This window comes from Gorilla gorilla, chromosome 7 (genome assembly GCF_029281585.2).
Source record: "Gorilla gorilla gorilla isolate KB3781 chromosome 7, NHGRI_mGorGor1-v2.1_pri, whole genome shotgun sequence".
Lineage (NCBI taxonomy): Eukaryota > Metazoa > Chordata > Mammalia > Primates > Hominidae > Gorilla > Gorilla gorilla.
In genome coordinates, this window is record NC_073231.2 from 127,524,736 (window position 1) to 127,596,824 (window position 72,089).

General features: G+C 38.1%; 1 long non-coding RNA gene across 2 annotated transcripts; it reads right to left on the reverse strand.

Annotated features, from left to right (window-relative positions):
* Positions 1 to 589: 589 nt before the first annotated feature.
* Positions 590 to 29,044, reverse strand: LOC129524068 (uncharacterized). 2 transcript variants are annotated; one of them, XR_008667726.2, is made up of 4 exons: positions 28,958 to 29,044; positions 15,967 to 16,066; positions 11,752 to 11,916; positions 590 to 697 (listed from the first exon to the last, which is right to left on the reverse strand). It is a non-coding gene; the product is annotated as an uncharacterized lncRNA (long non-coding RNA). The 2 variants fall into 2 exon arrangements; XR_010134892.1 differs by having other exon boundaries at positions 15,967 to 16,085; positions 28,958 to 29,007.
* Positions 29,045 to 72,089: the final 43,045 nt, after the last annotated feature.

Genomic DNA, 72,089 nt, shown 5'->3' on the forward strand with positions numbered 1-72,089 from the left:
ACCCAGCCCACATGGAGATATTTTAATTGTGCAAATATTTTTTAGAAATGTAATGGGAGGGCCGGGCGTGGTGGTTCACGCCTGTAATCCCAGCACTTTGGGGGCCCGAGGTGGGTGGATCACCAGGTCAGGAGTTTAAGACCACGAACCTAGCCAACATGGTGAAACCCCATCTCTACTACAAATACAAAAATTAGCTGGGCGTGGTGGTGGGTGCCTGTAATCCCAGCTACTCGGGAGGCTGAGGCAGGGGAGTCGCGTGAACCCAGGAGACGGAGGTTGCAGGGAGCCGAGATTGCGCCACTGCACTCCAGCCTGAGTGACAGAGTGAGACTCCGTCTCAGAAAAAAAAAAAAAAAAAGAAAGAAATGTAATGGGAGGCTCTTTTCTCTAAGATTTTTTTAAATCATTAAACATTTTCTGTTAAGTGTTACTTTTACAAAAGAGTTATATTAGAAGGTTTTTTTTAAAAAAAGTTCTTTAAAAACTTTTAAGTGCACAAAAACTAAAGCACATGTGAGCAACACAGACTTATTTCCATTTTGCTTGCTTTCAAATCCAAACTTACGGAAAAGGCTAAGCTCTCCCAGAAGATGCTTTCAGAAGTAAAGGCATCCATAAAATTAGGGCAGTTCATGCATATTCCAGGCAGCTTGTTGATTACACCAAAACTTGTGTTCAGTTCATCAGCTCACTCCTAAAAAAGAATAGAGACTTTACAAAACCGAGAATAAGGTGAGGTGGAGTCTTAGTACTGATTTGCCTGTCTCTACAATACTGCTTTTAAATCCGTTTATAATCACTCTTAAGTCAGCCCCACCCCATTCAATCCGATTTATTGTTTTAATTAAAAATTTCTAGAAACGAAACTGACAATACACTTCCAGTAAGATGTAATGAGACTAAATTGTCAAATTAACAAGGCAGTGAGACACAGCAAAGGCAAATGATTTCACAAGCTGCTGTCAATTCCAGCTAAATCAATCCAATGTATCCAATGGAATGGAACAGAGGCCTGCTGTGTTCTCTACTCTGGGAGATAAACAATGAAGATGACTTGGTTGACAGGAAGTCTCTATAATCTAATACAGATAAGCCATAGAAGCCAGCCAAGTAGTTATATTCAGTGCTGCCAGGGAGGTGTGAGCAGGTTGTCACGGAATAGTGGAAGTTGGGGAGACGTATTTTGAAGGGAGAGAAGGGGACTGTGGGAGGCAGGTGGCTGGAGAATCCAGAAGACATGATGACGATCTGTGTATTCAGTTTGAATCTTGAAAGGAGGATAGGATTTCTAAAAGTTGAAAAGGAAGTGGCATTCAAAATGAAATAAAGTGCCTGTACAAACGCATTGTTATCATAACAGGAAAGTGTGGTTTGGCTGGGGTGCCCTTTTGTGAAGGGTCAGAGGAGGGAGATGTCCATGTAAACCTCTTTGTAAAAGCCTTGAGCTAGCTCATCTAATCCTTGATCTAGAGGGTAAATAATATCAAATTACCTGTGCATTTTCTGCCAATTATATGTGATACTTTAAGAGTTATTTAGTTATAACGACTATAAATATGTAAAATTTTTACATATGCAACCTGCTAAGCATTTTACATTTTATCTTATTAAAAAACAAAATTTTGGCAGGGCATGGTGGCTCATGCCTTTAATCCCAGCACTTTGGGAGGCCAAAGTGGGAGGATCACTTGAGCCTAGGAGTTCGAGACCAGCCTGGGCAACACAACGAGACCTATCTCTTCAAAAAATTTAAGAATTAGCCAGGTATGGTGGCATGTGCCTGTAGCCCCAGGTGATTTTGAGGCTGAGGTTGGAGGATTAGTTGAGCCTGGGAGCTAGTGGCTGCAGTGAGCAGTGATCATGCCACTACACTTCAGCCTGGGTGACAGAGCAAGACCCCGTCTCAAAAAAAAAAAAAAAAGAGAGAGAGAAAGAAAGAAAGCAAAAACAAAAAACAAAAAAACAAAACTACACACACAAAATTTCAGCAAATTGAATTTAAAGATCTAATTGGCCTTTGTTAGCTATTTATGCACTGGGCAGCATTTCTTCTAAAGATTTAGATAAGGAACTCCTACGGACATGGCAGAATGGTTGGTTTTTATCAGATAGCTTGAGCAGGAATAAGGAAATGCATAATACAAAAAGCAGATTGGCTGACATCAGGTTATTTCTGGTTATTTTCCTTATTAGTGTTAAAGCAGAGGGGATTTCCTCATTCATGCTGGCTAAAACTGGCCTGTGTGGGAATTTGGCTATGATCTGTCTCCTGATTTTTCAGAAGATCAGATAAACAATGTGGTTTTGGTTTGATGATGTGGAATCTTAGCGTAAGTGGCTCCATTTTGATTTTGTCCGTTCTGTTGGGGCTCAGCCCAAAACAATGACCTCCCATAAATTTCAGTTCACAATCCTCAACACAACAGAGAGGAAAGTTCCACCGTTAACTCTATTTTCCAGATAAGGAAATCGAGATGAAAAAGGTTAAGTAACCTGTCTGAGGTCCAAAGGTAGCAAGAAGATTTCAGATTCTAAAGTCACATGCCTAACTCTTCATATGTACTGAATGTGTATTACATGTCTGGCTTTTTGCTCAACAGTGGAATTATGTAAATGACTAAGACTGACAGTCTGTCCTCTCTGGGACCTTTTCTTGTGTACCCAATGATTTAGCAGTTTAGTTCAGGTGGTGTAATAAAGAGAAATAAAGCCAGTAACAAAAAGCCAGTAATAAAAGGAATCTTAATGTTCGTTAATCGCAACTGATTAAGTAGTTAAAAAGGAGAGGGGGAGAAACCTGCCTGGAAAGAGAGCAGAGAAAAGAGAGGTAAAAATATCTGTGTGTCTATGATAGGATGAGCTAACCAGACTAATGGTAATGTAGTGTTTATGATAGGACATCCTGGAGAATAAAGAATTATTGTATGTATTAAATACCTGATACACTGAAAGCTACATGTTATAACATGTATTAGTTTTTATAATTCTCATGAGAAACTTATGAAGTGGGTATATAATGGTCCTATTTTATAAATATGAAGAACATGAGGTGGGTATATAATGATTCCATTTTATAAATAAGAAAAATATAAGGTTTGATTGGTAACTTGTGACCATATATAAAACAGTAAAATCTGTCATGATCATGTCTCTTCCCTCCCTTTAACTAGTAACCTTAGTTAAAACTTTCTGCTGCAGATTAGAAATAAGTATTTGAAACCATGGCAACCCCAGAAACATTTAGAACACAAATGTATGTGGGATACAAGTGTATCCAAGAACACAGTGTAATTTGGGACAAGAAGGTTTGAGCAGCACTTCGTTGGAGGATTCAAGAGCTTAAGTGAAGGCTTGAATAAGAGCTCCCAGGTAGACAAGCTAGGGTTTCTTCAAAAACGGAAAAAACAGTTTCTCTGTAAAGTTGGCAATCTGTAGAGAAAGGATTCAGCGAGTTACCCTGTCAACTTCAATTTTGCAATTTGTCTTTCTGGTACTTAACAACAACAATAATTACTATTTGTTGAGCACAAACAGGGCAAAACGCTGTGTTGACTTCTTTTCATACCTCACCTGGAATCCTTTCAATTCAGGTGAGAATCATCTTCTGTTTTGTAGATGAAAAAGCTGTGGCTCAGAGACTTTATGTGGCTTGCCCAATTTGCTAAGGGTTAATAGAGCCAAGATTAAACTCATATTTTTTTTTCCGTTAGACCATCTTATAGTCATCTGATTCTTATTTCATCTTACCATGAGAAACCAATGGACCACACTGAGCTGATGTGATTCCAGTCAAAAGCAGATAAATTGTGCGTCAGTTGATATGCAGCCTTGTTTATGCTAAAAGTGGCAAGAAATAGCTGGGTTTCCTGAGGTACTGAAATTGGTGTTGGATCTCTATCCTTCTCCATTAGTGATTTGTGTTGGGACTAGATTTTAAACATTTCTCTGTGTTTTGGTTTAATCATCTGTAACACAAGGATGTTGGATTAGAAATCTAAAATCCATCACAGCTCTGTGATGGTTTGACTCTTAGCTTCTATCTTCTGCTTCCTACAGGACTGAACACCTCAATAGCCTAGGTGTTATGGATTTTAGGTTCTGGGCTGGTGATTTTTGGAGACCTACCTAAAGAAAAGAGCATCTTCTGTTCTTAAGGGCAGCTTGTCTCTTTCCTCCCTCAAGATGTTGTGCTTAAAGTGTTTCTCATGCTGAAGAGATGAATGAGCAACTCCTAGTTATCTTTAGGTTACCTGACTTTGTGAGCTTATCAGTTTGTCCTGTTTGATAGTTCCACTGTCCTAAACAGTAAGTTGGACTTTATGGCTTTGTAGCTTCCTCACAAATCATCACATTTGAAGACCGGAAATATAATAGAAAAAATTATCTCTTATTCCCAAGAGATAAGAAAAAGCTCCAAGAAGCTCGTTTGTTGAAAAGCACTTAAGAACACGTTTTAGGGATCCTCAGAAATCCACATTCCAGCCTGACTCCACATCTACCAAGCAGAATCTGAAGGAGTTCAGTCTGCTTTCTCTCCTCCACACTCAACTGATAATGCAAAAATGTCGGAGTTGAAGCAGCTGTGGCATGCCTCTATCAAGCTGTCTCGGAATTGGAAAGTGGGAAGAGGCATTTCAGAGAGTCAAGATATAATCTAGGGTTCAAACTGAACCAGGTCTCTAGCCAGATCCAGGCTTGGTCAGTGTCTGAACATGGCAGCCAAGTTTCCATCAGCTTTGCTATAATTAACATCTGTATAGAGAATCATTTCTTAGTCATAGAAAATGAAACAAAATAGGAAGTTAACTAGCTGTTAGAGCTTGGATTTCATTTCTGGATAAATCAGTAGTCATCTCACAAAGATATTCTTTTTGTGCATAATCTGAAACCAGCTAAAAGAAATGGGATGAAATAAGAGAAGGTCTGTTAGCAGCTGCTCTTAAATTTCCCCCTGTTGTCAGGACTTGTCTTAGTTTGGGTTTTGAACTCTTTTAAGTAGTGGTTGCCATTTTCAACTTTAGATAACCCCATAAATCTGGAAATAGTCAATGTGATTCATCTGGGAATCAGTTATTGTAATGACCTGTGTCCAAATGTTGGTTTTATAGTCATACCTATTCCAAGAGCTGTGTTCTGTGAAAGGATGGCAAGTCATGGTTTCTGCAAACCTGAGTCACTATTTCTACCTACATAAAGCCTATGGTTTAACCTGAGTTTGAATTTGGCTTTTCTTTAAGGCTCCAGGCTAAGTTAGGACTGCTGGGGTGGAGATTAGGGTTACAGTGCGGGAGGAAGGACTTTTGCTCATTGAGATGAGTAAAAAGTGGATCAGCCATTAGTAAGAAGACATTTTAATTGTTACAAGGTTACAAATGTTTCAAAGAGTTATTTTTGTAAGCTCCCTTTGTGATATGAAACCTGAGGCATTTTTTTCCCTGAAGATAAAAGACAGTAAGAGTTTTAGCAATGCTGACACACCTTCTCCTCTTCCTCTTCAAAAACATCGCCTTCATCTCAGTTCATCAAAAATAAATTGAGGCTCTGTTTTGTAAAAAGCTCCCCTCTGAGAGGTTATAGATATGAAGAGCACAGAGTGTCTGCTCTCAGGGCTCATGGTCTTGTGGGGAAGACAGACATGTATACATGTAATTCTCAATCAGGGTGAACTAGGACGAGTGCAGAAGTCATTTCCTCTTGGAATCCTTCTCTGGCTTCCCAAATGTGAGTTTTTGACCCCATAATACTGTGCTTGTGGCCAAGAATGCCTGTTGCCAATGGGTATCCATTCTTCCCTTCTTTTTAGAACCAGAACTTCAATTTTATTTGGGGTATCTTTGTATATACTACAATAATATATTTCCCAGTATCCTTTGCAACTACATGTGGCCATGTGACTAATTTTTGGCCAATAAAATGTGAGTGTAAGTACTGTATGGGAGCCACCAAAGGGACCTGACTCATCGAGGAGGACTTCCCCTTTTGTGTTCCTCCTTGTGATGGCCTATCCTGTAAGATGTGTTGGCTAGGTATCCACGAGCTACTATAGCTTGGTCTATGAGATGACCTTAAGCATGGAAGCCACGTATTGAGGATATCAGAGCAGAAAAACAGGAATGTCATCATCTGTAACACTGAATGTTGGATTAGAAATCTGAAGTCCTTCATAGCTCTGTGATGCTTTGACTTTTAGCTTCTATCTTACATTTCCTATGGGACTAAACACCTCAACAGCCTGTGTTATAGATTCCTGAGAACTTAGTGGAGATGCCCTATCAGACCAGAACTATTCTACTGGCAATAATTTGTACATGAGAGAGAAATGTATTTATATATTTTATAAGTTATGTTGGGTTTTCTTTTAAGTGCAGCTGTGAACCCCAAATATCTGACAGGTCTCAATCAGTTTAGGAAGTTTATTTTGCCAGGGTTAAGGATGGGCCCGTGACAGAGCTTCAGGTGGTCCTGATGACATGTGCCCAACATGGTTGGGGCACAGCTTGGTTTTATACATTTTAGGGAGATATGAGACATCAGTCAGTATGGGTAAAATGTACATTGGTTCTGTCTGGAAAGGCAAGACAACTCGAAGCGGGGAGAGGGCTTCCAGGTCACAGGTAAATGAATGACAAATAGTTGCATTCTTTTGAGTTTCTGATTAGCTTTTCTAAAGGAAGCGATCAGATATGCATTTATCACAGTGAGCCTAGGGATGACTTTGAGTTCTGTCTGTCCTCTGTCTCCTTGTGAGCAAATTGTGAGACAGGTACGTGGCTGTCTTTTTTAGGCACAGAATGGGAGGCAGGTTTGCCTTAAGCAGGTCCCAGCTTGACTTTTCCCCTTCATTTAGTGATTTTGAGATCCTGAGATTTATTTTCCATTCACATGGCCAAACCTAACCATAACTCATACGTCTGACATAAAACTTAACACACTGTATTTGCTTATTTGGTTTTCTATAATTCTCCATATAGAGGGACTTTATTTTTACATTTATTTATTCATTTATTTATTTTCAGACAAACTCTCACTCTTTCGCCCAGGCTGCAGGGCAGTGGCATGATCTTGGCTCACTGCAACCTCCACCTCCTGGTTTCAAACAATTCTCATGCCTCAGTCTCCCCAGTAGCTGCACCACCATGCCCAGCTAATTTTTTGTATTTTTAGTAGAGGCGTGGTTTTACCATGTTGCCCAGGCTGGTCTCAAACCCCTGAGCTGAGGCAATTCACCTGCCTGGGCCTCCCAAAGTGCTAAGTTCACAGGTATGAACCACTACGCCCAGCTGGGACTTCAATCTCATTAAAAGAATAGGCCTTATTTTTTTAGTCCTCTTTGTGAAGATTTATGTATTAAATTAGCATGTACAGGAGTTCACTCTGAACGTGTAGTGGGTGAACAGGGCCAGGAAAGATAATCTTCAAAATTGGGAGGACCGTGTTATGTCCAAAACATTATCTGAACGGGGACTTGAAGGGTATGCTGGATCGTAGGAATTCACCAGCAGAAGGCTAAGGACTCCTAAAAGGAAGAAACTGCACCAACAGTGGCTCAGAGGCAGGGTCAAGGAATCAGTTGAAATTTGAGGAATAAAGAATGATAAGAACTTGCTTTAAGAGAGTATGCCAATTATTTATTAATTTGCTCTTAGCTTGATTCCCTTTATTCTGTACTCTGCTATGTATTTTAGGGAAGTTTGGATCCTATAAGCTGTATTTTCAAAGTGCTCTTTCTGGGAAGCACCGGAAAAAGATTGAAAGTCAGAAGGAGGAAATAAACTCTCTTCTTTATTCTGGTTTCTGGCTACAACTCTTAGAGTAGTGGCGGTGGCAAAGCAAACAGTGGTGAAAGAATAGGTGCAAGCAACAGAGGTGAAGGTGGCCTTGCAGAGGCAGTGCCACCATGGTGGTGACTCCAGGGGCAGCAGCAGCCAGGGAGAGAAAGATCCTGGGTCCCCACTCGGGAAGCTCAGAAAAAACAAGAGCAGGCTCAGCAGCGCAGAGCCCTTTGCCTCTGGGTTATGCACTTGTTCTGCAGCCAGGGTAGTAGCACTTTCACCAAAAGTCTTTAACTCATGAGTGCCCTAACCTTTTTTGCTTTTCTTTCTTTTTTTGAGACAGGGTCTTACTCTGTCACCCAGGCTGCAGTGCAATCGTGCAAACATGGCTCTCCGCAGCCTCCACCTCCTGGGCTCAAGCAAATCTCCCACCTCGGGCTCTGGAGTAGCTGGGACTACAAGTGTGTGCCACCATTCCCAGCTCATTTTTATTTCATTTCATTTTATTTATTTATTTATTTATTTTTAGTAGAACTAGAGTCTCCCTATGTTGCACAGTCTGGTCTCAAATTCCCAGGCTCAAGCCATCCTTCTGCCTTGGCCTCCCAGAGTGCTGGAATTACAGGAGTAAATGAGTAAATGAGTAAACCACTGTGCCTGACCATTTCTCCACTTTTAAAAATGGAGTTTATGATGATTGAGACCCTTAATTTTAACGTAATAAACTTTATCATTCTTTTATCCTTCAATAAAAGTCTTTTGATAATTTTTTGTGAAATAATTTTCTACACCAAGATGGTAAAGATAGTCTTCCATATTTCCTTCTAAAAGTTTTACAGGATTGCCTTTTATATTTGGCAATAAGTTATAAACATTGACTAAATTGATTTCAGTTAAATTGAAAATTGATTTTTTGATTGGATGAGATAGGGATTCAATGTCATTTTCAGTCATATGAGTTTAAACTTGCTCCAGCATACTTACTAAAAAGCCTTTTCTTTCCAGTGGTTCCATAATTTCATCTCTGTCATATATTTAGTATCCATACATGTATGAGTTTACTTTTGAACTATCTGTTCTACTTGATATTGTTTATTTACAGTTATCTGTGCTAATACCACACAATCTTAAATATCATAGTTTTATAATAAGTCTTGTGTATTAGTTAGAGTTTTCCAGAGAAATAGAAGCAACTGTGTGTGTGTGTGTGTGTGTGTGTGTGTGTGTGTGTCTGTAAATATCTATCTATCAAGAGATTTTAAGAAATTGTGAGGGCTGGCAAGTTTAAAATATGCAGGGCAGGCTGGAAGGCTAGAGATTCAAGATCCTGGGAAGAGCTGATGTGGCAGTCTCAAGTAGGAAGGCAGTCTGAAGGCAGAATTTCTTCTTCCTTAGGAGTCCTCAGTCCTTTTAACTTAAGGCCTTCAACTGATTAGATGAGGTTTACAAACATTATGGAGAATAATCTGCTTTATTGGAAGTCTACAAATGTAAATGTTAATAATATCTAAGAAAATACCTTCACAACAATATCGAGACTAGTGTTTCTTTGACCGATCATCTGGGCACCGTAGCCAAGCCAAGCTGATATAAAATAAACCATCACAATCAATATGTGGTAGAAAATTCTCCTCACATTTTTCTTCTTCTTTGAGAATCTTGGCTACCCTTAAACTTTTACGTTTTCATAAATAATTTGAAGTCAACTTGCCAATCCCGGAAAATACCTTAGAAATATTTTGAAAGAGATTGTCCTGAATCTGTAGTTCAATTCAGATTTATTGAAAAGCAGATGTGGGATACGAGAGGACAAGATGAGTCAAGTAGGACTTTAAGGTATTTATCCTGAGCAAGAGAAAGGATGGTTAGGACAGGTTTAGGAAAGAAGACCTAGAGTTTGCTTCTGAATATACTGAGTGGGACATATAAATTTGGAAGTTGTTAGCAAAAAATGGCAGTGAAAGTCATGAAATTGGATGGGATCCTCCAGAAATGGATGCAGAAAGAACAGAAGTAGTGATAGGATTAAGCCTTCAGCATTCAGTGTTTAGAGATCTGCAAGATAAGGAGGACCTAAAAAAAGAAAACCAAGTACAGTTACTGAGTTAGGAAAACCAAGAAAGTGTGGTTTCCTAAAAAGCTGTGCTAGAAAAATATTTCATAGAGGGGAGAGTGACCATTGATCCAAAGCCTACTGATAAATCAAATAGGCTAAATACATCATCATTGATTAGGTTTAAGGCAGTGCAGATCATTGGATATTTTGGTAACGTGGTGGGGGCTGTATCATCTGACTAGAGTGAATTTTAGAAAAAGTGGATTGAAGGGAATTATAGACTACATTTTCTATAAATTTTATACTATAAAATCACAACAAAGTGGTGCTTCAGGAGACTGCAGTATCCTGGAAGATGGTGGTTTTTGTTATTTGTTTAGATGAGAAAAATATTTCTAGACAGAAACAATAACTGATAATTCATGAGAGAGGGAAGAATTGATAAAGCATGTCTCTAGGTAGTCTAGCTTTTAATATTTGCCCTATGTATTTTACTCTCATAAAGGAATTTTTATAGCAACAGCTTTCTATGTAATTTATTCTCTGCAGTTACACTGTAAACTCTTTGTAGGCAGGAATGAGGATTGAACTTTATGCTTGGTGGTCAGTAATAGGAGTTTGTAGTTGATTGATTAATTGATTAGTATCATAGAGTGTTAACGATTATGGGATGCCTAATGAATTAATGGCTCCCAAGGGCTTTGTAAAGCTGAAGCTAGGAGCGGGGCTAATTATTCTTAAACACGAATGGATGGCGTTTTTTTTTTTTTTTTCGAGACAGTGTCTCATTCTGTCACCTAGACTGGAGTGCAGTGGCATGATCTCAGCTCACTGCAACCTCCACCTCCCAGGCTCAAGCAGTTCTCCTGCTTCAGCTTCCCAAATAGCTGGGACTACAGGTGAGCATCACTACCACCCGGCTAATCTTTGTATTTTTAATAGAGACGGGGTTTCACCATGTTGGCCAGGCTGGTCTTGAACTCCTGACCTGAAATGCTCCACTCACCTCAGCCTCTCAAAGTGCTTGGAGTACAGGCATGAGCCACGGAGGCTGGCCCAAAGGGATAGCTCTCTAATGATGGGATTTTAGAAACCTGTAGTAAGGGATTAGGAGAATGGGACAGGAATTCATCCTAGTCTTTACCACACGTTCTGACTAAAATAACATGTTTCCTGTCATTAATGCAAATAACTACTAAGCTCTCCTTGTGAATGATTGAATGATAAAACTTAGCATTGCTAGTCATAAGCATAAATAAGCAGACATGCAGTATACCAGAGCTTCAGTGACAGATTTGCCAAGCCTACTTGCACATTAAGAAAGAAATATCCACACCTCTATTCCCTGGGATGATTCACTTCCTAAACAAAGTCCCCCTGATATGGTTTCTTGAAGAACAGAGCTTTGTCACTGACTTACAATTGGAGAGGTAGGCCCTGGGTAGTCAGAAATTCCTTGAGTTTACCCATGACTAACGAGAGAGGTCATGATAATAGCAAGGCTCTCTTCCACTCCCTTCTAAAATAAATTTACTTCTTACAGGGTCTCCAATATTTGAGAACTGACACATTCAATCTAAAAATAATCTGAGTAAAACCATCATCTAGTCCCTTTCCTTTGAGACCCATTTTTTTTTCCTCATCCACATCCTACCTGTAAGGTAACAACCATCTTTAAACAGTCTGCTTTACAACTTGTTAGGGAACAAAGTGAAATATTGCTAAGGCAGGAGGGAAAGTTAAAAACTAAAAAGAAAATCTAGGATTTTGTGAAAATGTACACATTTCATTTCTGCTCTAAACATGAAATAACTTGTCCTATGGCAATATTCTGTGTAGGATAATGAGCCATATACTGTGGAGTGCTTCAGACATTGTTTCTTCCAAGGTTTCTTTAATAAGCATGTCTTGATTACCTACTTTTATGAGTTTATGGATGGGTGAATAAATATTTGCCTTCCTTTTCCCACTGCCGTTGCCTCAATGGAAGTGCTGATAACTGCTCCTGTGAATGAGGGTAGTAACCATTCAACTAAACTTCCTTCTTTTAATCCAGTGGCATTCACACGGATTTGCTGGCACGACCTACAAAAGAATTTTGGAAAAACTTTTTTATCCCTTCATAGATTTCTAAACTGACACCTAGACATTTTCATTTTAAGTTTGCATAATTACAAAACATGTAATATCTCACCTTATAAAATGGGCATTAAAGATTGTTGTATTGCTTTAAAGAATACCTTATGGAGGCCAGGCGCAGTTGCTCACACCTGTATTCCTAGCACTTTGGGAGGCTGAGGTGGGCGGATTGCCTGACCTCAGGAGTTCAAGACAAGCCTGGACAACATGGCAAAACCCCATCTCTACTACAAATACAAAGAATTAACCGGGCGTAGTGGTGCGTGCCTGTAATCCCAGCTACTTGGGAGGCTGAGGCATGAGAATCGTTTGTACCTGGGAGGCGGAGGTTGCAGTGAGCTGAGATCATGCCAGTGCACTCCAGCCTGGGCCACAGAGTGAGATTCTGTCTAAAAATAAAAATAAAAAAAGGAATACCTTATGGAATTTAAGTTCCAGAATGATTTGATATATTAAATTACAAAAATTACACCTTTCTTAATGTATAATTCACATACCATGTAAAGAACCCATTTAAAGTATCCAATTCCCTGGACACTTTCAATAGTCTTTAGTATATTCACAGGATTGTGCAGCATCTACCACAATCTAAATTTCAAATATTTTTGTCACCCCCTAAAAAAAGCTGTATACCCATTAGCAGTTTCCTGCTCCCTCCCTCCCTCCTTCATAATCTTCCCTCCCTTCAGCCCTAGGAAACTAATTTACTTCACTTTATGTAGATTTTCCCATTCTGGACATTTCATATAAATTGAATTATACCATTATGAGTCATTTGTGACTGATTTCTTTCACTTAGCATGTTTTCAGAATTCATCTATGTTATAACATGTATCAATTCTTTATTACTTTTTATTGCTAAGTATATTTCATTGTATGCATATGCCACCTTTTTTTTTTTTTTTTTTTTTTTTTGAGACAAGGTCTGGCTCTATTGCCCAGGCTGGAGTGCAGTGGCATGATATCAGCTCACTGCAACCTCTGCCTCCTGGGCTCAAGCCATCCCCGCAGCCTCCCAAGTAGCTGGGACTACAGGTATGCAACACCATGCCAGGCTAATTTTAGTATTTTTTTTAGGGACAGGGTTTCGCCATGTAACCCAGGATGGTCTCAAACTTAGGAGCTCAAGTGATCTGTCCGCCTTGGCCTCCCAAAGTGCTGGGGTTACAGGTGTAAGCCACCGTCCCCTGCCTTGCATATACCACCTTTTATTTATTCATTCATCAGTTGAACATTTGGGTTGTTTTCAGTTTTTGACTATTTGAATAATACTACTATGAACATTCATATACAGGTTTTTTGGGAAGCAGCTGTTCTTTTGGGTAAATACATAGCAATGAAATTGCAGGGCTATCTGGAAAGTTTATGTTCAATCTTTTGAGAAACCAAAAATAATGCTGTTTTTCAAAGCAGCTGCACCATTTTATATTTCCATCTGCAAAGTACAAGGGTTCTAATTTCTTCATATCTTTTTTTTGTTTGTTTTTGGTTTTTTGTTTTTTTTGAGACAGAGTCTCGCTCTATTGCCCAGGCTGGAGTGCAGTGGCCGCGATCTCGGCTCACTGCAAGCTCCGCCTCCCAGGTTCATGCCATTCTCCTGCCTCAGCCTCCTGAGTAGCTGGGACTACATGCGCCCGCCACCACGCCCGGCTAATTTTTTTCTATTATTAGTAGAGACGGGGTTTCACCGTGTTAGCCAGGATGGTCTCAATCTCCTGATCTCGTGATCCACCCACTTCGGCCTCCCAAAGTGCTGGGATTACAGGTGTGAGCCACCGCGCCTGGCCAATTTCTTCATATCTTTTCTAATATTAATCTGTCTTTTTGATTAGAGGCATCTCAACGAATGTGGAAAAGTAACTCAACTCATTGTGGTTTGGATTATGTAAAGATTAATGATGTTGAGCATTTTTTCATGCATGTGTTGCTTATTTGTATATCTTCTTTAGAGATATGTCTATTCAGATCCTTTGCCAACTTTTAAGAATTGGGCTACTTGTCATTTTATTACCGGGTTACAAGTCATTTATACATTCTGGATACAAGTTCCTCATCAAATATATGCTTTGCCAGTGTTTTCTCCCATTTCGTTTGTTGTCTTTTCACTATCATGATGTTTCAGTGTGCAACACAAAATTTTTGTTTTAACCAAATATATCTAATTTTTCTTTTGTTGCTAATGTTTTTGGTGTAGCATGCAAAAATATATTGCCAAATCCAAGGTCATAAAGATTTTACTCCTAAGGTGGCTTCTAAAGTTTAATAATTTTTGGCTTTAACATTAAATCCATGATCAACATTAATTCTTGTGTATGTGTGGCATAGAGGCTCTCCTCCATTCTTTTGCATGTGGATATACAGGCGTCCCACCACCATTTGTTGCAAAGGCTTTGTTTCCCATTGAATTATCTTATAACCCATTGTTAAAAGTCAACTAACAAAAATGTAACCAAATGTGAGGTGTTGTTGTTGTTTTTCTTTTTTTGTAGACTTTTAATTCATTCTATTTAAATAGCTATTCCTGTGCCATTACCACTATTCTTGATTAGTGTAGCTTTGTAGTAAATTTTGAAATTGGGAAGTGTGAGTCCTTCAATTTGACCTTCTTAGTAAGCATGGTTTTGGCTATTCTGGGTTCTTTGGATTTCCAGAAACATTTTAGGGTCAGTTTATCAATTTCTGAAAAAATCCAGCTGGGATTTTGATAGGGATTGTGTTAAATTTGTAAATAAACTTGTTGAGTATTTCTATATTTTCAATATTAAATGTTACAATACATAAACATAGGATGTCTTTCCATTTATTTAGAAGTTTCTTGCAACACAATGTTTTGTTGCTTTAAGTATACAAGTCTTACACTACTTTGTTAAGGTCTTTTCCTAATCATTTTTTATGCTATTATGAAAGAATTTTTTCTTTAATTTCATTTTGTATTGTTCATTGGTAGCACAAAGAAATACAGGTAATTATTGTATATTGATTTTATATACTACAACCTTTCTGATTATTAGTTCATGAGTTTGAGTAATTTTTTAGTGGATTCTTTAGAATATTCTATATACAAGATCAAGTCATATTCAAATAGAGATAGTTTTCTTTCTTTCTTTCATTTGGGATGCTGTGTATTGCTTTTACTTACCTAATTTCTACAGCTAGACCCACCACACAATGTTGAATAGAAGTAGCTAGGGCAGATTTCAATGTCTTGTTCCTGATTGTAGGGGAAAAGTTTCAACCTTTTCTCATTAAGTGTAATAGTAACCTACATGTCCTTCATGAGATTTAAAATTTTTTTCTTCTATTTCTAGTTTTCTGAATGTTTTTTAAAATCATAAAAGGATGTTAGATTCTGTTAAATGTCTTTTCTATGTCTATTGACATGATCACGTGGTTTTTGTTCTGTATTGTATAAATAAGGTTTTGCATTGGTTGTTTTTCAAATATTAAACAACCTTGAATTCCTGGGATCTGTCCATGGTTTTCAAAATGTCTATGGCTACTCATTGCCTAAACTTTAAATTAACATGACATTACAAGGCTTATCACAAATAGATTCTTGTCTAGCTAACAGTTAGGTTCTCCCTTTTGGTTCCTTAGAGCAGTCACAGGACTATTGATTGTTTTATACTATAAAGACAGTTTCAGTCTCCTTTTCTTTCTTTGTGCTACTCCTTCTGTCTATAAAGCCCTTCCCATACTCCACTCCAATTTTTTTCAGTATTATCTATAATTCCTTCATATTCTCCCTTCTCTGTAAAGAATCTCCCCACCACTTCTTAAATTTCTATGCTCTTACAGCGTGATGTATGCATCTCTAATTTAGTTCTTATTTTATGACCCATAGTGTGATTTGCTAATTGTGTAACTGTCTCCCCTTTCAAACTGTAAACTTGTGAGCTTGGATTATATCTTCTTTCCATTTCTAATATCAGCTAGAGAGATTCAAAAGCCATTACCAAGTTAATTTGCATATTTAGATTTCTCAAGAGTACTCACCATGATCTAGGTGGGTTCTACTATCTCCTAAACTCAGGTCACTCCTCTCAAGTCTTGGAGGGTCATCGATTATCTTCTCAGAAAGGGAAACAGTATCCCCCTTGAAGAAAAACTGGGAACTAATTTTTTATATGAAAATAATATCACAGAAGATCTGGACTATTAAAAAATATTTCTCATCATTCTAATAAAATTGAATAAACTCTATCATTCCTTCAAGCCATTTTCCACATGTATATACATTTTCACATCAATGAAACCATAGAATACACACAATATGGAAGTCTGCTTTTCTCAATTAATATAAGAAAATGTATGTTGTTTCTTAAATATCATTTACAGCTGTAAAATATTCTGTTGAGGATGCCACCTAATTCAATTAACCATTCTCCTGTCCTCAAATATTTACTTCCTCCTTCTTTTCGGGTTTTATAAAGAACAATATGGTAAACATCTGTGTGCATGTAAGTTCTTGCTTGCTTTTTTTTTTTTTTTTTTTTGAGATGGAGTCTTGCTCTGTTGCCCAGGCTGGAGTGCAGTGGCGCGATCTTGGCTCACTGCAAGCTCCGCCTCCCGGGTTCACGCCATTCTGCCTCAGCCTCCCGAGTAGCTGGTACTACAGGTATCCACCACCATGCCCAGCTAATTTTTTGTACTTTTAGTAGAGACGGGATTTCACCATGTTAGCCAGGATGGTCTCAATCTCCTGACCTCGTGATCCGCCTGCCTCGGCCTTCCAAAGTGCTGGGATTACAGGCGTGAGCCACGGTGCCCAGCCAAGTTCTTGCTTTCATTTGGATTATTACTTCAGGCTAGATTGATTTCTCAAATTAGTGGAATTAACTAGGGTCAAAGGATATAGTTAAATTACCATTTTTTAAAAAAAACAGTGTACTTTTTTTTTCTAAATTTCAGGGTCATAGAGAGATATAGCTAGTAGGACATTTTTAGAAATTCTTCATTTATTAGATGGGGAAATTGAGAATCTCAGAAACAAATTGATTTGCTCAGTGTTGTACATTTAATGATACAATAGATTAGGATCGAGATTATATTATACAGTAAAGTGGGACAAAAACCAATTTGAGCATATTAAACAACTTTGTTTTTTAAAAATCCATTCCAATCTCTTTAAAATATAGACACTGAATTAAATAGGCACTAAAAGCATCTTGACTCTTGGCTGTTATTTTTATAGTAAGCATATTTTGGACAAAGAGGTAAGTTATATTTTGTACACTTTAGCAAATTAGGGCTGGACGACGGAGGAGAAGGGCATACAAATATAAGAAAAGACAGAAATTATATTTCTTTAATTTTCTAAGTGAAAAAGGAAGTAGAATATTTGAGTAATGTAGAAAATGATAGATGATATCCTATTTTGTATTATGTCATATTCTGTTAAAGCTAATTTTGATCAAAATTTAGTAAATCACTTCTCATATACCTTTTATATGTCTAGTGGTAGAGGGGGCCAAGAATCGTTGTTGTTGTTGTTGCTGTTTGTATGTAATGTCAGAGTGTCATGTACTTCTTTTTATTTTATTTTTTATTTTTTATTTTTTTGAGGTGGAGTCTTGCACTGTTGCCCAGGCTGGAGTGCAGTGGCGCAATCTCGGCTCACTGCAAGCTCTGCCTCTCGGGTTCACGCCATTCTCCTGCCTCAGCCTCCCGAGTAGCTGGGACTAAAGGCACCCGCCACTATGCCCGGCTAATTTTTTGTGTTTTTAGTAAAGACGGGGTTTCACCATGTTAGCCAGGATGGTCTCGATCTCCTGACCTCGTGATCCACCCGCCTCGGCCTCCCAAAGTGCTGGGATTACAGGTGTGAGCCGCCGCGCCCAGCCCCAGAGTGCCATGTACTTCTTGATATGCAACAATGAAATCAGAACTATATGCCATGTTTTGTCACTTATATGTGTGCATAATCTTTGTAAAATGAACTACAGCTAGAGAATGGACAGATATACACATATCAGCTTTATGATAAAGTTGTGACTTTTGACCAGAAAATCTCTGGATAAATATCTGCATCATAAAAAGAAATTAAATCAGAATAGTGAGTCAGGTATTCTCTTGGCACGTTGGATAGTTGTGATTAGGAAAACTTGGTAGAAAAAAAAAAAGACCTTGTGAATCATTGAAAACAAAATGAGAGAGAGTATATAACTTTTCAGGAGACAATAAACATCATAAGCATCGATTCATATGTTCACTCATGAAAGTATATACTAATTAAACATATCGACTTATAGCCTTCTAAGTGCAGTGTTGTGTGCTAACTCTATAGAAGGATGTTAGAAGATATGTTGAATTGATGCTCAGAGACTTGTTCTAGATTACCTAGTTTAAAGTAAGAATTAAAGCAGCTACTGTGATGTAGAAAAAATGCAACAAAATCTATTTGGATATCCTTGTTCTGAAAGACCCTTCCTTACTCATTTTTCAAAACGTATCATTTCTTCAGAGCATTAAATTCTAATTCTTGTGATCGAGTTGCTACTTCTGTTTGTTTTGTTTTGTTTTCACTTCGTTTTAGGATTCGGAACATATTATGGCCACTTTGACGTATCTGTATACCAGGTGTCATTATAAAACATTCACATACTACAACTTAGGGTATTGGCCACTATAATCCTTATTGTCTGAATCTTACTACTTCACACACCCTACTCAAGCTTCTATGAATAGGCAGGTGATAGCATAGAGAAGAGAAACAAACTAGGTGATTATAATTGATAAGTGAGCAATAAGATGCTCAAAGTGATTAATGCACTAATAAGAAGTATGTATCTGATTTAGAGCAGAGACTGTCTGCCAAATCCTCACTTCCTGCATCATCCACCAATGCTTTCATACCCTAGACCTGCAGATAGGCAAGAGAAGATGGCATAGTTATGTATTAGCGATGGAAAGTAACTGAGAAAAAATCAGCAAAGTCACAGAACAGGAAAGGGGTTTTGCTACTACAGGAATCCTACAAACTTCAGGGAGAGAGAGAGACACACAGAGAGGAAAGAGAGAGAGAGAGAGAGAGAATAACTAAGCTTAGAGATCAAGCAAGGAAAGATTTTTGTTTTGTTTTGTTTTGTTTTTATCAGTAGGTCTCTGTATTAGGCAGCCCTCTTCGAGACAGAAAACCCAATTCAAAATTATTTAAGAAAAGAAAAATTTCTTGTTTATGTACTGGCAAATTTCACCTAGGGTTTTCTTCATGATGGCTAGATTGAGAGACTCGAGTGATGTTATTAGGATTCTGTTTCTCCCTTCCTATCTTGACTTGACTCAGTTGACTTCTTTTGAAGACAGTCTCTCCCTTGTCCTCAGATATGGAGCAAAATGGTGAGAGGCATTTCCCTATCACAATGGAAAACTGGCTGCCTCTATTCCAAAAATTATTTAGAAATTTCCAGAATTTAAACTCATTAGCATGGCTTGGAACTTTCTCATCCCTAACGCAATCCCTGTGACCAGAATAATGATGGTAATACTAAGAGTAAAGGGGAGAGACAGATCCTACTGATTATTAAAAAGTTATAGTCTGATGGTGAATGAGTGTTGTCAGGAATAGAGGTGAAGATGGCTGACGAGAGACATTTCAAGCACATCTCATCCACTTAGAACAACCAAAATAGTGTGTAGACAATCACACTTTGAATACATTATCCAAGAGGGACAAAGAAATGCAACAGAAAAGCAACAGGAAACACCAAAAATGAGGAAGGAGAAGGAAAACAGGCAGCCTACTTGGCCAAAAACAACTAGGAGTTGGGAGTGACTCTCTAATCTGGGGAGAGGGTGTGAGAGTCTTTCAGTGGTCCACATTCCCACTGGAGGATTGTGCAGTCCAGGCCGTGGGAGAGCATCTTGGCCCTTCCAAATCCTAAAACTAAATTAGGGAGCTGCTGGGAGACTATGAGAAGGAACCGCCCTAGGGAGGGAACATACCTTAGGTCCCACTCCCTTTATGAAACCTAAGCAGCTGTAGCAAGACACCATTTTCTATTGTAAATTTTTGACAGACTGTGCACTGTCCTGTGATCTAATAGTACTGGTCCTAGGCATTAGGGAAACTTGGACTACTGCTTACAGAACTGGGCACAAGGGCAGAGTGAACTTCTGCAGCCAGAACTGTGGTGTGGGCAGCAGCCACCAGATGCTGGGAAGTAGGTCCCACCCCTGAGACTTCAGCAGGATTCCAGATGCCATGGAAGCTTGATCTCTAGCTGGGCAGGGGCTCCTATGGCCAAGCGCTGAGTTGCGATCTAGTGATGGACTGTGGGGTCTGATGGTTAATCCAGGTCTGTTGCAACAGCCAGGACTGAGGAGCAAGCCCCATCAGGACCAGGACATGAGAGAGATTCACATATCCCACATACTGCTCTAGACTGTGGCCACTGGGGATGGCCCCACTTTCCCCTTGCTAGGACTTCAGTGTAGCAACTGTCACCCCTCACCTGAGCTTTCTGCCAAGTACCTGATGATCGTCCTTCCCTTGTCTGTTATCGCTGGTACAGGCAGTCACCATTGGGAGGTCTGAGCACAAGCCTACCCAGGCTGGCTCCATCTGGCTTTGCTCCCACTAGGAGACAAAGCACAAAATCCAGGGTCCTGAGCATTCCACAGCTGAAACAGAAACGCTGACACTAAATAATGCATTGACGGAAATACAAAATACATTAGAAAGCTTCCACAATAGACTAGATCAAGTGGAAGAAATAATTTTAGAAGTTGAAGACAGGTTTTTTGAAATAACCTAGTTACACAAAAATAAAGAAAAATGAATAAAAAGAATGAACAGAGACTTTGAGGCATCTGAAACAACATAGAATGACTGAATTTATGAAGTATCAGTATCCCAACCTGAAGAAAGATAAAAAATTTAGAAAAGCAATTTAATAAGTGATAGATAAAACCTTACCAAGTCTAGAAAGAGATTTAGATATCCAGGAACTGTGCAAAAAGGACTTTACCACAGCATTTTAAAATTAGACTGTCTAAAGTTAAAATGAAAGAGTTAACTCTAAAAACAGCAAAAGAAAAGCAGCTAGTATCTGCAAAGGAAACTCCATCATTCTCAGCAGAAACCCTATAGGCCAGAAGAGAATGGGATGATATATTAAACATACTGAAAGAAAATACTGGCAGTAAGGAATATGATATCCAGTGAGATTAACCTTCATAAGTGAAGGAGAAATAAAGTCCCAAATAAGCAAATGCTGAGGAAATTAGTCACCACTAGAGCATCTCTAAAGAAATACTCAAGGTAGTCCTAAGCTTGGAATCAAAAGGACATTTATCATCATGTAAACACTGGAAGTATAAAACTCACTGGTAAAACAATCACACAAAGAAGGAAAAGAAAGGCATCAAATGGCACCACTACAGAATTTGAAACCACAATTACAAACTGTAAGAGAAAAAGAAATAATTTATAAGACAAATAGAAAATGATTAACAATATGAAAGGAACAAAACCTCTCATAGTAATAATAGCCTTGCACATAAACGGATTAAGTGCTCCACTTAAAATATATAAATTGGCTGAACAAAATTTAAAAAAAAACATAATTCCACTCTATGCTGCTTACAAAACTCATCTTACCGGTAGGGACACTTTTAGACTGAAAGTAAAGGGGTGAAAAATATATTTCATGCAAATGGAGACCAAAAGTGAGCAGGACAAGCTTATATCAGATAAAACAGACTTTAAGTTAAAAAAAAAAAGACAAAGAAGGTCATTATATAATGATAACAATATCAATTCAGCTAAAGGCTATAACAATTCTAAATATATATGCATCCAACACTGAAGCACTCAGATTCATAAAACAAGTATTACTAGAACTGAAGAGAGAGAGAGACATCAATACAAAATAGTATTTCAACACCCCATTTACAGCATGAGACAGTTCATCTAGACAGAAAATTAGCAAAGAAACATTGGTTTTAAACTGGGCTTTAGACAAATGGATCTAACAAACATACACCATTCTACCCAAAAAGTGCATAATATACATTATTTTCATCAGCACATGGAACATTTTCTAAGACAGACCGTATCTTAAGCCACAAAATAAGTCTCAACAAATGTAAAAAACCAAAACCATATCAAGTATCTTCTCCGATCACAACATGAAAACACTAAGAATACCCAGAGGAACATTGGAAACTATAGAAATACCTGGAAAGTAAACAACATGCTCCTGAATGACTATTGGACCTACAAAGAGATTTAGGTGAATTTTTTTTTTAATTGGAAACAAACAGAAATGGAAACACAACAAACAAAACTTCTGGGATACAGCAAAAACAGTGCTAAGAAAGAAGTTTATAACATTAAATGCCTACATCAAAAATGTAGAAAGATTAAAAACTAACCATCTATATACCTACATAACAAACCAGCACATTTTGCACATGTATCCCAGAACTTAAAGTAAAATAAAAATAAAAAACTAACCATCTAATGATGCACTTCAAGGAACAAACCAAACCCAAAATTAGCAGAAGTGAAATAATGATCAGAACAGAACTAGATAGAGGCAACAACAACAAAAACAGTACAAGGGATCAACAAAAAGAAAAGTTGGTTCTTCAAAAAATAAACAAAATAAACTGCTAGCTAAACTAACCAAGTAAAGAAGTGAACAGATCAAAGTAAACAAAATCAGAAATGAAAAAGGAGATGTTACAACTCCTACCACAGAAACACAAAAGATCTTATGAACAACTCTATGCTCACAAACTAGAAAACCTAGAGGATAAACTCTTGGAAGCATACTACCTCCCAAGATTGAATCAGGAAGAAATAGAAAACCTGAACAGATCAATAATGAACAGAGAGATTTAATCAGTAATAAAAAATCTCTCAACATAGAAAATCTCAGGATCAGGTAGATTTACAGCCAAATTCTACCAAATGTACAAAGAAGAAGTAATACGAGTCCTCCTAAAACTTTTCCAGAATGTCCAGGAGGAGGAAACTTTTCCTAACTCGTGCTATGATGCCAGTATCACCCTGATACCTAAACCAGACAAGAACACAAGAAGAAAAGAAACTATTTTATCTCTGATGACCATAGATATAAAAATCCTCAACAAAATAGCAATCCTGTCAACAGCACATTAAAAAAAACATATATACTATGGTCAATGAGGTTTTATACCAGGGAAGTAAGGATGGTTTAACACACATAAGTCAATAAATGTGATACTTCACATAAACAGAATCAAGGACAATAACCATATGATCATGTCAGTAGATTCAGAAAAAGAATTTGATAAAATTCAACATCTCCTCGTGATAAAAACCCTTAGCAAACTAGGCATAGAAGAAACATATCTCAAAATAATACGGGTAATGTAAAACAACCCCACCACTAACATCATACTCATTGGGGAAAAGTTGAACGCATTTTCTCTATGGGCTGAAAAAAGACAAAGATGGTTGCTTTCACCACTCCTATTCAACATAGTGCTAAAAGTCCTAGCCAGAGCAATCACGTAAGAGAAAGAAATAAATGGCATCCAAATTGTAAAAGGGGAAGTCAAATTCTTCTTCTTTGTTGATGATATGATCTTATATCTAGAAAAACCTAAAGTCTTCACCAAATAACTCTTTGGTTTGCAAAATGAATTCAGTAAAGTTGCCGAATACAAAATCAATGTACAAAAATCAGTAGTGTGTATATATACCAGTAACAGCCTAGCTAGAAAGAAATCAATAAGGCAATCACGTTTATAATATCTACAAAAAATACCTAGGAGTAAACAACCATGAAAGATCTCTACAAAAAAAACCTATAAAAATGATTAAAGAGATTATATATGACACAAAAAAATGGAAAAACATCCTTTGCTCATGGATTGGAAATAACGTTAAAATGACCCTACTGGCCAGGCACGGTGGCTCATGCCTATAATCCCAGCACTTTGGAAGGCTGAGACAGGCAGATCATCTGAAGTCAGGAGTTTAAGACCAGCCTGGCCAACATGATGAAACCACGTCGCTACTAAAAATACAAAAATTAGCCGGGCCTGGTGGCATGTGCCTGTAATCCCAGCTACTCGGGAGGCTGAGGCAGTAGAATTGCTTGAACCTGGGAGGCAGAGGTTGCAGTGAGCCAAGATCGCATCACTGCACTCCAGCCTGGGTGACAGAGTGAGACTCGTTCTTCAAAAGTAAATAAATAACCATACTGCCCTACAGATTAAATGCAATCCCTATCAAAATACCAATGTCATTTTTCAAAGAATTAGAAAAAAATTCTGAAATTCATATGGAACCAAAAAAGAGCTTGATCAGCCAAAGCAATCCTGAACAAAAAGAACACAGCTGGAGGCCTCACATTACTTGACTTTAAATTATATTACAAGGCTAAAGTAACAAAAAAGCATGGTACTGTTATAAACATAGACATATAGATCAATGGAACACAATAGAAAACTCAGAAATCAAGCCACATATTTACAGCCAACTGATCTTCGACAAAGCTGATAATAACATATACTGGGGAAAGGAAATCTTCTTCAATAAATTATGCTGGGAAATTTGAATAGCTATATGCAGATGAATGAAACTAGACCCCTATCTCTCACCGTATGCAAAAATCAACCCAAGATGAATTAAAGACTTAAATGTAAAACCTGAAACTATATGTATGAGAAGAAAACCTAGGGAAAAGCCTTGTAGACTATGGGCTAGGCAAAGCATTTATGACTAAGACTTCAAAAGCATAGGCAACAGAAAAAAAAATAGTGAAATGGGGCTACATTAAACTAAAAGCTGCTGCACCACAAAAGAAATAATTAACAGAGTGAGGAGACAACTTGCTGAATAGGAGAAAGTATTTGCGAACTATTTGTGTAACAGGGAACTAATATCCAGAATATAAAAGAACTTAATTCAACAGCAGCAACAACAAATCATAATAATAATCCCACTAAAAATCGGGCAAAGGACACGAATAGACTCTTTCCAAAAGAAGACCTACAGATGGTCAACAGGCATATGAAATATGCTCAGCATCCCTAATCATCAGAGAAATGTAAGTGAAAACCACAATGGAATATCATCTTACCCCAGTCAAAATGTCTGTTATCAAAAGGACAAAAAATAACAGATGATGATGAAAATATAGAGAAAAGAAAACTCTAATACACTGTTGGTGGACATGTAAATTAGTACAGCTCCTTTGAACAACCATATAGAGATTTCTCAAAGAACTAAAAATAGAAGTACCATTCATTCTAGTAATCCCACTACTGGGTATCTACCCAAAGGAAAAGAAATCAATGCATCGAAATAATACCTACACTCATGTTTATCACAACACTCTTCACAATAGCAACGATATGGAATCAACCTAAATGTTCATCAACAGATGAATGGATATAGAAAATATGGCATATATATCCATGGAATATTATTCGGCCATAAGAAAGAACAAAATCATGTCTTTTTCAACAACATGGATGGAAATTGAGGTTATTAACTGAAATGAAACAAGCCAGACACAGAAAGACAAATATTGCATGTTCTCACCCATAAGTGGGTGCCATAAAATGTGTTCACATTTGTGCAGAGAGTTGAATGACAGATAATGGAGACTTTGAAGGGTGAGGGGGCGGAAGGAGGGAGGATGATGAGAAATTAGTTAGTACTATGTACATTACTTGGTGATGGATTCCCTAAAAGCCTTGACCGCCATGAAAATCTACACATGGCCAGGTGCCAGTGGCTCATGCCTGTAATCCCAGCATTTTGGGAGGCTAAGGCAGGTGATCACAAGGTCAAGAGATGGAGACCATCCTGGCCAACACGGTGAAACCCCGTCTCTACTAAAAATACAAAAATTAGCTGGGTGTGGTAGTACCTGCCTGTAATCTCAGCTACTCGGGAGGCTGAGGCAGGAGAATCACTTGAACCGGGAGGCGGAGGTTGCAGTGAGCCGAGATCGTGCCACTGCACTACAGCCTGGTGACAGAGCAAGACTCATCTCAAAAAAAAAAAAAAAAAAAAAAAAAGAAAAAAACCTACGCATTTAACAAAATTGCACATGTACGTCATAAATTTGTATGAATAAAAAATTCTTCCCTAACTCCCTATTGCTCCATACCTTTTTTTGTTTTGTTTTGAGATAGAGTTTCACTTTGTGGCCCAGGCTGGAATTCAGTGGTGTGATCTCAACTCATTACAACCTCCACCTCCCAGGTTCAAGCAATTCTCCTGCCTCAGCCTCCCAGATAGCTGGGACTACAGGCACCCACCACCATGCCCAGCTAATTTTTTGTATTTTTAGTAGAAACGGGGTTTCACCATGTTGGTCAGGTTGGTCTTGAACTCCTGATCTCAAGTGATCTGCCTGCCCCAGCCTCCCAAAGTGCTGGGATTACAGGCATGAGCCACCACGCCCAGCCTCCATACTTTTCTATAAGTCTCTATCACACTATATTTGGAATTAAATTGGGTAGGAAAGTAGGGCATGTGTCTCTGCTACTAGACTCTGAGTCCCTTGAGTACCTTAAGTCCCTCACACAAGACATGGCACAGTAAAATTTAATAAATATTTACAGTATATTTTAAGAAAAGAATCGGGGTATGTAGGCCATGAGTATTTCTTTTGAGTTATTAGATATCATTCTCAGAATAATAACATTATTTTATTATTTTTATTTCACATATATATAAGATAACTGTGTCACAGAGTAGTCAGGTCTTCCTCTTTTGCCCAGGCCGGAGTGCAATGACCCAGTCATGGTACACTGCAGCCTGGACCTCAAAGGCTCAGGCAGTCCTCTCACCTCAGCCTGTGAGTAGCTAGGGACTGCAGGTGTGTGCCACCATGCCAAGCTAATTTTTTTGATTTTTACTAGGAATGAAATCTCACTATGTTGCCCAGGCTGGTCTCCAAGTCCTGAGCTCAAGTGATCCTCCCACCTCGGCCTCCCAAAGTGCTGGGATTACAGGCATGAGCCACCGTCTCCTGCTAGAACGATGATATTGGAGAGGATAGAAAGCAGTCAGGATCACCATTTCTCTTGCTCCCTCTCCTCCTACTCTTAGACTTTGGTCATTATGGTTCCTGCCAAATGTACTTTCTATATCGTTAGTCTTTAATATTCCTGAAGTTATTTGTACTGTTCTTGGATAAACATATGCTCTATATTACATACTAGATTTGATTATACTGACAGAGTTCAAAATATTATAAGCTTAGGTGCTCTTGGATTATTGACCAAGGTGATCAAATGGTAAAGGGCAATATTCACTGACTACTTGCTATATACACAACATCATTCTAAGTCTTTTGCATGTATTATTTCATTGAATCCATTCAAAAATTCCAGATATATGATATTATTAGCTTCATTTTATAGATGAACAAATTTAGGCAAAGAGATGTTAAGGAACTTGTCTGAAGTTGCCGTCTTAGTAAGCAGAGGACCAGGATTTGAATGCGGGCAGCTGGCATCAGAACTCACATTGTTACACTATTGCTGCTCAGTAAGTCTTGAAAGCCCACAAAGCAGGACTAGACTGCAAGAAACTGAGGAGGCAGCAGGCCGGTGAAGAGTTTCTAAATGGAGGGAAGGACAAAACAATCTGCCCTTGAGTTGTAGATTGGTCACTGGAGAGAGAAGAAAAAGAGAGATACTTCGAGACATAAGATCAAAAACCATCTGGAGAGCCAGAAGGGGAAACACCAGCAGGGAACAAAGTGTTTCCAGTATTGGGAACATATGAGTAAACCATCAGATAAGCATGGGAAGTCAGCCTGCGAAGTCAGGAGGGCTACCTCAAGAGAGAAAGGCAACAGCTTGTTATGGTTTCCTAGAGCCTACATGTATATCTAGTCTCAGTGAGCAGGGAAATTGTATTTAATGTCTGACATGTTTAAGTTCAGTCTGAACAAAATATCTCATTCCAGCATTGAAGATTGCAGACCTAAATGTCATTCAATGTGAAATAACAAACATGTATTTTTCCTTGTTATACTTCTAATTCCAGTAATGTACCTTCTTCCTTTAAGCTCTATGCTTCCTAAATTGCACCTTCTTTGAAACAGCTCATGCTAAGATTTGAAGGTTGCTGCATCAGTTAAAGGTGTCCCTAAGCATCTGATGGATAAAGGAGGACAGTAGAAACCTCAAACAAAACTGCTGCCAATAATCAGAGGATATAAAACAATAAAACATGTATAGCGTTCTTCCAAACATCAAGGAGGCTTCTTTTGTCTTTAAAGCTGTAGTGTACACAAGATACAAAATGTAACCTCCCAAAAGAAGAAAATTTAGGTCTCTGGAAACTATATGGGAGGTCAGCAGAAAAGGGAATCATTTCTCCTCAGGCACTGCAATGACTGGAAACAGTTTATGAGGAAAATACATTTTAATCTTTTCCCTGACATTTAGTAATTGAGTATGTATACAGTAGCTGCACACACACACACACACACAGGCACAGCTTAATTTACACGGAGCTATTTTACAGTATATAATAGGACCATAGCCCTTCCAAAGGTCAGATTAATTAAAAGGTGTATTCATGGATTTTCAGAGAATTGCCTTACATAATATTATTAGTGTCATCAATATCACTTGAAATGCTGTAGAACATAACGCAGGATATACAATTAACTTTGCATTAAGATTTGAAGTGAGACGAGCACTGCCTGTGAATATCATCCCTCAATTTGTAAATCACCAGAGCGTGGTGACAATTTGGCTTGACTACAACTATGCCTGAATGAAGTACTTTTCCTTTTGAGAAAAAAGGAATCTACGAGCATGAGGACTCCCTTTTCTCCTTTTAGTTTATTTTTTTAAGTCATTTATTAATTTTCCCTTTGGTAAAAATAATTCCAGAGTTTGCCTTTTCTTTTTTCTTTTGAGGGGAAGGGGTAACTTTACAGGCAGTTTCCTTAGTCATTCTAGGCAGCCAGCCAATGAAATATAGACTAAACAACACAGAGGATATTAATTTTACCTCACTATACATGCACACAGCTAGTGATGCATAAAGTCTTCATTCCAAGACTGACATTAAAAGGGTTGTGCAACTGCCTAGATTCCAATGTCACTAACGGTTTTCTGAGGGAGTTGGAAAGAGATAAGAGAGAGACCTCGGGGAACAATTTTAAAGTGGCTCAATAGCGATCGCAGAGCCAAATCATACCTACATCAATGTGGTGCAGAGAATCTCTTAGAATTTTTAATGCTGAATTAGAGCAAAGAAACTTCAAGTATGAACCTAAAAAGAAATCAAAATGTATTTCACAGATATATTAAGAGTTTTCTGGCAATAGAGAAGCTGTGTAAAAAGAAGAATTAGAAAATCAAACTTCTTATTGAAGTATGACATATATATAGAAATATTCACACATCAAAAGTCTAGAACATGATAAATGTTTACAGCATGAATATACTCATGCAAACAATTCTGAGCTCAAGAAACAACATCACCTATACCCCAGAAGACATGCCCACACCCCCATTTAGTCACTATCTTCTCTCAGCGTAATTCATATCCTGACCTCTAATATCATTAGTTTAGATTAGTTTTGCTCATAAACATTACATAAATGGACAATTCCGTGTAAATTCTTTTGGGATTGATTTTCTTTATTCTGCATTTTATTTGTTACTTGAGTGTAGTTGTAGTTCATTCACTCTCACACAGAGAGAGTATTTTTAATGTGTGAATACACCTCAATTGATTCGTTCTACTATTGAGGGTATTTGGATAAAAATATTATATATTTTACATATCACTGAGTCTGATTTAGGACTTTTATAACTATATTAATGAGAGGGACTAGTCTGAAATTTCAGTTTCTTTAAAGATTATCCTGGGTTTATAAAAATTGCTAGAAAGTATTTCCTCTGTTTTCTTTCTCTGGAAGATTTTGTGTAAAATTGGTATTATTCTTAATTTTTTGGAAGAATTAACTAGTACAAATAGTTTCATCTTCATTTGTTTTAGGAAGGTTTTCAATGACAGAATCAAAAAATTTAGCATACATTGCAATATAATATTATATTGATTATCTTGTATTTATTATTAATAAATATATAATACAATTAGTAATTGTATATCAATATATACAATATAAATGTGTATTTAATGTAATTTACATTTAAATATATATAGTATCAGTTTCACAAAGTTGTGTTTTTTAAGGGATTTGTCAATTTAATCCAAATTATCAAATTCAATGGCTAAAATTATTAATAGTAGTCCTTTGTTACAAATAATGATGTTGCTTTTTTCATTTCTGATGTTGGTATTTTATGTTGTCTTTGTGTCTTATTTATTTTTGCCAAGTATTTATATGTTTTATTAATCATTTTAGTCAAAGGCTTTGCTGGGTTTTTTTATTACACATTTGTTTTGATTTCATTAATTCCCATTCTTATTGCTATTATTTAAAAATTATTTTGGTTTAATTTTGTTATGACTTTGTTAAAAGAAAAACTTTAGACAAATTGAATTTAGCAGAGTTTATTTTAGCAAAGAAACATTCATGAATTTTGCAGCACCCTGAACTAATAAAGGCTCAGGGAGCACCACCCAGCAATGTGGGCAGCCAGTATTTATAGGCAGGAAAAGAGTGACGTACAGAAATAGCTCAATTGGTCACAGCTTGACATTTGCCTTATTTGAACACGTATGAGCAATTTGCAGCTGTGATTGGCTGAAAGCTCACCTACTGTGATTCTCAAAGCGTCAGTTACTTGTTACAAGAATATACTCTCAAGTTAGACTGCAGTTTATTTACAAATTATATTAGGATACAGTTCACTGCAAACAGAGGCAGATTTGGGCCAAATTTAATTTGATTTAACAACGTTTTGAGATAAAAACATATTTATCATTTAATTTTAGTATTTATTCTTCCACAATATTTTCATTCTGTGATTATATATTACCCTCTGTGTGTTACTTTTAAAGCATATCACATTTATTTTATATTATACCTTCTTATGATTCAGCTATAATATTTTAAAATTTTCATTGTTAATTCTTGTTTGACTCATGGATCATTTAGAAGTACATCATTTCCAGGTAGTTGGATATATTTTGATGGCTTATAATTTATTTCTAAGTTAATTTTATCGTCAAAGAATATACTCTGAATTATTTTCATTTGTTGATATTTGTTGAGGCTTTATGATCCAACATACAGTGTATCTTGGTCTAAGCTTCTATGCAGAGCCAAAAATTATGTGAATTCTGTCCTGTTGGCAGCAATGTCAGCTAAATATGTAAATTATGTAAAGTTTGTTTATTGTATTATTCAGTGTGTATATGTGTGTGAGTATATTTTTGTGTGTATACATATATGTGTTATATATACAAATACATATGTTTATGTATCTATACATATGTTTGTGTATATACATGCATATATACATATGTGGGTATATATTATATGTAATATATCATTACATATTACATATATATTATATGTAATATATTACATATTACATATATTATATATTCTATGTAATATATCATTACATATTACATATATTATATATTCTATGTAATATATTACATATTACATATATATTATATTATTACATATTACATATATATTATATGTAATATTACATATTACATATATATTATATGTAATATATTATTACATATTACATATATATTATATGTAATATATTATTACATATTACATATATATTATATGTAATATATTACATATTACATATATATTATATGTAATATATTATTACATATTACATATATATGATATGTAATATGTTATTACATATTACATATATATGATATGTAATATGTTATTACATATTACATATATATTATATGTAATATGTTATTACATATTACATATATTATATATTATATATATTACATATGATCTGTATACATTTTATATATACTACATGTAGACATGTTTATGTCTGTGTATATACATATATACATTAGTATAATGTATATTATATGCAATATATATTACATATTTCATGCAATATTATATGTAATATATTACATATAAACTTTATATGTGGTGTGTGTGTGTGTGTAATATGTATAAATATATATGTAGTAAATGATTCTCAATCAGCAGAGATTTTTAAATATCTGGAGACAGTTTTAGTTGTTATAATTGGGGAATGGGAAGCATTACCAGCATTTAATGAGTAGAAGCCAGGGATGCTACTAAACATCCTAAAATGAATAAAACAGTTCTTCACAACATATATATCTTGCCATCTCAGCTACCTAGAGTGATGTATTAAAGTCTGTCTCTATGATTAGATTTTCTCTATTTTTCCATTCTGTCTTCATATTCTCAGATATTGCTATTTGTCATATACACTGATACCTATTAGATTAAACCCTTTATCATTACTAAATTTATTTATCTAATAATGCTTCCTGGCTTCATGTCTACTTTGTTTAATATTAATATGCTAAATCAGTTTTCTTTTGGTTAGTGTTTGCATGGTATCTTTATGTCTATACTTTTATTTTCAACTGTATTTTATACTTGAAATTAAAGTTTGTTTTTTGCAAGAAGCCTAGAGTAGGCATTTAACAGTTGATTTTGGTAATTTTAGGGCTTTTTAAAAATGTAGATTTAGTCCATTTATATTTAATATAATAAATAATAAATATGGATTTTTAAATTTTTCTCACTATTTTTTCTATTTTAATCATCTTTATTCATTGCTTTCTCCTTTTCCTTTTAAATTAATAAAACATTGTTTTATTATTGTATTTTGTCATCTATCACCCTTTTCTAAAATTTTTACTTCTAGCAGTCTTAGATTTACAGAAAAAAATTGCAAAGACAGTATAGAACATTCTCACTTCCCCTACTTCCATTTCCCCATGTTACTAACACCTTATATGAGTGTGGTGTATTTGCTACAATTAATGATTATTACTAACTAACCTCCAGATAGATTCAGATTTTCTTTGTTTTGCTTTCACCTAATGTATTGTTGTTGTTTCTGTTGTTGTTGTTCCAGGATCCATTCGTGTCACATTGCAGTTAGTATTCGTGACTACTTAGGATTCTCTTGGTTGTGACAGTTTCTCAGACTGTACTTGTATTCAATGAGCATAAAAAGGACTTAGACAGTTTTAAGGAGTACTAGTCAAGTATCTTATACAATGCCCCTCCCTGGGACTTGTCTGATGGTCTTCTCATGATTTTATTGGAGCTAATCTGTTTGAGAAAGACCACAGAGGTAAACTACCATTTTCATTTCACATAAAAGGTATATTCTGTCAATATTACTTATTGTTGTTGATGTTCATTTTCATTATGGGACTGAAGCAGTGTTGGTTTTCTGTAATGTAAAGTTAGTTTTTCCCTATTTTCATACTGTATTTATTGGAAGGAAATCACTATGTGCAGCACACACTTAAGGAATGGGGAGTTATACTCTACCTTTTTGAGGGTGAAGTATCTACATAAATTATTTGGAATTCTTCTTCATGAGATAGTTGGCTCTTTTACTCATTTTCAATCACTTATTTATATTAGTATGGACTCATGGATATTGATTTTTATATTTGGGGTTATATTACCATATTATTCAATTCCTTTCTTTTTTGCTCAAATTGTTCTACCTATAATATATACCTGTTTTTCATAAAATAATTTTATTATTTTTAGAGATTAGCTAGTGATTATAACATGAATTCTTAACTTATTATAATCTAGTACAAAATGTTAGTTTTACTATTTTCTCAATATTGCTAAAGTCTTAGACCTTTTAAACTCTGAATTCCTTCTTGCCATTTACAATGTTTTATCATGCATTTCATTTTTACATATATTTTAAATTCAATGAGGTATTCAAAATATCACTTTATAAGGTCAATATCTGTTTATATTTGCATACATATTCACCTTTTCCATTGATCTTCCTTCCTTTCTGAACTTCTTTGTTTCTATGAAGTGTAATTTTCCTTTCATCTGATAAACTCTTTTACATTTATTTCAGTGAAAATCTTTTGGCATTAAATACTTGACATGTTTTGTTAATCAAAAGTGTTTTTAATCTTAGTCACATTTTGGAAATTTTTTCCCCCTATGTGTACAATTCTAAGTTGATGGTTACTTTCTTTTAGCCCTGTAAAAATGTCAATCAATTGTCTGTTGGCTTCTGTTATTTCTGTTTTGAAGTCAGCTGTCAGTGCTTTGGGGTATATTTTGAAATAAATTTGTCTTTTTTTCCTCTGGCTCTTTTAATGTTTTTATTTTTATCTTGGTTTTCAGTAGTTTGGCTGCAATATGACCAAGTGTTTTATGTACTCTTTCAGTGTTTTATATACTCTTCAGTAGGCTTCTGAAATTGGTGAGTTGGGTTTTTTTTTTTTAATCAATTTTGGAAAATTATCAGTGATTAGCTCTTCAAATGGTGCTTCTCTCTCATTCCTATCTCTTCTTTCTTGTAATCTTATTATACATGTGTTATACCGTTCAAATGTGTCTGATATATTTTTTACACTTTGTTCTTTTCCTGTCATCCTTTTCTTCCTTTCCTTCTTTACTTAAGTATATATATTTTCTATTCACCTGTCTTTGAAATTACTAGTCTTATCTTCTACTTGCTATTTGTCTTACAAGTATGTCTACTTGCTGATGAGCCTACTGCATTCATCCGTTTTGCATTGCTATAAAGGAATAACTGAGACTGGGTAATTTATAAAGAAAAGAGATTTATTTGGCTTACGGTTCTGCGGGCTGTACAAGCATGACACCAGCATCTGCTTGGCTTCTGGTAAGGCCTTGGGAAACTTTTACTCGTGGCAGAAGGTGAATGGGGAGAAGTCACCTTGCATGGTGAAAGAGGGAGTGAGGTCAGGGAGGTCCCAGAATTTTTATCAATGAGATCTTGTGTGAACTCATTACCATGGGGAGGGCACCAAGCCATTCAGGGGAGGGATCCACTTCTATGACCCAAACACCTTCCACCAGGCCCCAGTTCCTACACTGGAGATCACATTTAAGCATGATATTTGGAGGGAACAAATATCCAAACTCTATCACCTATCCATAGCCCTTAATTTCTAGAATGTTCATGTGATATTTGTAAATTATAATTATATATACTACTATTTGTTGAAATTTTCTACCTTTTAATTAGTTTGATAATTCATCTACTGTCTTAAACTTTGTTTATGATAGTTCTTTCAAAATCTGTGCTAATTCTAATGTGTGGATCATCTGTGGATATGCTTGTGTGTATGTGTGTGTGTGTTTGGATGTCAATCATATAGTCCTGTTTATTTTCTTAAAAATGTTTGAATGCTAAAATTTTTAGCATTTTTAGTTGTTTTCTTTCACCACACAAAATTTGCTCTTTCCTCTGCTAGATAAATAGACAATTGTGTATATGCATGTGGGTTGGAATGGGATCCAATTATAAACTGGGGTGGGGAGAGGCTAGTTGCAATTTTAGTAATAAGCAGTCTAATTCTGATTAAAGCCTGGCCTTACAGTGCTTTCTAATTGGGAGCCTAGAAGGTGTTTTTCTTCTTAGCCCTGAGTGGTCATAATAATTTCTACTCTGTCTCTGAGAGGCAATTGGCTTAGCTTTCTGGTATCCTGACCCTATAACCTCCAAACATGGCAGTGTCATAAGAGGGACACAGAGTCTGTGCTTAATGTCCTTTAATTCTCCAATTTTGGCACTTTAGTTCTATGCAACTCCCTGAAGGTCTCCTTGTTTCTCTGTCCCCCAGTAGGATGCTTCCTGGGACAAGTCCAGATTTCTAACCTATAGTGCCTTCTAGGATCAGCAAATGCTTTCAAGGAGAGCTAAAGATCATCAAGTCACTTTTGAATGGTTCTGTCTTTGGATGCTTCTGCGGATTTCTGATTCTTCAAATATGTGAATTTATCAGGTGGTTTTGATGTTTTATGAGCATATGTTGTTCTTCATGAATTAATCATCTCCTTCAGAAGTTGAAGCTGAAAGGAAGATTTTAAAACACTTCTTTCATATTTGCTTTGTGCTGACTGATTATAGTAAGAAATTCAGGTACTTCTTTGGCAGCTTACAATCTAATGTGGACAACAGAGAATAAACAAACACACACCCAAAGAAATTTTAATTACAAATAGTAGGACAGGCTTAACTCAGTCATCTTCAAAAATGTTAACTCTACTTAATTTACTGCTACAAACTTTTAAGGATGTCTTTGCACAATGATTCTAAAAGATAGTGATCTTTGGAATTATTAATTATCCTCACTTTTTTTTTTTTTTTTGAGATGGAGTCTTACTCTGTCGCCCAGGCTAGAGTGCAGTGGTGCGATCTCCGCTCACTGCAAGCTCCACCTCCCAGGTTCACACCATTCTCCTGCCTCAGCCTCCCGAGTAGCTGGGACTACAGGTGCCCGCCACCATGCCCGACTAATTTTTTGTATTTTTAGTAGAGATGGGGTTTCACCATGTTAGCCAGGATGGTCTCCATCTCCTGACCTCATGATCTGCCCACGTTGGCCTCCCAAAGTGCTGGGATTACAGGCTTGAGCCACTGCACCTGGCCTAATTATCCTCACTTTTTAATTAGAAGTTGTTTTAAAAAAAGATTATCTACTTGAAGGTATTTAAACATCTAATGCAAAAGAGGATGGAACTTCTGGAAAAAATTACCAAATATTTTGAAAAGATTTGTAACAATTTATTTGGATGTTACTAATGTAGTTTTGAATGCACACATGCTTGCACTTTTATTTATGAAAGTTATTTGTGAATATTAACATCACACATGGCTATCTTATTGCTGTGTATGTAAGTTCTTATTGATACCAAAACCCTGAGAGGGCTATACGTAAGACTGCCATTGTTCTATGAAGAACCTTGACTAGTGGATTATACACAGTTCAGTGATTTTGTTGGTTGCATAACATTTTCTTATGTATATGTGATTTCTTGAAATTTGGCCATTTATTCTGCATTTATTGATCACTGTGCCAGGCACCATGCTAGTTGCGAGGTATTGAAAGAAAAATGCTTTAAAATGCGTTTTCCCTCAAAAAGTTCACATTTACTGGAGTGCATAGACACTTAAGCATATAATGAAGGTCTTTAATGTTCTCCAAAAGGATAAGTAATTGACTGGATTATAGAGATAAGAACATGGTGCTATTATAACCTTTCAGAAAGCCATCTAAGTCAGACAAGGAGAGAGATCAGAAAAAGATCAGAAAAAGTCTTTGGCGTATACCAGAGATGGTATTTGAAGAATGATGAAATTGGCCAGATTGGGTGAGGATAGGATATGGGTATGATGTCTCAAGTTGGGGAATAACATATGGGAAAGCACATAAGTGAAAGCATGCTTTTGCAAAACATAAGAGGTTGAAACATGGCTATGGTAGTAATAAAGTAGTAGAAATCCCAAATACTCCTCTAAGGAGTTATAATTTGGTCGTCAAGAGACTAGAGAATCACAGAAATATTTTAAGCAGAAAGTGACATATGTGTTCCAGAAAGATCAATCTATCAGTCATAATTTAAATAGGGGAGGAGACAAGATTAGACAGTGAGAAGTGTTAAACCATGAACTATGGTGGTGGTGGTATGGTTTGAGAGATGGGGACAGATTGAAGACATTAAAATAAGGTCCATTATTACTATTGCCATTAATAAATATAAATTAAATACTGTCATCATCAAGCAAGATTTAGTCATTGTTGTTTTAACTTCCTTCCAGAAATTCTACAACACAGACACACACACACACACACACACACACACACACACACACACACACACAAATGAATGAATATTGTGAAAATCGAGAATATTATCTCATTGTTTCCTTGCCAAGATCATCTTTTTTCTTATTTTATAGTTTAAAGTCAAATCCCAGCAAACTCTAATGTCTAGACTTTATAATTTTATAACAGCATGAACATAACCTGTATAGACTTTAGATAGATGCTTCTAGAAGGGCCTTTTTATCTAAAATCAAGACAAGTTATAATATAGCAGATATGAAAAGGAAGTGCCTAATAAAACATTTTATTATCAATCTGATTTTTGCACCATTTTACAATGAACTGGTAACCAATGTGTGATTTTCCTCTTTTAAATATGCTTTGTAAATCTTAATTGGGAATGAAGTACCAAGTGACTCAGCTGTACTAACTGTTGAACAGAGAGGTCTAGAGGACCATCTGGTGATGCATGCAGAGAGCTATGCTGCTCACCATATATGCAGGAAATGCAAGTTAGAGTGTATAGGAAGATTGTGGCTGGGTATGGTGGCTCATACCTGTAATCCCAGCACTTTGGGAGGTCAAGGCAGGTGGATCACTTGAGGTCAGAAGTTCAAGACCAGCCTGGCAAACATGGTGAAACCCCATCTCTATTAAAAATACAAAAACTAACTGGGCGTAGTGCTGTGAGCCTGTAATCCCAGCTACTCGGGAGGCTGAGGCTGAAGAAGCGCCTGAACCCTGGAGGCAGAGGTTGCAGTGAGCCGAGATCACACCATTGCACTCCAGCCTGGGTGACAGAGTGAGACTCCATCTCAAAAAAAATAAAAAATTAAAATTTTTTTCTTTAAAAAAGAGAGTATAGGAAGATTGAAGAGAGCTGGTTTTAATTTAATTTATTTATTTTGATTTTCATCTTTATTTTTAGAGACAGAATCTTGCTCTGTTACCCAGGCTGGACTGCAGTGTTGCAGTTGTAGCTCACTGCAGCCTTGAACTCCTGGACACAAACAATCCTCCCACTTCAGCCTGCTGAGTAGCTGGGACTCTAGGGGTCTGCTACCATGCCTGGCTAATTTTTATTTTTTAATTTTTTGTAAAGATGGGGTCTCACTGTGTTGCTCAGGCTGGCCTCGAACTCCTGGCCTCAAGTGCTCCTCCCACTTTGGCTCCCAGAGCGCTGGGATTATAGATGTGAGTCACCATGCCTGGCTAGGGTGTTAATTTTATTATTTTATTTCATTATTTATTATCTATCTATCTATCTATTTATTTATTTATTTATTTATTTATTTATTGAGATGGAGTCTCGCTCTATCGCCCATGCTGTAGTGCAGTGGTGCGATCTTGGCTCACTGCAAGCTCCGCCTCCCGGGTTCATGCCATTCTCCTGCCTCAGCCTCCTGAGTAGCTGAAATTACAGGTGCGTGCCACCACGCTCGACTAAGTTTTTGTATTTTTAGTAGAGACGGGGTTTCACCGTGTTAGCCAGGATGGTCTCTATCTCCTGACCTCGTGATCTGCCCGCCTCAGCCTCCCAAAGTGCTGCACAGGCGTGAGCCACTGCACCCGGACAGGGTGTTAATTTTAAAAGAAATAAATGTGTTATGAAAATATCTTTGTTAGTGCTATTGTCCTTAGTTGGCATAAGTTATTTCCATATTTTGGTTCGGATTTGGCATGAGTTAAATAGATTAGTTATATAAACATGTAACTTAACTTCCTCATCTGTGAAGATTTTAAAATGAGATTAATTTTCACTTAGGGAGGAAGCAAAGTGAAGAACACAGATTTCACAGATGGGATGCCTGGCTCAAATTCCAGCTTGACCGCTGGTAGCTGTGTGACCCTCGGCAAGTTACTTGACCTCTCTCTACTCAGTGTCCTCATCTGTCAGGTAAGGATAATAATAGTACATATTTCATAGGGTCATTGTATGATTAAACAAGTTATTTATAGAGTGCTTAGAATAGTACCTGGCACATATTAGTGCTATATGTGTTCAGTAAATAAATAAAATTAGAAATGGAGGGAATAAAAAAGAAATAATTTGGTCACAATAAAGGCTTCTTTCCTTTCCAAATGCTTACAAACAACACTTAAAAAAATTTCATTTGATGAAATATAGTGTATGATTTAGTCTTTTTTTAGATAAAGAACACTTAAAATAGTTTTTCACATTTTTCCGTTAAAGTCTCTCTCAGATATATGCATACATATAAATGTTTATTTACATGAAAGTGAATATGTATATAGTATAAAAATGTTTGTCTATGTAAGTAAATATATATCCAAGGACATTTGAATCTAATCTTCTCTTATTGTATCAGCTCTGTGATAACATCAGTTTCTGACAGGCTGGTCAGCAATACATTCTGGTCTGGGCCTTTTTTTCCCCCCATTGTTCATTGGAAGATTAGAACTGAAGGCAAAAGCAATAATACTCTGATCTAGTTCTGATCCATCCTGCTTTCAAAAAAGGGGCAGTGTTTATGTTGGAGCATTTGGCAACTGAGAAGTAGGTTTTTGAAGGCCTATTTTTAAGGCCAGATTTGCTCAGGGTGGGGCCCTGCTCTTGGCTTAGAAGCCACATTCACCACTGGCCCCTTAGCTGAAGAAACAAATGGCTAATTATGCTGTGACCAGTTGCTAAACTGTTAACAGAATGCAAACAGGGGAGCCCCAAAGTCAGAGAAGATTCTCAGCAAACAGCCTTTAAAGTGCTAGAGGATTGTGGGTGTCAAAGGATCTTCATCCCATGGAAGCCATTTTATCAGAATGCAAATGTTTTCTGGCTTTTAAATTGGAGGCACTATGGTGACTATTTAATTTGGCAGTAGCTTAGGATGATCTTGCATAATGAGAATGAACTGTCCTGGAAAGAAAAAAAAAGTCATAGGCATTTTTATTGACTATTTAAGCACCCGAAAACTGGTAGTCTACCATATGACTCCAGAGATTCCCCATAGACATTAGTCTAGGGTTTTCATTGTCCTCAACTGGGGGCTGCAGTGATTTGGCTGTCGACGGTAATCTTTTTATTTTGGTGTTCTTTATAACAGCCAAGGGAGGTGGGAAAAGACTGTATGGGAAGAGCCTGAAAAAGAAGTGTGCAATGTACTTTAACTTTATTTCCTTTACCTTAAGACACTGCTCCACATTTTACATTTTCTGCAATAAATATGTGCAACACGATCACCATTACATGAAATGGGGTGTGTGTGTATGTGTATTTGTATTTCCTGCAAAAAGCTATTTGTTTTTCCCCTTTTTTTTTTTCCTCCAATTCCTGTCCTTCAGGTCTAGGTGCTCCTCTTTAACTTGTCACTGGAAACTGTCCAAATCAAAAAGGATGTGATTACAAATGATCACTCACCTACTGAGGGTAAAGGGTTTCACAGCAGGGCTGAGTTTACCCCATCCCCATTTATTTTATTTCTCTTTCCCTCAATCCTTTCCTCCGTGGACTGGGAGCTTTGCATGTACCTTTTCTTCCTTAAGATTACACTATGATGATGGTGAGGTTCTGTGTTGTTAAGAGGTCTGTTGGATGCTTTATTAGTACTCTGAGAGGAAATGCACCAACACTCCAGATGTACTTCAGTTATTTTCTTGATGATCTAATTGCAGGCTCACAATCTCTTTCCAAATTTTTAGAGCTCCTATTTTTCAATAAGCACTGATAATTTTTCTCTACCCATCTTAGTACACAAAAACTGTGGGGAGACAACTAGAGCAATAGCTAACTTTATTATTATTCTACGAGAACATGTTAAGCACTTAACAGATACTTTCTAAGAATTCTACCCCTTAATTCTATTAAGGTAATTGAGGTTAAGGTAAACTGCTCCTCCATTTGAATATTTGAGAAATATCTTGGCAGTTAATTGTATTACTTTTAAAATTTGTTTGCTTTGTTGCAAGAAGTCCAGTGGCAAGGATGGTTTCAATCATGTCTCTTTGCAGACATCCCTTACCGTAGTTTCTATAGTTTGAGAAGAAGAATTCTATGAGTGTGCAAAGATTCAGCCATTTTACTTGCTATTATGAAAACCTAGGCATAGGTGATGGTCAGTAAAATATTAAAATGGAATTGATAAAAATAAAGCTCACGAGCCTGCACGTTTTCAAGTTTCTTAGCTGTGGGGCTTAAGACAGGGGGCCTAAAGCCTGTGGTGAGAACTGTTACTCTAATTACTTTTAAAATTATCTTCCTGGGGCTTAGGCTTTGGGCATAGGTACGACAAGAGGTTTCATGATTTTCTTACATTTGGAAAGAATAATTTAGGACTGCAATGGTGATGGCCTTTTGAATCAAGGAAAGGAGGCTTAGGAAGGCTAGTATCAAAGAAGTCCCTAATAATAAAAACAATGCAAATTAGAAAAAACACGTTCTCGGTGAATATGCAGTGCGTGTTGTTCTTCCAGTGCCTAAGTACAATCAGTGCCTGGCTCTGCTTCCAAGTAGTGACTTTGTGTTCATTAATGATGAATTTCCAGACTGTGATCAAGATTAGAGCACTGAATTGAGAGACTGTTGTATCAAATTTTGGGTTGCTTTATAGTTCACTTATTGTTATTGTTACTGTTGTTGTTTTTATTTGCAAGACAACTTAGTATAGTAGATTGGTGAATCAGACAGGCCTTAATTGAAATCCTGGACACTTAATTATTTGACCTTAAATAAAGCTTGTCTTTAGTTTTCTGTCTTGTAAATAGGAATAATAATATTTACTTCACGGAGTTGCTTTGAGTTTTCAATAAATCTATAAAATAGGCCTAGCACTAAAGAACATGCTCTGCCCTTTCCTTTCCCATTGTCATTTCTTATGACCTTCTTAAAAACTTACTACCCTCCACTTAAAAATTAAAGCACTTTCTAAAGAATTAAAGGAATTTGTCCTTTAATTACTTGTTACATTCTTTAAAATACAGAAGTGTCATTCAATATTTGATGATAATAGATAAGTTACTAATGGCATGATGAATTGTTTTGAATGGGTAAGTAGTAAATTAAACATTAAGAACACCCCAAATAATAGCACTATAAACTGCAGAGACTTTTTAAAAAAATTATTCCAACAGGAGTTTGCATGTATCTTTTAGGACTATTAGTGATTTAATGGTGAAAAGATATGTATTGGTTATTTCTTGGTGAGAAAGATGTTATTTCCCCTATTTCTTGAAGAACCAAAGTCTAAGGGAAACTTTCAGGTTTGAGGAGTCAAATTCCACTTCAGTGTTCTGGGCTGATCAGTCTTTGTTTAGCTTAGACCTACTGAAACACTGCCTCCTAGTGGTAGAGAAAAGAGTGTTTTTTGTTTGTTTGTTTAAACAAATTAAAAGGTATGGGAGGGATTAGTTTAATTAAATGGTAATAATAAAGGTTCCAAAGGAGATTGAAATTCTGAGAACCAAAATGGGAACAGAATCAAATCAGGTTAATGTGTTTCCTATGTTGGACAAGAAACTGTTAGTTCATTATGGGTTGGATTTTGAGAACACTTTTTATAAAAGATGAGCAATGGCTTTTCCTCTGGTAAATGATAGATTGCGTGAGGAACAGTCATGAATTGGTTGAATGAAGGAGATAGGGATTATTTCATTTTAAGTGTTTTTGGGAGGAACACTGTTTTTCTCTGTAGTCATTATAGTAAACTGGTGAACACCCAGGGACTTCAGTCAATGACTAGTAAAATATCAGAGTTGGAAAAGATATTAGTGCCCTTTAAGTTCAAATCCCTTGATGTATTAAATGACTATCCCAAAATCACACAGGCAATTAGTGTCAGATATTAGGACCTGGAATAGTCATTAAATATGGAACTTTTATTATGTGCCAGGTACTGTGTTACAGAGTAGGGTGCAGTGATGTGCAATTATATATAGTCACTACCCTAGTTGAACCATTGAGCCATTAACACCATACCCATTGTCATCTATTGTGAGAAGACATCTGCAAAAGGAATGACATTCAAAACTGACATTTGATTGTTTGGAGAGATCATAAGCTTGGATAGTGAAATTTCTGAGAATTTAGATTCCCTAGAATAGGCAGAATTCTGCCCCTGCTTAATTTATAATTGCCAAGGCAATGATGTCAAACCCTTGTAGAAGATTTTTTTTAACTGAAGGTTAACATTAAAGTAATAATGGATGGATTCCATTTTCACATTACTGGTATATGTCTATAGAAGTTTGGGTGTGTCAAGAATCTCTGGTCCCTGCAGAGGAAAATCTGTACTTATCCATTTTTGCCAAAATGGAAAAAGTTTACCTGTCACTGCTTAAAATCATTACCCCATGCAGCACTGTAATCGTCTAAGTATGAAATTCATGAATTAACTCACAACATATTTCATCATAATGATTAATGTGGTTAAATAATAGTAAATGGACTGTGTGTTTTTCTAATAGCATAACAAACTCCCAATGCATTTCAATATAGAGGCTTCAATTGCCTCAAAAATCACTGGTGATAGTTTTTACTTTCATGTTTGCCTAAGCAGAAAAAACTCACTTTGTTTTCCCTCCCACGACCTCACATCACTTTGCCAAAGTGAAACAATACGTCCCAAAGGAAGAGCTCTTATAACTTCTTAGTTCTTATCTAATTTTCCTGGATGATTAAGGGGCAAGTCACTACGAAGCATTTATTTAGTTGGCAATTTAAGGATTTATGGTTTTTATACATGCATTATAAGGATTTAAAACACATAGACCTTCATTTTCTCTTATATAAAATATTCCTGCCAAGTTATTTTGAACACATATCTCTTTGCTTTTACATATTTGAAGACATATCCTGCTGGCCCATATTTAAGTGGAATCAGTGGTATCTGTGTCTGACAGATTTTTTTTTTTTTTTTTCACAAATCACTCTTTCATTCGCCCATTCCTAATCCAAGGGTAAAAGACATTCAAGATCCAGAGATCCAGATACATGGTCCTTACAGGGATATTTTAAGAAGCAAATACGATAACTCAGGTAAAGTGCTTAGCACAGTACAAGGCACTCATATGCTCAATAAATGGTAGCAGTTTCTTTTATTATTTGACAAGATAATTGACCAATGAGCTGATAACTGGTAATCAGCAGAAGTTCAAGTAGGCAGGTGGTTATCAGGGCACACACTGTAAACATCACAGACCCAGTCATAGAAAGATTTGTATCCAAGGTGTTGAGTGGATAAGATATATAGAAATCACATAATTACAGAGAAATTGTGACATGAGATGGACAGCTCAGGGAGTGGAGACTTTGGGGACAAAGTAGGCCATTTAGGGCATGATTGATACATAAGTAAGGGAAATCCAACTCTAGAGATAGGGATCTCAAATCAAAGCCAACCAGTTGAAAGTGATCCTCGCATTTATTCATGTTTCCTTAGGGCACAAGAGCCAACACACCTTCCACATCTTCATCGATACTTCACACCTCCCTGCTTTGTCGGGGCTCACTAGCAAGGACAGGGAAGAGAAGAGGGACAGTCAATTGTTTCATTTCTCTAATGAAAGAATTGAAATTGGTTAGGAAAAGGGCAGAATTGATATAGGATCCAGCAAAATGGTTATCTGTCCACCTAAGAAAACTGACCAATGAAGACCCTACAAAAATACTAATCTCCACACAAAATCTGTAAGTCCCTGTGTACTAGGAAACAAGAAAAAACAAGGATTTGGAATTCTTATATTTTGTTTGTTTTTCCACTCAACTTGGATAAACCTCTTAGCCCCTCTGAGTCTTAATTTTTTTCCTGTGTAAAAACAGTACATCTTAAAAAAATGGTGCTGGCATGGAAAATGAAAATATGCATGCAAAAGATTGCTGTAGACTGTAAATCTCATAAGATGCTTGTCATTATTTTTAACCTCTCTTTCTTACTGTGTCTTTCTTGATCCCTTCCCCTCTCTTTCTGACCAAAGAATACACATTCTTCTACATTCAGAAGAGGATAGGTTAGACCAACGCTCTCTCCTCTCCTATAAGTCTTGGCAATTGTAGCATGGGAATGCCTGCTGGCTTGGAACAAGAAACTAGTTTACCTGACCAGAACTCTGAATATCTCTTAGACCACTGGTGTCTGACTGCAGTTCTTGGAAAGGGGCACAGAATATTCTTTTGACCAATGCCAATGGGGAGGCAACTGCACAGGCAAATGGACAGAGGTCCTGGCTGAGTGGCAGTAACCTAGAAGCCAGAGAGCTCAGATTCAAACCCACTGACTCTTGACCTCTCATTCATTGCTGTCAGTGGAATGAAGACAACACTGCCACACACTACTTCCCAGAGAGATGGGAGACCCCAGAGAAGCTCTCTCTCTTTTTTAATGGGAAGTTCTCTTCTGCCTAAGTTATTCACCATCTTCTAATTTTATGGTTTGTTTGTAGATTTATTATTGTGATGTACTGTCCATTCAGGGCATCAACTGGCTTCCTTTCTGTAAGCTGTGTGGGGCCTCTTCTGCCCTCCTGCACCTATACAAATGAGAAGAGGGAGGCTATCTTATTTCATGGGCAGGGAAGGGCCCCTGTGAATTATACAATGATTTTTTATGAGAAGGTAAACACACTTGTGTGATTTTTATGTGTAAAATTCCATCCAAAATTGTAGAATCAAGGGGCGTTACAGAGGAATTTGAGATTATTCTCTGATGAGAAGAGAACCATGACATCACAGAGGAGGGATCTGCATCAGTTTCAGTGAAGTTTCATTGAAGACAGAAACTGTGGTCTAATTTCACTCTTAGGTGGAGTTAAACAGTTCAAAACTTACATCTGTCTGCATGTCTTGCTGCTGACAGTTTGTTGTGAGATAGAACACAAGGTATAACCATCAAGATAAATTTATGGAGGAACCATTATTTGTTATTGGTGTTGTTTTATAGTTGCTTTGGGATTTGTATTTTTCCCTTTTCTAATAGTGGCTTTTATGATGCTGAGCTGAAAGCCTTTCACTCTTCTCTGAAACACAACATATTTTTCTTTCGTTCACAAATGATTATCACAGAATTCATGTGGTTTTTCTGCACAAAGGAATTACTATGTTGATGCAGTAACTTTCTAGATGGTTCACATCTTTATCGTCCTGACCCTCTGCAGTTCTGTCCTTTTCATTTCTGGCAGAAGTTTCTTAACAGCAAGCTCAAGGCAAAAATGGGCTTTCTTATCTTGCTCATTCCCTTCTTTTCTCAAGGGCTGATTGAACTGTTGGAAACACATTTTTTCTCCAGGAATGTCCTTTTTCTATATTCGGGAAAATGTTTTATTTTTCCTCAATCCAGACTGAGTAGTACTAAAGACCCCTATCAAACAGAAGAAATTTCGGTATTTGCCTAGTCCAAATTATTTACTTTTTGGTGACAAAGTAAAGCTACAGAAAAAAAAAATTATTTGAACAATATTATTGTTACTGTGAACTATACAAATACCTAGTCTGATCTCCTTCCACTTGGTTAATTTGCTCCAGTCTTTCCCCTCCCAGTAATAGTATTATAATTAATCAAGCCAAGGATTTTATTTACCTGTCTTCCTGTCATCTATCTATTTATTGTTAGCGATTTTATTGTGTTTGACCTTATGGAGAATGCTAGGATGTCAGATAAAATAAATAAAATAATATGTTCATTTCTCCTCCCAGTATGTTATATGCAGTAGTGATTTGTAAATTTGTCGGGGAAACCTTTTCTAATTTTTGCAAAGTTTAAAGAATTTGACAATTCTTTATTTATACATAAGAGGGACTTATATATAATATAAATGTATATTTATATTATAAATAGTATAAATGTATATTTATATTATAAATAGTATAAATGTATATTTATATTATAAATAGTATAAATGTATATTTATATTATAAATAGTATAAATGTATATTTATATTATAAATAGTATAAATGTATACTATTTATACATAAGAGGGACTAAGAAAATATTTCTCTTCAAAGTGAGGTCCGGTTTGCATTTTTAGCCTTTCCTTCCATTGGTTGGACCCTGGTAGGTTTGTCCTAAAGTAAGATCTCCCCTTCTGTAAAGCTCTTTCTACATATACTTTAGACTAGAGGTTCTGAAATGAAGGTGGAACTCTCTTCCTCCACCCAAGGGACATTTGGCAATGTTTGGAGAACTTTTTGTTGCCAGACGGGAAGGTGATACTGTCATCTAATGTATCGAGGACGAATATGCTGCTGCTTAAATATTCAACAACACACAGATTCCCACAACAAAGCTATGCAGTCCAAAATGTCAGTATGCTAACGTTTAGAAGCTCAGATCTGGAAGATTGTCTTTCCCTTGTGCCTGTAAGAGCTGGGCCTGGTACTTGCAATGCCAGCATAGGTCTGAAATATAGTATGTTTTCTATTATTCCTCCCAATGACCACTTCCAGAAGACACCTGAGTGAGTAGCAGATGTTACTGAAAGTTTAGGGTCACAAAGGGAATTGAATCACAGGCTGTCCCTCCTCCCATTGGCAAGAAACCAAACAGTTCACTCAAGATATCTCTCTCCTCTAAGCTCTTTCACCTGTGTAATACTTTTATTCACCACCTTTCTCCATAGATGTAGCCTCTTTACTGGTGTAAGCTCCTTTTATGCAGGACTCCTCACTTTCTTCTTAGCCAGAGCCCCGTTCCCTGAGCTCCTTCTTGGAAATCTAATTCCTCTCACTTTTTTAAAATGGAGAGTAACTTTGCTTTCCGTAAGTGTCTGGTTGTGTATATTAGTCAGGGTTTTCCAGAAAAAAAGAACCAAGAAGATACATATATCCAAGGCAGGTGGATCTCTTGAGGCCAGGAGCTTGAGACCAGCCTGGCCAACATGGTGAAATCCTGTATCTACCAAAAATTATAAAAATTAGCCAGGCACAGTGGTGCATGCCGATAATCCCAGCTACTCAGGAGGCTGAGGCATAAGAATGACTTGAACCTGGGAGGTAGAGGTTGCAGTGAGCCGAGATTGCACCACTACACTCCAGCCTAGGTGATAGAGTGAGACTGTCTCAAAAAAAAAGATACATGTATCTTATATAAAATATAAGATATATGTAACATATCTTATATTAAATTCATTATATAAAACAAGGAATAGGCTCGTATAATTATGGAGGCTAAGAAGTCTCAAGATCTGCAGTTGGCAAGCTGGAGACCCGGGAGAGAGTTGATAGTGTAAGTTCCAGTCTGAAGGAAGAAGACTGATTATGTCTTCTTCCTTCAAAAGAAGGAAGCTCTAACATAGACAGAGAGAGAATTCTTTCCTACTTGGTCTTTTATCTTTTCTGGCCTTCAGTGGATTGGATGAGGGCCACCCACATTGGTGAGGGCAATCTGGTTTACTCAGTCAACAGATTCAAATGTTAATCTCATCTAGAAACACCCTCACAGACACACCCAAAATAGTGTTTAGCCAAACATTTGAGCCCCCTGTAGTCCAGTCATGTTGACGTGTAAAATTAGCCATCACATTGTTCCATATCCAAAGATTCAATAATGTGCTTAGCTAAACAATGAGCTTACATGTTAGCCTTCAGGAAGAAGGGATCCAGAAGATGACACTATTTTTCTTCTTTTCTTCTGTCACTTCTGTCTTTGTGAGTGAAAGAGAGTGGTATCAGGATTTGTTCCCCTAATGTAGAACTATGCTAAAATCTTCAGGGGGCAGTGAGGGCAAAGTTGAGTTTTTCTTTAAATAAATGGTTTATTTTGCTTATCTCCCAGTTATAATTATAAGTGAGTTTGGTTGGGTCACATCCTTTAATTTTGGGGTCCCAATCAATTATATTTTTTGGCATGGACACCACGACCATTAGTTGTAACCTTATTAGCTTTATTATAAATATTTGATGTCAATGTGTTTATTTTTTCTTTGAAAGAGCTCTATACTCTCTCATGTCATTGGGAACTGGACAGTTGATACTTTATTCTATTACTTTATAATTATATAATTCATAGTTAATTACATCATTTAATTCCAGTTACAAATATTTAACTCATACCCATCTCCATATTTGTCTCTGACCCCAGCAACCAGAAGCCAGGCATGAAGAAAGATACAAAAAACTACGAGTTTTTTCATTTTGCCTCATATGCTGGATAAATATGGATTATGTGAATAAATAAATGACCAGGCATCCTGGAGTGTGGCTGGCTCATTTGGAGGTTCTGTGCATTTGAACATAAAAGCTGCAGCCTTGCAAACACATTCCCAGAGTACCTGAGGACAGGTTTGTAATTGAGAGTGGGATCCTTCTCTAAAGACCATAGTATTCAGTTCTAGAATCTGAATCAGTGGGTGCCCCCCTTTATGTGTGACTCTGTCCAACCATTTTTTTCCATCACAACTTCAGAGAATATTGAGACTCATTAGCAGCTGTGGTCTGGTAAAGCTTTATCTCTAGCTTGGCATGGCTGTAGAAACCTGGTTGATCCTATCTTTTAGACTGTATGCAATTTTAGAAGTCTTTGGGAATTCCAAGTAAAGCCTCAAGAAGATCTTGGACTCTTTCCTGCCAAGAAGACATACCTGTGTTTCTTTGTTATTCCATAATCAATGAAAAGAATGGAGACTGCATTTGTGGTCTGAGTGTGTGGAGCAGTTCTTACTGATTGAATAAATGAATAAATGAGACCAAGTTGGTAATGAGGTATAAATCCCAAGCCACCTACAGGTAATACCACTTTTTTTCTAGTGCTGTATATTACCACCTTAAATCGCTCCTTTGTTCAAGCAGCAAGGTAACACAGATTACACAGAACCTTTAAAAACAGGCTAAAACAACTGCCAAATTCAATGAGATTAAAAACATGGGGAAGTGGAAAGAAGACTGGATTGCGCTCAGGCCGCCTGGCCTCTAGACCTTGCAGGAAGCTTTGCCATGTGGCCATGATGCAATACTGGGCAAGTCACGTCACTCTCAGATTCTCTCCTCTCTTCTCTGAAAACTGATGAGGGCAGACTAAATAATCCTTTCCTTTCAAGGTTTAAGATCTTTTTATCCCCTGAATGGGATGTTTTGTCAAAGAGCTTCTTCCATCTTGTCTTTAAGAGTAACTTTTTATAAGCTATGCTCTGGCAAGTGAGAAACTGAAAGACAGGATTAGCAGTACTAAGACCAAAGTGGTTTATGGGCTTTAAAAAATACTGTTGCTCAGGATGCTTTATTCATAGAGCAAAATCTAATGATGAACTCAGCATTTCCATTGTAAATTGAATATTTCTTGGAGTTTCTAAGTTGACTCGGACATTTTGCTTAGAATTGAATCTTAGCAAGATGTTTTCCAGCAGCTTTTACCAAAAAAGTGATAATCTACTGTTAGGGGATTTTGGGGATGTCACTGTTCTGGCTGGAAATTGTGGTCAGTGGCGCCTTTGCTTGACTTTTGCCCGGGCCCACTTGACTAGTTCCACCCACTCAGCCTGGCAGGCTGCGCTCGGCTAACGCTACTGGCCTGGATCCCGTGCGTGCCAAGGGCGAGCCAGGCATGAAGCAACGAGAAGTATGTGAGCGACTGAGTGTGGGGTCGGCCCACTGCACAGTCAGTGCTGGCTCCAGGTGCCAGCCCAGGCACCAGCTCTCTGCGATGCTGCAGCTAGACCAGGTACACTGCCAGCAGCTTCCCCGACTGTCACCAGGAAATGCAGTGGCGCCTGGAAACTTGGAGATGCCAGGAACCGCAGGCCTCAAAAAGGAGGTCACAGCCGTGGCTCAGGGAGCTCCCAGGTCTGGGGTCCCCAAAGGGCCACAGCTCTTCTCTCCCTCTCTTTGCCTGCAACGTGGTGAGCAAGGGGTGTGTTTCAGCCTTGTTTGTATTATAGCTCTTTTAGCCTCTCCATTTGGCAGGTCCCAAGTTCTTGTCCTGTGACCAGGAAGAATGAGGCATGCAGACAAGTGAAGAGTAAGCAAAACAAAGAGGAGCTTTACAGAGCAGTAGAACAGTTCAGAGACCCACTGTGGGTAGCTCCTTTCTGCAGCCAAGGTGTCCCAATGAGTGTTCAGCCCTCAGCAGAGAGGAGGAGGCCCTGGAGTGGGTTGCTCCTCTCCACAGGTCTCAGAGGGAGGAAGTCTGTGTTGATTGGTCCATGGGCAGTCATGGGCAGGCCCTGGAAAAGCACCATGAGTTCCCCCTTTGTTCCACAGGACTGGCAGCCTGGCCCCCAGGCTTCAGGCCTTCCCTGGCCTGAAGATGGGGCTTCGCTGGGGACCTGCTGCCTTACTGCCCAGGAGCCTGACTGCCTCCCGCAGCCATGCATGGCACCTAGGCTGCTCGCACCAAGGGGCACCAGCAGGTCAGCACAGAGCTGCCCTCAGCCCACACTCAGCTTTCCCTTCCACGTTTGTCAGCACCAAAAGCCCAGAGGGGGCTGAGGCAGCAAGGAGCCAGCATGTCAGTGCTGCCCTGAGTGTGCACAAACCCTGCTTGGCTGTAACAGCTTCCAGGCTCAGTCCAATCACACTCTGAGATTGGAGCGGGTGCTGGGAGTGGGGAGAGGCCAGGCAGTGGGAGCAGACATCCCCGAGCCTGTGGATGGGAGGTGTGGGGGCCCTTCCCAGGCCCCCGAGGGTGCAGATTGGAGAGACACCCAAGCCCTACACCTGGGAGGGCGACTATAGCGGCACCTGGAGAGAGCAGGGCTCCTACTTGCTCCATGGAGTGGGAGGCTCAGGCCCAGGTGGGCAGGGCTCCTGCCTGCTCCATGGAGTGGGAGGCCTGGGCCCACCTCCCCGCTGCAGCTGGCATCTTGGCAGTGGCCACTCTAGATGGGCTGCTGCTGTCATCACTACCTTTAGTTGAGAAACCACAGGGGAAAAATATGTAGAAAAACAACAGGGACTTTAAAACCAGATACATATCTTCAGAAGTCATTTAGAGAATCTTTTCCTTCTGGTCTTGTCAAAGGTTAATACTAGAAGCCAAAGGAAGAAAACTGAGGATCAACTGTAAGGAATCAAGGGTATGCATGATTAGAAAAAATACACAAAGGAGAAAAATATTAACTTGTGTTAATTACGAATTTTGGTTCTGGAGAGAAAATGTCCTTCTGGGTTTGAACTCCAGTTCTGCCAGTTCATAGTTATGTAATTGTCAAAGGAAAAAACTGGGGCAGGGTTCTCTAGACTTAGTGTGGAGGTTTGCATTACCAAAAAGACTATACATAGGAAAAAAAAAAAAAAGACATGTACTGTTATTATCTACCTAAATCCCAGTTCCTCCAGAAGAGTGAGGTTTTATATAGCAAAAATAAAAACACAGTCCAACTTTACAATCAGATTTTGGCCTAATAGGTAGAGAAGGGTGGAGAAGAAACACAGGCCATGGCAGGAATGGGCTCCCAGGACTCTCCAAAATTGGATTCCAGCCTAGGAGAGGACTGGTGTAACTGGATGGAGTTCTTTGGAGACTGACAATCATAATGGGAACTTAAGGCTCTGTCACGGTGGTCCTATTTTGATGAGGGCACAAAATTCCATTTACAGAATTTGGATGTTTATGATATGAACTTCAAAAGCTCACATAGACAATAAATCATTTTAAAAGAAGCACTCTTGACTTCCAGTTACAGAATTATGACAGACAAGGTTACTCAAAAACACTTTAATAAAAAATTCCATAAATAATGGATAAAATATAACAAACATTTCTTTTAAATGCACCACTAAGCTCACAATAATGTAAAGTTATGTCCCCCAGGGGTTAAAAACAAAGCAACACTAAAAAGCCAGGTTGCTGGGCAGACATCAACTACAATTTCTTTGGGGTTTAGGGGATGGGGTAACTGGTTTTTGATATACGACCAGTGATGGGAGAGAAACCTTGAGCCTATGCTTCACTGGGTGTTGGGACTGATATCCTTCATTTGGATTCTGAACCCACAAAGGTCTGCATCCAAAGTAAAAATTGAACTAGTGGAAAAATCTTCTCACCAGCATAGGCTGATAACAAAAAAATCTTTCCCACTGACCTCTATACAGTATAGAAAAAAAAAATCCACTGAGAATTTATACTATAGACCTATTCCTCATGTAAGCCTGGGAATCAAATTCATACGAATTACACTTCAGAAGTCTCCAAACTAATAAATTAAGATTCAAAGTGGCCCTAAGATACTGATGACTCCTGAGGTTTTTGTATTAGAAACATTTGTTTCCACCAGAGAATCAAATGTTAAAAAAAAAAAAAAAAAAAAGCCCTAAAACCAGTTAGATCTAGAAACAGAGTTGAATGGGATTTCTTTTGTTGCCATAAATATTCGGTTAATAATGTGACACAGACTCATAAAACCCTTGCCTTGCCTCCTGCTTTTTTGATGCTCTCCTTCTTCCTAATGAGAATCCTGGGGAATGTGCCCAGCTATAAAAACAAAAGAAAACAAGAAAACAAAGAAACAAAAACATTCCCACCCAGCCTCCTAGGGAGATGTGGCCATGTGACTAAGTTTTAGCCAATGAGATAAAAGCAGAATTTATTGGCTAGCTTTCTAGGAACTATGACTTTAAGATAATATCCAAATGCTAAAATTCCTGACTTTATAAAATTCCCATATTAGCTCTAGAATGCACACTTCTGGATATCTTTTATGCGAGAGAAACAATAAACATGTTATTAGCCCACCGTTGGGTTTTTTTTTTTTTTTTTAGTTCTTTTTTATAGGCAACTGACTCTTCATTTGTCTGGGAGTTGGTAAAAGTATAAATTTGAGGTAGACTGTTATAAGAATACATTTCCCAGCCAGGTGCGGTGGCTCCTGCCCGTAATCCCAACACTTTGGGAGGCCAAGTTGGGCAGATCACCTGAGGTTGGGAGTTCGAGACCAGCCTGACCAACATGGAGAAACCCCATCTGTACTGAAAATACAAAATTAGCTGGGTGTGGTGCCGCATGCCTGTAATCCCAGCTACTCAGAAGGGTGAGGCAGGAGAATCGCTTGAACCCGGGAGGCGGAGGTTGCAGTGAGCCAAGATCGTACCATTGCTCTCCAGCCTGGGCAACAAGAGCAAAACTTCATCTCAAAAAAAAAAAAAAAATTTCCTATAGTACACATCAAAATAATAATAATTAATTGATTAATAATTGAATACAGGGAAAATAGGTAATCAGAAAAGACTAATAATTCAAGTACTTTTTTAAAAATTCAAGAAAAAGAAAATAATAGGAATGGAGAACAAATGAGACAAATATAAAACCAACAGGAATGAGTTGATTTAAAAGCAAATATGTCATTGATTATATTAAATAAAAATACCCTATTTTATAAATCAAAGTTAATAAAACTGGATTTTAAAATAATGTTCAAAAATTAAAATAAACTTGGCATAGCTATATTAATATCAACAAAGTCGGCTGTAAAGCAAAGATTACTACTGGAGAAAAACAGAAATATTTCATAATGATAAAGAGGTCACTTGAATGAGAAAATATAACAATACCAAATTTTAGCACCTAAATTTTTATGCATCTAATGACATAGCCTTAAAGCACATGAAAAAACAGATTTAACTAACAAAATAATTAGACAAATACACCATCATGGTTGGCAATTTTAGTCTTTCATTAACTCATAGAAAAAGACACTCTTAAGGATTTGAAAGATCTGAATGCCAAGATTGACAAATGAGCCATTGGCATATATAGATATCAGATGTCAGAGGTGACCTTCCATCACTTTTTTCATATTCTGTTGGTCAGAAGCAAGTTGCAGGTTCCACATACACCCAAGAAGAGGGGATTAGATAATATGACTCACTGGGGCTCACCTTGGGGTGTCTCTCCCACTGCCATTCTTATACGTTTGATAGCCATTTATTTAGATTGTCCATTATGTATCAGATACTGTGCTAGAGCTAGGACTACTGAGGTAAGTAAGCTGTAGTTATCTGCTCTCAAGCAGCTTTTAGTCTAGCGGGAGACAAAGACTCATAAACATTTAATAAACAATATGTATAGGCAATGAGAAAGGTATGAACAAGAAATATGAAATAGAGGCACCTACCCCATCCTCGTGGTTGGTGACAGGAGTCAGGGAGACTGCATGGATGAAGTCAGGCCTGAGATGATTTGGGAAGAATAATTTCTAATTATTTAGGTGGTGAGAGTGGGGAAACACATCACAAGTAAAAGGCATGACTTCAGTGAACCCCCTACATGTGTGTGCAGTGTTGCTGAAGGACAAGAATAAAGTGCTTTTTAAAATCAGCAACTTAAGACAAAGGGGAATGGAGGGGCTTATATACCTCTTTTCAAAGGGTTCATCACCTTGTGTTGTCAGTTGTCATCCTTTTCTGAGTTTTTTGTCTTTCCAGTTGGACTGTGAGGTCCCTGAGGATGGAGACCATGGCTTACACATTTTACAGCACCCTTTACCACCGCTCCCACCCTTGATAACATTGATTTCTCTAGGACCTAGCCCTGTGTCCAGCACATGTTTGTGGACTGAATCAACGAACCAGCAAAATCACTCTTTACTGGGAGTGGATGTTTATGGCCTGAGACTCCTGGCCTCTTTCCAACCTAGGGACCACCTGCCACCCCACCCAGACCTCAAGCATGCTGTTGTGTGGCCTTTCACAGCTTCTGCATCCACCCCACCTCAGCTGTGTCTGCGTCACTGGGCAGATGTAGGGATCCCCGTGTACCATGCGCACATGGCCTTGTTTGTGATTAGTGGGGCCCCAAGGGAAAGTAGACTAACCATCCAGCTCTGCTCTTCACATTTCATGTTGTGTTTTGTAGGAGGGCGGAGTGTGCGGCCAAGGGGAAGGGTTCGGGTGGGGGAGTCCTGTTTGCAGAGGGATGACTCGCCTGCATACTGCTGTGCTCCCTGCATTGTTCCCCAGGGGGCAAGGGAGGGGGTCTGGTTGTTCTTTTCAGTTTAGCCAGGTCACTGAGCAATTGGGGGAACACCCCCTGTCTCTGCCAAGTGGCAGTGTTTAGGCTGGGCCTGGCTGAGGAAGCCTGCTGAGTCACTTGGGACTGAAGTAGGCGGCAGGGGGAGGGTGCAAAACCCCCAAGCCCGAAGCAAAACAAACAAATCTCCTGTCTGCAAACCTCGAACCACAAACTGTTCGTATGAGCAGAAGTGTTTTCATCCTCACACTCAGATGTAGCTTCATCTGTGAATAACAGGAGGTAATGCCCATGCCACCCTGAGATCCAGGTCAGGAGGGCAGCCAGATTTAGTAGGTCTGGAGCAGATCTGGGGGGAAAAAAGCCAGCTATCTTGTTCCAAGATATTTCTTAGCTCTCTGCACTCCTGCCCATTTTGAATTACACTTGACTCTTCCCCTCACCCCCCACCTCCCACCAAAAGTCTGTTAGATCTCAGTCCTAGGATATGTCTGTAATTTTAAAAATTCTGTTTTTAAAAAGATATGTTATTTAATTGTGCTACAAGAAAAACCAGAGCAGATAGCTTCAGGCTAAAATAATAAAACAAGGCTTCATTAAAAAGTTTTCTCTGCGGGTAAAAAGGATGTAAATCGAGCAATATAAGTTGCCTGGGGTTAAACTTCAAGTTGAAGAAAAAAAGTGTGAAAAGAGCATAGCAGTGGGTGTTGGGAGATAGCAGCACTTCTCTGCCCCCTGTGCCCTACAATGTCCTTGTCTGAGATAGGAGAGCCTATACCAGGACATCTCTAAGTTTCTTACTTAGCAGTCTACAAGTCTCAGCTGCTCACTATCGCTGAAAGGGTTTGCAGTGCTGTATCTTTAATCGCCTCTCCCAGATTTTTTAGCATGCAGTCAGTGGAGTAAATCTGGCCAGCCTTCACTCTAATCCCAAAAGGGAAAGCTCTAAGTTAAAGAGTTGGAGCGCTGAATGAGTTTGGAAAGGCAGAAGAGCCTCAGGGAGTTGGTGTCTGAAGTCTTGGAAGAGGCAGTGAACAGCAAGAGTGAGGCTCAGATATCTGGAATCTGTTTCATGGTTTGTCTGTTTAATTCTGAGGATTTGTCCCTCCCTAGATTTGATTTAATGATGTTGTGAGAGGATCAGTTAACACTGAATGTCCATGTTGTAGATGACTATGCTGAGGCCACAGCCTGTGCCAAATTTTACTCCTAGCAGGGCACACTACTTCCAAAGGACAAATAGACATTAGCTCTGTTACAGTTTGGAGGGGAGAGAGAAGAGATTGAAGCAGGTGCAGGGGAGAATTGGCTGCTTAGCTGCTTACACCCTGGACCTTAGGGACTGATGATAGAATGGGGTTTGCTGTCTTACCCTTAACACCGTCTCAGAGTATCGGACAATTCAGCCACAGGTGCATCTGGAGTTGCTTTGTAGTACAAAGTTACATGCTAGGATTCTGAGACTCACCGGATATGATTCTTGACCTCCAGGCAATTTAAATTGCATTCAAGAAATGAGTCCTTTGCACGTGGAAATCTACCACATCAAAAGGCATGGTTGCTGTGTAGCTAAGATCATAAGCTCTAAATCAACAGACTTGAGTTCAAGTTTCAGCTCTGGTACATTTTACTTCTGTATGCCTGCAGAGCTGATGGGTGTGGTTGTACTAGACATTCACTGCCCAAGGGTGTCAGAAAGTGTGTGAGTTCTAAAATCCAGCTCTCTCCTATTTAAACTAGTACCCTGGCATAGGAACTGCTTCTACTTGGAAGAAAAAAATAGATTTATTTTTCTTATTAGCACAGAACTATCAATCACTTCCTAAACCATATGTTTTTGGGTTGTATCCACCTGGAGAGACCTTATCTTAATCTGTTCAGGCTGCTATAACAATATACTGAAAATTCGAATGATGGAGCCTTGGGGGATGAAAAAAAATACCATAGACTGGTTAGCTTATAAACAACAGAAATTTATTTCTCATAATTTTGGAGGCTGGGAAGTCCAAGATCCCAGGGCCAGTGGGTTCAGTGACTGGTGAGGGCCAGTTTTATGGATCATATACAGCACCTTCTTGCTGCGTCCTCACCTGGGGGGAGGGAATAGCTAGCTCTCTGAGGTCTCTTTTATAAGGTCACTAATCCCATTCATGAGACCTCTGACCTCATGATCTCATCACTTCTCGAAGACCCTGTGTCCTAAAATCATTACATTGATGATTAGGTTTCAACATATAAATGATGGGGGGCACAACATTCAGACCATAGCATTTCTCCCCTGGCCCCCCAAATTCATGTCCTTCTTACATGCAAAACGCATTAATTCCATCCCAATAGCTTCAAAAGTTTTAACTCATTCTAGCACCAACTTTAAATTTGAAGTCCCAAATTTTATCTGAAATTTATCTAAATCAGATATGGGTAACACTCAAAGTACAGCTCATCCTGAGGCCAATTGTTCTCCAGTTGTAAAACTGAAATCAAAGTTGTGTGCTTCCAACATACAATGGGAGAGGCACAGGATAGACATTCCTATGCCAAAAGGGAGAAATAGGAAAGAATAAAGGAGTGACAGGTCCCAAGTAAATTTGAAGCCCAGTGGGGAAAATATTAAATCTCAAACCTTCAGAATAATCTTTGACTTGATGTCCTGCCTTTCAGACACACTGGGCTGTGATCTGGGCCCCAAAGTCTCCAGGTGACCCCACCACTGTGGCTTTGCTGGGCTCAGCCCCTACCGTAGCTCTCACTGATTGGAGTCAAGTGCCTATGGCTCTCCTAGGTTGGAATTGCACAGTGGTGGCTTTGCTGGTCTGAGGTGGTGGGAGCTCCACCCTCACGACTCCAATAGGCAGGAAGCCCTCTGCCTGGGGTTACATCCCAAGGCCATGGTGGCTCTATCCTTTGAAAACTATGTAGAGGTAGCTATACCCCCATGGCTTGTGCATTCTGTGAACTGGCAGAGATGGCATCATTCAGACACTGCCAAGGTTTACTGTGGTCACTGCAACTCGTGTCACACAAGGACCCGCTGGAACCACACGTAGGGGAACCTGGGGCAGCCAAGGAGCACTGCTCTGGAATGTGGGGAGTGGAGCTTAGAAATTGTTTTGCCCTTGAGGCCCTTGCACCCTCAGTCTGGGTTGGGAAAGGCAGCCTTAATCATCCCTGAAATACCTTTGGGCTCCTTCTTCCACTGTGTTGGAGAATAGAGCCTGGCTTCAGTTTAGATGGCAGATCCAAATTCACCTCCTTACTAAAAGGTCACTTGTCCACATGCTTGTTCTCCACTAAACAGGCTTTGTCATTGATTTTTCTATTATGGATGGGCTAATAATCCACATTTTTAAGTTCTGCTTTTCTTTTGATTAAAATTTCATCTTTACATTGTTTCTCTCTTCCTGGCTTTTACTATAAGCATTCACAAGAAGACAAGCCACCCACCCTCAACACTTTGCTTAGAAATTTCTTTAACTAAGAATTCTATCTCATCACAAGTTCATCTCATCACAATTCTATCTCATCACAAGCTCATGTGCAAGTTCTACCTTTCACAAAACACTAGGACATGGACACAGGCCAGCCGAGTCTTTTGCCAGTTTATAACAAGGATCAGCTTTCCTCTAGTTTTCAGTAACGTGTTCTTCTCCCTGAGACCCCATCAGAATGGCCTGTATTGTCCATATTACTACCAGCATTCTGTTCATGACTACTTAGGTATTTTCTAAGATTGAGGCTTTCTCTACAGCTCTCCCTCTCCCCCTAGCCCTTACCAAAATTGCCCTTAATAGTCTGGTCATGGCATTGTAAGCTTTTTCTAACCTATATCTCAAAGGCCTTCTAGCGGCTGAGTGCGGTGGCTCACGCCTGTAATCCTAGCACTTTGGGAGGCCGAGGCATGTGGATCATCTGAGGTCAGGAGTTCGAGACCAGCCTGGCCAACATGGTGAAACCCCCCGTCTCCACTAAAAATATGAAAATTAGCTGGGTAGTAGTGGCACATGCCTGTAATCCCAGGTACTCTGGACAGAGAGAGGCAGGAGAATCGCTTGAGCCTGGGAGGCAGAGGTTGCAGAGTGCCGAGATCGCACCATTGCACCCCAACCAAGACAACAGAGCCAGACTCTGTCTCAAAACAAACAAACAAACAAAAAACAAAAACAACCAAAAAGAAAAAAAAACCTTCTAGCATCTACCTGTAATCAGTTCTAAAGCTGCTTCTGCAGTTTGGGTATTTGTTACAGCAGCACCCCTACTTTAAAGTACAAATTCCTGTGTTAATGAGGGTTCTCTAGATGAAGAGAAGCAACAGGATACACATAGATATATTCAGATGTTCCTCGGGTTACAACGAGGTTACCTTTATTTTTTTTTTTTGAGAATTTTTGTTTATTTTTTTCTTTTTTTGAGACATAGCCTTGCTCTGTTGCTTAGGCTGGAGTGCAGTGGCGCGATCTTGGCACGCTGCAACCTCCGGGTTCAAGCGATTCTCCTGCTTCAGCCTCCTGAGTAGCTGGGATTACAGGCATGTACCACCATGCCTGGCTAATTTTTGTATTTTTAGTAGAGATGGGGTTTCACCACGCTGGCCAGGCTGGTCCCGAACTCCTGACTCCTCGGCCTCCCAAAGTGCTGGGATTACAGGCGTGAGCCATCACGCCTAGCCGGGGTTACATTTTTATAAACATACTGTAAATTGAAAACATTGTAAGTCAGAAATTCAGAGCATCATAGCTTAGCCTAGCCTACCTTAAACATGCTTAGGACACTTACATTAGCCTACATTTGAGGAAAATCATCTAGCAACACAGTACACTGTAAAGTGTTGGTGGTTTACTCTCATAATAGCATGGCTGACTAGGAGCTGTGGCTCCTGGCCACCGCCCAGCATCGTGAGAGAGTATCATCCCACATATTGCTAGCCTGGGAAAAGATCAAAATTCAAAATTCAAAGTATGGTTCCTACTGAATGTGTATTGTGTTTGCACCATCGTAAAGTCAAAAAAAATCATAAGTTGAACCATCATAAATCGGGGATTATCTGTATATATAAGAGGAGATTTATTATGGGAATTAGCTCATGTAATTGTGAAGGCCAAGAGGCCCCATCATATATCATTTATAAGCTGGAAACCTAGGGAAGCCAGTGGTATAATTCAGCCTGAGTCTGAAGGCTTAAGGACTAGGAGAGCTGATGGTAGCATAACTCCCAGATTGAGGATGAAGGCCTTAAAGGTGGGGTGTGATTTGAGGAGTGCTAGTGTAAGTCTCAGAGTCTAAAAGCCAAAAGCTTCAATGTACAAGGGCAGGAAAAGATGGATGTCCTATCTCAAGGAGAGAGAGAGATAATTTGCTCTTCCTCCATCTTTTTGTTCTATCTTGGTCATCAATGGATTGGGTAATACCCATGCACATTGGTGAGAGCAGATCTTCTTTCTTTAGTCTGCTGATTCAAATGCTAATCTCTTGTGGAAACACCATCACAGACACACCCAGAAATTATGTTTTACCAGCAACCTGCGCATCTCTTAACCCAGTCAAGTTGATACATAAAATTAATTATCACAGAGCTTTCAATTTTTACAAAGGCATCACGTGAGCCAGTGTATGGGTCAGTGGTCACCTTGTAATCTCAGACACTTGCTTATCTTTTATGATCTGCAGTCTCCTCATCTGGGAAGTAGGGAGAACACAACAAACTTTATGAAACTGTGTAGTGATACGTATAAACAAGCAGTCTAGTAAGTGCTTAGAACTGAATGATGGAAGTTTGATAAATAGCGCCTTTATTATCAACCCTGTAATACCAGCCTCAATGATTTACTCTGATTAAAGAGTCGGAATAGGCCAGGCGCAGTGGCTCATGCCTGTAATCCCAGCACTTTGGGAGGCCAAGGCAGGTGGATCACGAGTTCAAGAGATCGAGACCATCCTGGCTAACATGGTGAAACGCTGTCTCTATTAAAAATATGAAAAAATTAGCCCGGCGTGGTGGCGGGCGCCTCTGTAGTCCCAGCTACTCAGGAGGCTGAGGCAGGAGAATGGCATGAACCCGGGAGGCGGAGCTTGCAGTGAGCCAAGATCATGCCACTGCACTCCAGCCTGGGTGACACAGCGAGACTCCGTCTCAAAAAAAAAAAGAGTCAAAATAATGTGATTAAATGAGTTTTGTAAAAATCATGCAACAAATGGCCTGTGCTCAATTAATATTAGCAGGATTTTTTTAGTTCTCTTCTTTCCCCCTAGAGTTCAATAATGTTATGATAAGTAGCAGAAAGCATGGGTGAGATTGAGGGTGAAGAGAGGGGTAGATCCTTCAAGTCAGGGATCAAGAAACTTCATAGTAGAGGTAGAATTTGAGTTGAGCATTCTGTGTAAAGATGCTTGGCAAGAGGAGATGAAACTTATTTTTTTTTCTTTTTTTCACCTTGTCTTAACCCATTAACTAAATATCAGCAAAAACCCTGAAGAGAGAGGATAATATTGGACAATTGGGGAGCTTCTTTTGGACTGGCAGTGGGTTGGACATTCTTTAGCATAGGAGCCCTTATCTAGCTAGCCATAGTGGATTATTAAAGGCTTGGTAACTATTCCTTAAGGAATGTGTTTTACTTCTAGCTGCATTGAATAGAGAATATTACTTCTACAATTATGCTGATGACATTTCAGCTAGTGAAAAGAGCCACGGGCAGTAATAAATCGATCTGTCATTATCCACTGATATCCCATCATACCCATTCTGTGAAGACTGGCTGCTGCTAACTGCAGTGAAGAGAGAGAGGGACCTCTTGTCCCCATCCCATATTCAAAGGCCCGCTTAGTCTAAGATGATAGAAAGTGAAAGGATGCTGGTTTTTTTTTTTGTTTTTTCCATCTGTTTTAAAGGTAGCAAAAGTCTTGCAATTTTTCAAATCATTAAATGCAAACATGAAAATTCTTATTTCTCTTTTTCGTTGTTCTGCTTTGTGGACTGGATCTTGAATCTAGGTCTTGCTCTACCTGTAGCTGCCTATGTGACCATGGGCAAGTCACATCATCCCTCTAAATTATTTTCCTTCATTATTTAAATGATAGAACTTTCATCCTTTCTAAAGTAGATCTTTTCACTTTGTAATTCTTATAACACCACCATTTTAATTTTGTTTCTAAGATTTATCAAAAGTTATAAGTACTTTATGTATTTATAACTTTTTAAATTAATTTTAATATATTTTGTGGTACAAGTGGTTTTTGGTTACATGGATGAATTATTATATATAGTGGTGAATTCTGAGATTTTAGTGCAACTATCACCTGAGTAGTGTACATTTTACCCAATGTGTAGTTTTTTATCCCACACCCATTTCCCACCCTCTTCCTTCTGAGTCTCCAAAGTCCATTGTATCACTCTGTATGCCTTTGCCTACTCATAGCTTAGCTCCAACCTACAAGCGAGAACATACAGTATGTGGTTTTCCATTCCTGAGTTACTTCCCTTGGAATAATGGCCTCCAGCTCCAATCAAGTTGCTTCAAAAAACATTTTTTTTTTTATGGCTAAGTAGTATTTCATTGTGTATATATACCACATTTTCTTTATCCATTCATTAGTCAGTGGGCACTTAGGTTGATTTCATATCTTTGCAATTGTGAATTGTGCTGCAATAAACATAGGTGTGCATGTGTCTTTTTCATATAATGATTTCTTTTCCTTTGGGTAGATACCTAGTAGTGGGATTGCTGGATTGAATGGCAGGTCTACTTTTAGTTCTTTAAGGAATCTCCATACTGTTTTCCAAAGAGGTTATACTAATTTACGTTCCCACCAGCAGTGTGTAAGCGTTCCCCTTTCACCACATCCACACACACATCTATTGTTTTTTTGACTTTTTAATAATGGTCATTCTTGCAGGAGTAAGGTTGTATCTCACTGTGGTTTTAATATGCATTTCTCTGATGATTAGTGATGCTGAGCTTTTTAAAATGTTTGTTGACCATTTGTATATCTTCTTTTGATAAATATTTATGTCATTTTTTTATGGGATTTTTTTTTTTATTGCTAGTTTGTTTGAGTTCCTTGTAGATACTGGATAATAGTCCTTTGTTGGATGCATAGCTTTGCAAATATTTTCTCCCATTCTGTGGGTTGTCTCTTTACTCTGATGATTATCTCTTTTGCTCTGCAGAAGCTTTTTAGTTTAATTAGGCCCCATTCATTTATTTTTGTTGTTGTTGCATTTGCTTTTGGGTTTTAGTCGTGAATCCTTTGCCTAGGCCAATGTCCAGAAGAGTTTTGCCAAGGTTATTTTCTAGAATTTTTATGGATTCAGGCTTTAGATTTGTCTTTGATCCATCTTGAGTTGATTTTTTTTTAATAAGGTGAGAGATAGGGATCCAGTTTCATTCTACATGTGGCTATCCAGTTTTCCCAGCACCATTTATTAAATAGGGTGTCCTTTCCCCAATTTATTAAAAACTCTGCCTTACTGGTCTAGCAAAGACTATGTCTATCTTGTACACTGATATATCCTTAGCATACAAAATCGACCCTTAGTAAGTAGGAGGTGCAATAATAATTGATGAGCAAATGAATAAATTATATTTATTGAGTATGTGGAAGTTTTTTTAAAGAATAAACTATTCGGCTGGGCACGGTGGCTCATGCCTGTAATCCCAGCACTTTGGGAGGCCGAGGCGGGTGGATCATGAGGTGAGGAGTTGGAGACCAGCCTGGCCAAGATGGTGAAACCCCGACTCTACTGAAAAATACAAAAATTAGCCGGGCGCGGTGGTGGGCACCTGTAATCCCAGCTACTTGGGAGGCTGAGGCAAGAGAATTGCTTGAACCCGGGAGGCGGAGTCTGCAGTGTGCCGAGATCACGCCACTGCTCCTCTAAGCTGGGCAACAGAGCAAGACTCCATCTGAAAAAAAAAAAAGAATAAATTATTATATAAGTTTGAGACATTATTAAAATTTTTATTTGCCATTGAGTATTTGTTTTCATTCTTGTTTTTTTCTGCTAGTACACTCTCGGGTTAAAGACCAAATCAGGAGAAGAGTACTCTGAATCATTCATGTCACAGTCACCATAGATTGAGAATCTCTGACCAGTTTTACTAGAAGGCTATTTTGTATGCTTTAAGGGATTTTTACACCTGCTCTCAGGACCCTTTCTGTGCTGGTAGGCACAGAGCCCTAATTCTACTCTGAAACATTAGCTTATTTTGTTAAGGTTTTGTATTTCAAATGTAAATAACATATGAATAGTATAAACTCATTCCTATACTACCAGGCATTAACGGTTTTCATTAGAATAAGAAGCACTGCCATTCAGTAAAGCCAGAAGCAGGGATCTGATGTAAAGGAGTCCCACAGACACATATGTACAGACACATTTCCTTATGAAGGGCAGTAAATGAAGCCATTGGGCCATGTAATGCCATTTACAAAAAACTATCAAGGCCGGGCGCGGTGGCTCACGCTTGTAATCCCAGCACTTTGGGAGGCCAAGGTGGGCGGATCACGAGGTCAGGAGATCGAGACCACGGTGAAACCCCTTATGTACTAAAAATACAAAAAATTAGCCGGGCGTGGTGGCCGGCGCCTGTAGTCCCAGCTACTCAGAGAGGCTGAGGCAGGAGAATGACATGAACCTGGGAGGCGGAGCTTGCAGTGAGCCGAGATCGCGCCACTGCACCCCAGCCTGGGTGACAAAGCGAGACTCCGTCTCAAAAAAAAAAACAAAAAAACAAAAAAAAACTATCATTTTAAGGGAAACAGTCTGCAGAGATATAGCTCTGCTATCACTTAACCTGTATCATTGTCACACTACTCAATATGAAGCTATGAGAAATACAGACATACCTCAGAGATATTGCAAGTTCAGTTCCAGGCCAATGCAATAGGGCAAATATCAAAATAAAGCTAATCACATTAAGTTTTTGGTTTCCCAGTGCATATAAAAGTTATGTTTACATGATAGTCTCTTAAGTGCTCGACAGCATTATATCTAAGAAACAAATGTACATACCTTAATTTATTTATTTATTTTTTTTTTTGAGATGGAGTCTGGCTCTGTTGCCCAGGCTGCAGTGCAGTGGCGCGATCTCCGCTCACTGCAAGCCCCGCCTCTCGGGTTCACGCCATTCTCCTGCCTCAGCCTCTCCGAGTAGCTGAGACTACAGGCGCCGGCCGCCACCACGCCTGGCTAATTTTTTTTGCATTTTTAGTAGAGACGGGGTTTCACCGTGTTAGCCAGGATAGGCTCAATCTCCTGACCTCGTGATCTGCCCGCCTTGGCCTCCCAAAGTGCTGGGATTACAGGCGTGAGCCACCGCGCCCGGCCTATACCTTAATTTAAAAATAGTTTTATGCTAAAAAATGCTGACAGTCATCTGAGCCTTTGATGAGTTGTAATCCTTTTGTTGGTGGAGGGTCTTGCCTCGATGTTAATGGCTGCCGACTCATGAGGGTCGGCAATTTATTCAAATAAGAAACAATGAAGTCTGCCTTATCAATGAGCTCTTCCTTTAACAAAAGATTTTTCTGTAGTATTTGATATCGTTTGGTAGCATGTTTTCCACAGTAGAGCTTCTTTTAAAATTGGAGTGAATCCTCTCAAATTCCACCACATTTTTATTAACTAAGTTTATGGAATATTTTAAATCTTTCATTGTCATTTCAACAATGTTCACAACATGTTTACCAGGAGTAGATTTCATCTCAAGAAACCAATTTCTTTACTTATCAACAAGAAGCAATTTTCGTATGTTAAAGTTTAATAGTGAGATTGCAGCAATTCAGTCACAACTTCAGGGTCCACTTTTAATTCTAGTTTACTTACTGTTAAAACCACATCTGTCATTATTTCCTTCACTGAAATCTTGAACTCCTCAAAGTCGTCCATGAGGGTTGGTATCAACTTCTTCCAAACTCCTGTTAATGTTGATATTTTTACTTCCTCCCGTGAATCACTAATGTTCTTAATGGCACCTAGAATGGTGAATCATTTCCAGAAGGTATTCAATTTACTTTGCCTAGATCCATTAGAGGAATTACTGTCTATGACAGTTATAACCTTATGAAATGTATTTCTTAAATAATAAAACTTGAAAGTTGAAGTTACTCTTTGATTCATGGGTTGAAGAATGGATGTTGTGTTAGCATGCACAAAAACATTAATCTCCCTGTACATGTCCATCTGAATTCTTAGTTGACCAGGTACATCGTCAGTGAGCACTAATATTTTGAAAGGAATATTCTTTTCTGAGCAGTGGATCTCAACAGTGAGCTCCAAATGTTCAATAAACCATGCTGTAAACAGATGTGCTGTGGTTTGTTGTTCCATTTGTAGAGCACAGGCAGAGTAGATTTGGTAACATTCTTAAGGGCCCTAGGATTTTCAGAATAGTAAATGAGCATTGGCTTCAACTTAAAGTCACCATCTGCATTAGCCCTTAACAAAAGTCAGGTTGTCTTTTGAAGCTTCGAAACCAAGCACTGACTTCTCTCTAGCTATGAAAGTCCTTGATAGCATCTTTTTCTAATATAAGCTTGTTTTACATACATTGAAAATTGGTTATTTAGTGCAGCCACTTTCATCAGTAATCTTAGATCTTCTGGATGACTTGCTGAAGCTTCTATATCAGCACTGGTTGCTTAAGTTACACTTGTATATTATGGAGATAGCTTCTCTCCTTAAATCTCATGAACCAACTTCTGCTAGTTTCCAACTTCTCTTCTGCAGCTTCTTCACCTTCATAGAATTAAAGAGAACTAGGGCTTTGCCCTGATGATGTTTTGGCTTAAGGAAATGTTGTGGCTGGTTTGATCTTCTATCAGAGCACTCAACCTTTTTCCATATCATCAATAAGGCTATTTCACTTTCTTATCATTCATGTGTTTGCTGGAGTGGCGTTATTAATTTTCTTCAAGAGCTTTTCCTTTGCATTCACAGCTTGGTTAATTAACTGTTTGGTGCAAGAGGCCTAGGTTTGGGCCTATCTCGGCTTTTGACATTCTTTCCTCATTAAGCTTAATTATTTCTAGCTTTTGATTTAAAGTGATAGATATGCTATTCTTTCTTTCATTTGAAAACAGAAGTCGTTGTAGTCTTCTTAATTGGGCTAATTTTAGCATTGTTGTGCCTCAGGGAATAAAGAGACCCAAGGAGAGAGGGGGACAGGAAAACAGCTGGTCAGTGGAGCAGTCAGAACACATACAACATTTATCGATTAAACTCACTATCTTCTATGGGCATAGTTTGTGGCATCTCAAAACAATTATAATAGTAGAATCAAAGATCATTGAACACAGATTTTGATAACAGATATAACAATAATGAAAAAGTTTGAAATATTGTGAGAATTACCAAAATGTGACACAAAGACATGAAGTGAGCACATACTGTTAAAAAAAAAATGGTGGCCATAGACTTGCTTGATGCAGGGTTAACAGACCTTAGGTTTGCAAAACACACAGTATCTGTGAAGCACAATAAAGCTAGGCACAATAAAATACATTTTTAAAAAATAGTTACATAACTAAAAAGCTTTTTCAAGCTTTGATTTCTACCCCCAACTCAAGAAATAGTCTGCTCCCAAATTCATCCTTCTGCTTCTTGAAAAGCAGAAAACTATTTGCAACTGTAAATTCACAGTATTTTCACTTTCAAGATTAACAATAACCACAAAAATCTAGGAATCTCATCCTCAGCCACAATATCTCATATCATATAAATCCAATCTATTCACAGTCCATCAAATGTTTCGAATAACAAGAAACTAAAAATAATAGTTTCAGTGTATTACATCTGTATTGTTACTTTAGACATTATGATATGTGTTTGCAGGTATATATATTTCTTAATCCTTCTTCATAAGGTTATGCTTGAAGATTTAACTCAGATAATACCATGTAAACTGCTGTTATATAAACAACTAGCTGTTTACTAAAATCCATGCTCTCCTTTACTTAAGTAATAGAACTGTAGCTGTGTTCTTCCTCTCCTGCTGAAGAAAAACGTTTTGATTTTGTACTTACTCTGCTTTCTGATGAAGGACATGATGTTGGTGACAGCAAACACAGAGGCTTTGTCCTAAACGTGGTATCAGAGTTGTGATCACTGGTCCTTAAATGACCTCAAGGAGGGGAGTGTTGCATGTGTGAGAAATAACTTATTTTGCTTGAATTAGTGAATTTTAGGGACCCTTTCTTAACAGCAGCTGACATTATCCTAATATAAACATTAAGAAAAATTCCTCAAACATAGAAACAGCTAGCTATTATTACCATTTTTATTGCTAGAAGTCATTATCCTTACAACAGACCTGTTTTTTGATGAGAATTATGGTAGATGATATAGTGAGTATAGGAAAACTATGTGCTAAACAAATCAGAAGTTAATTTCTAATGAATGAAACAAGGAGGCTCAGTGGAGGAGATGAACATTCTCCTGGTTGTTATTTTGATTACTAATTTGAAATCTGGCTTATTTTTGGTAATTACATTTTTTTCTTGTTCTGAAAATTTATGATAAGGGGAAGCTGAAAATAGCAAATGCCAATACAAGTAGAGGGATTCAGAATAAAACATCTACAAGAAGGGAAGCTGGTCCAGCACATAACTCTCCCCATAGATGAAGGATTCCGTAAGTCTAAATTCTAAGGGAATGGGAGAAAAAACACCAGCTTGCACTTTTCAGTTCTCATGGCAAGGATTGACTCTTTGGAAAGCACACTATTTCTAAGAGGGCCATCCCAGAAAAGGTCATGAACTGTTCTGATTGTGGTGTGTATGCGTTGGGGCCAGGATATGGAAGAAGTGTTCTGTGCTCCATGTAAATATGGGTTCTTCTGTCCATATATCAATGAGGCATTTTCTCTTATCCCACCAGCTTTCCTCATTATTCCTTCCTTCCAAAATAGTCTAGGCTAAAACTGCTTAGACTAAGAAAAAGGAGAAAAGTAAGCAATTGGGAAAGCCTCCGAAAGGAAGAATTTGGGCATAGCTTTGGGGTGCAAGACTCCTTTTTCTGTTTTTTCTCTTCTCTACAGTGACACTGCCTTGTGTGGTTCCAACAAGCCCTACATGTTCAGGAAAACCTGCATCTCATTTCTGCTGAAATATGTTTTCAATTTAGGATTTGAGTTTCCAGATTGACTTGTTAACATCTAAAGAACTCAATGTCATTGTGACATAATGTTCCCCCAAGGCCAGGTGGCCATCAGCAGAGAAATGGACAGTGATTAGCTAGCTGTCAGTGGTCAAAGGTGCTGATGTGACTGCGGAAACCAACGTGGGAAAACGGAGAAGAAAGTAGGGGAAAACAGGGTTTCGTGGGGGAAGGAGCTGAAGGGTTTGTTAGAAGATAAAATATGAGAAGGAACTAGATGGAAAAAGATGCAAATATTACAGATAATTTAGAATGTGTTTGAAAAACAACTTTCAACAGAAAAATATTTTCAGAAATACATTTTCAAAACAAAGGGGTAGGAACCAGAACAAAAGGAAAGAGTAATCTACCTGTGAAGAAATTAGATTAAGTAAATTTCTAGGGGCTAATTATGATGTAATTATTTCAAAATATCATGCTAATAATAGCAATTACAATAAAAGAACAATTCCAACAATTGCTACCTCTATGTGTGAAGACCTGTTTATATGCCAGTCATGTGTCTAGCATTTAATGTAGATCATCTCATTTAAGTATTTATGGGATTATTAATAGCTCTGTTTTACAGGAGAAAACAAAAATCAACAGGAAAAATAGGTTTCCTCTTTCCCTGTATTCTTTCTTCCCTAAAACAGTGGTTTGATTGAGATGTAGTTAACTGTATTTGAAAGGGAAAATGATATCACAAAAGTATATCTCAAGTCATGTGCAGATGGAAGGAGGGAACCATCCCATTATAATTGTTTTGCCAGTGATGAAGCTATTGTTAGTGAGATTTGTTTAATTATTATGTATACATATGAATTCTGTCTCCCCCCTTCCATATCACCCCTGGAGCCACTTCATTTCTCTCCACTGCACATTCTGTGACCCCTGATTGAGCTTTCCTTAAAGCAGCCATTCCTGTTACCTCCAAGGAAATGCTCTGATTGATTCTGCATGACTTGTGTCTTAGGGACAGTTGCTCCCCAAATTTCACCCCTTACTTAATTGAGAACCATGAGAGAAAGATTTCTCTTGGAATACATTTCTGTTAATGGAAGAAAGGCTTGGAGAGCAGACAGTCCTTTTCCAGTGTTTGGCTTGAGAGCTATCTGGGAGAAAAGGAAATATCATTTGCTCAGCAGAGGTTTCTGTTCACTATTTTGAGTATTCTGGACCATGGAATTTGTCTTACCATATAGATATATTTGCCCTTAAAAACTGTTGAAGAGGCCACTCTGAAAAATTAGGAAGTTACAAATTTTATTATAGGTGCCTTCACAATTTTCTTTTAAGTCCCCTTTTCTCCTTTATCCCTTACGCCGATCCTACTCTATTTCATTGTGATTTAAGTTTATTTATGAGTGAGTTTGTGTTTAAATAGAAAATTAGGTCAAGAAGGCAGAAAATTCGAAT